The 72,089-nt window shown below is 36.3% G+C and overlaps 2 protein-coding genes across 3 annotated transcripts; one reads left to right on the top strand and one right to left on the bottom strand.

Annotated features, from left to right (window-relative positions):
• Positions 1–17,792: 17,792 nt before the first annotated feature.
• On the bottom strand, positions 17,793–25,005 carry LOC149802933 (uncharacterized). The gene is made up of 4 exons (XM_089953854.1): positions 24,835–25,005; positions 19,806–19,969; positions 19,493–19,616; positions 17,793–17,921 (listed from the first exon to the last, which is right to left on the bottom strand). Exons 1-4 carry the CDS (start codon positions 24,850–24,852, stop codon positions 17,793–17,795), a joined length of 435 nt encoding a protein of 144 aa, XP_089809980.1. The 5' UTR covers positions 24,853–25,005.
• On the top strand, positions 23,880–59,218 carry LOC149802932 (phospholipase A and acyltransferase 3-like). 2 transcript variants are annotated; one of them, XM_089952427.1, is made up of 5 exons: positions 23,880–24,007; positions 41,109–41,226; positions 45,178–45,304; positions 51,094–51,223; positions 56,496–59,218. In XM_089952427.1, exons 2-5 carry the CDS (start codon positions 41,115–41,117, stop codon positions 56,529–56,531), a joined length of 405 nt encoding a protein of 134 aa, XP_089808553.1. In that variant the 5' UTR covers positions 23,880–24,007; positions 41,109–41,114; the 3' UTR covers positions 56,532–59,218. The 2 variants fall into 2 exon arrangements, with proteins under 2 accessions (XP_089808553.1, XP_089808552.1); XM_089952426.1 differs by lacking the exon at positions 56,496–59,218 and adding an exon at positions 56,106–56,373.
• The last annotated feature ends 12,871 nt before the right edge of the window (positions 59,219–72,089 follow it).

Below are 72,089 nucleotides of genomic sequence, written 5' to 3'. Positions count from 1 at the left end.
TTGGGTAAGTTAATCAGAATGACGAATGTTGATTTGGATGTTAAGATTTTTGTTTCTTGAACACACTGGATACTGCACTTTCACTGCAATCATTCAAGTTCAGTTCCGATTTCATGTATTTGAATGCAGTTAAAGCAAGTTTTGGTCTGAATTTAGATTATGCAAGTTAGAGGCATCATTTGTCTCGATAGCAATATAATAAGGAATTGTTGACAGCACTTTAACTTTAGTGTACTTTTTTAACATCAATTTTTATAGTTTAAGCTGCTGAAAAAAAATTAGTTCAGTTTATCAGTGTTCAATGTTGCTTCATTACAAGGTATATATTTATGAGATATTTTTTTTCTCTGTATTATATAATCAGATAATTAAACTAACATATGAACAATCTACTATATTTCACAGCATTTTAGAGAGAAAATTGTGGTGGTTCTAATAAATGGATGATCTATTTTGAACTTATACATTATTGTTATCGCAGAGGCTTCATTGTCTATCAATATTGCTATAAATTAGTGCTACTTGCCTTTTAATAATAACTGTATATATTGGACACAATAAAATAATTATTTTTTCCTGTACTAGAACTTATGGTGAAACTTTCTGACACCTAGGTCATATGTTCCAAGACTTAAAAAATGAAATAAATTTGTGTTTAATTTGTACCCCTATGTTGCATTAAAATTGATAAACAAAACGCTTATTTGATAATAAAATGAAAGAAATTAACATTGTATTGTTATCACTTATTCCTCTCTTTTTTCCATCATGAGCATTAAAGAAAATGTATCCACAAATTCCATATATGCAACATAGATATCTATACTGTAGCATGTTTCACTTACATCATAATTACACAAAACACAATGTTTACTGACATGAACATAGAGAAACAAATCGTGTTTGGTTGTACTCAGAGGTTTGAATGTCTTATATATTTTAAAACTTGATCCAACAAAATCACATACGAGAGTGAAAAAGTGAAATGATTGCTTGAAGGTATGTGCCATTCACACATGACGCATTGTTATGTGCAAAATAACCAAGATTGTATTATATCCAGTTCAATTATATGACAGTATATTGCAAATAAAAATCATTATTTGTCATTTTGCCTGCAGGATATTGAAGACAAAGGTTATTTTATATTTTTTAAAATAAAAATTTAGGTTGGAGTGCATTTTCCGACATGTCATTTTTAAATGATTTAAAATGTGCCCACAACTTAAGACTGGAAAAGAAACTATGTGTCCCAGAACATACAGTGCACAAAAATGTACCTTCAGAATTAATTTATGGTGTCTCAACAAATACGGTAAATATGGTAGATATAAGCATTTATGAATAACAAACTGTTGATTGAGTTGCATAGCTAAATGTAAGTGAAACTGCCATAATGCTTCCATGTTCTTACATACAAATATTAATACTATTGTCACTGTATAAAATTGTTTGCTAGTCATTTAAAGAGTGATGTATTTATTTCATGAATTTTATATTATTATTTGGCAGCATAAAATTGATTTTTCAACACACTTTGATGCAGTTCACTAAGCTCTATAACTGTTAGAGATTTCACCAAAATGTTTCCAAAAGTGAAAAAAAAGTTGCTGCAATTATACTGCAGAAAAAAATGTTTTTCCTTTTCTTGATGAGATCCACACTAAAATCTATTAACATAACAATTCCTAATAGTAACATTTTATCGTAAATGTTAATTGCCATAACTTTTTCATTTATTATGATATTTTTAAAAGGAAAACTATTCTGGAATGATTTGGAAAAAATCTTTAAAATTTATTCATTCCTTCATAGAAATTCCCAAAAAAAGAAATTTATTTTCTGTTTGCTAAATAAAATAATTCTTACTTCGTTCACATTATTTTTACCTGTCCATTTCTCCTTTCTGGGAAATAAATATAAAATCTATGTTATGGTTTTAATCGAGACAAGTAAATGCCAGTCAAAGGGTTACATTGGGGTGTACGAACCCCAACGTAGATTATTTTTCTCACCCAATATTTTCCTTTAAATTAAAAAGAACTCCACTAGTGTAATAAAGTTCATGTGCAAATGTTTACATGTGGCTCATTAATACAAATATGTTAATGAGGGCTGTGGTGTGACAATTGCATCCAAAGTACACAGGTTATACGCATGAGCAAAGAAAAATAACAACATAAAACGTAACATAGTAATCAGGTATTATCACATTTAATATATGGATGTTATATGAAATTGACAATATATAATTAATATTTATTACAAGAAACTTTCATTTTCATCAGTTTCAATTTTGAAAAGTTATATTGTAAATAATGAAACGATACTGGCTACTCAGCTCTACTCTAGTTATACTTGGTACAAGGTATAACGAAGAGTAACATCTTTCTTTAGATTATTCATGGGTAATTAGATATCTGTGTCACTATCATATTTAACTCTCCTTTTCTTTGTAGGAGGTGAAACTGTTTGTGACATACTTATGTTGTCCTTAGCATTGATTGTAAAATTACCCCTATGTATAAAAGACCCTCCAAATATGGACCCTAGCGGATAAACATGTGCTAAAACTTTCAGGTTCACAGATTCTTTGAAAATTTATTCTTCTGTCTTGGAAATATTGCAAGTGATACGGTGAAAGTTGCTTATGGATTAATGATTCCTTCTGGCTGCTAAGTGCATTATTTGTCATTAAATATTGTAGGTTTATCTTTTAGATCCAGTGATGAATGTCATTCTCATGATTGAGAGGAACAAGGTTATGCCCCACTGGAATCCATGTACCTGCTACAGATTGCAGATTTACACAGAGAATGCGACATCTGCCTCGTCTGTCAGAGCTCAAGTACAATCAGTCTTCAACAGCACAAATTTTCAAGAATCACCAATTAGTACTGAACATGTTATTTGTATTGTTAATTCAATATACAGTAATACTGAAAGGGATGTACATTTCTGACCACACTTTCTGCTGTTCCCATGATTTCACTCTTAACAAAGCATTGCTGGTTTACTCATGTTATAATATTGCTCTGTTGCAAGAGCAATTAACAGAGCTCCATTTTTCATTATTGTTTACCTTTCTTGTTTAGCAAAGGCATCTGTTCCAATTGTATTTTACATGATTGTGTTATTGAGTAATGGTTCAGATGTTGCTTATTATTTCAGCTTGGTAAAAAATGTAAGGGAAATGTAAAGAGCATATTACAGATTGCTTCTGATTGCTGATTAAACTTAAATGATGGCAGCCAGATTAATTGCTATTCCATTAAAACATACATGGGACCCAGGAAGGCACTTTCAAAGTGGGATACTCACCCATTGATGCAGTATAGAATTTTCTTATCATTTTAATATAAAATCTGTGAAATCAATGTACATATATTTTTTTTTAAAACTGCCTTCCCTGGGTACTATGTATGTTTAAATGGAACAGCCCTAAAAGCAAAACTTACAAATATGGAACATATAGTGAATAAGCTAAATTTGAAAGAATCTTTGGTGGGGGCAGGCTCCACTATTTAAATAATTTGAGATTATCATATATGCGTGCTTTATATCTTGTACTTGTGTCAGTAATTGGCTTAAAGCACAAAATATGTACATATGTTCATAAATATATGAAACATGAACAGGCATCAAACTATGGGCAATAATTGTTGTCCAAAGAGTATTCACATAAAATATTTTGGTGGCTATCTGGTTAGAAAGTAGTTTCCTATGGGCACGAAACGGTGGGCAGTGGATGTGTTCCTCCTGTCACGTCACAAAGTGAACAATATGTACATGCATGATAGAATGTTGCCGTTGCCTTTGCAACAGTAAACCACTTTTGATTTTCTAGAAAAATGACATCCAAATGACCAATGTTTCGTGGTGAAAATTTTGCCTGATGGTAACAATAATCCATAGTGTATAAAACATGTACACTGTTGTTTCATAATTTACATTCCTAGTTTAACATGTTTTAAAATGTATATATTTTCTGTATTCAGTCCAAACATTGTCATTGAGATTTTCTAATCGTGACTGCAGGTCATTTGCAATTGCAAATTGTACAGTTCTTTAATGTTCGAGTACAGTATACGTGTTAAGTGTTTTGCCTGAACTTTTTAAATAATGGTATACTGTACCTCTGCAAACAAAAAACGTGGGTGCAGATGAAAATTATTGAGGTACATTCCTTGTAAGTGTAAATTTTCTTTTCAGTAAGTATACAGTATTTGACTTTTAATTGCTTTATAGACTTTAAATCTCTATACAGTAATGTAGTGAAAGTTACACTGAGTGTTTGCAAACGAATAAATGAGGAATTAAGCTTAAAAAATTTATACCCAATAAATGCAGAAGCTGTACTCCAATTTTATCATTAGAAATATTTAGAATTGGCTTTTTGTCACAGCCGCCATTATAAGGCTTTTTCCCAGCCTACAAATGCCTACCATGTCTGTCCTTTAGGTCTATAACAGTGTTTAAATGAACGACAAGTTGTACTGCATTCTTCATAATTTGCTACCATTTCATTCAGTATATACTTTAATAATGTTTTCAGGTAGATAAGTTACTGTACATAAAAGATGTCCTGCTTTTCAAAAACATTTTTCCAGTCTCCCTCCTCCATTGCCCCCCCATTGTGTCCCAAATGTTTGTCAATAATTTACACACGTGGACAGCCTCTGACGAGGCTATGAGTTATATTGTGACTTGTAAACACCATTAATTTCATTGTAACCGTAATTAAAATGTATATACTAAGAAGTTGCATTTTTGGTGCTTGAGTTTTTGCATTTAAAAAAAGACTTGTTTCACACGTTAAGAGGTCTTGTAATAAGTATTAAGTAAAGAAATTAACAAAATAGCAATTTCGTCTTAGTTATATTTGAAATCTTTTTCGTTGCATGATTTCAAATTCATTTTGTATTCAGATGTTGTGGTCTTTAATGTTTCTGTGTGAAATAAACAAAATTAATAAAACATTTAACATCATACAATATTTCTTTTATTACTTGCATGTACATAAGACCATACTTATAGGCCACACATTGTCATAATTCTAAGCATCCACAATACGTTTCTTCAAATAGGGCAATAATTGAATCAAAAGAAATTATTTTATTTTACTTATCTGTTTCTGTCCTAGATTGTGTATCTACTGTCTTCTCACAATTACCTTCTCACAATTATCAAATGTATTTTTATCATCAAAATTAAAATCAGGACTGCTCTGGTGGTCTGATTGCCCAGTGTCAGGGTAACGTGACTGAGAGGGATATCATGCCACATGTCTGCATCGTGATGCCCCAGTGCTTGACACCACTATAAACAGGCCCCTGGTGGCTGATTGCTGTAAGACATCACCATACAAGGTTCTGGGTTTATACACTCATTAATATTGCCAACACGTAAGGCCCATAAAGCTACAGAAACCCGAATAACTCACAGAAACCCATTGCTATTCAATTCCTACATTTGTATGATAGGAATTATGGTAAATAAAGGGTTCAGAATTATTGGAGTGAGATCTTTACCTTCTTGCATATCATTCTACCATTATTGTTTCTATTCCCCACCCCACCCCAACCGGCACTTCATAGAGTCTTTTGACAAAATAATTTCTTGCATTATGTTTGATTGGTAGTTGGCAAGCATGACTATAAAAAAAAATTCCCATGCTAAATTCACAGACAATAACTGCATTTGTTTTTTTCCTCTCCAGTTCAGTACAGTTACAAACTGTTGAAATGGCTAAAAGAACAGCACACTCCTTTCCCAACCCCACCCCTGAGTTGAAACTACGAAACCTTAACTGTCTAGTTTGTTGAATAAATCCTCAAGCCTCTTTCAGTTAATAAATAACCAAAATTGCTTGTTCTACTTGACTGATATTAATCTCATTGTCATTCACTTAGTCAACAAATAATATTTTCTCAATCTTAAGTCTGTTAGCATGTTGATTGCCTTCATGTTTCTGTCATTCTCCCCTTCTCACTATGAAAGTAAGTCAGCATATATATACATTGTATGAAGCTGCTGAAATAGACAATGTATTTTCCTCAATACAGGACCCGCACTTGGGAGAAGTAGACAGCTAAGGTTTCGTAGTTTCAACTCAGGGGTGGGGTTGGGAAAGGAGTGTGCTGTTCTTTTAGCCATTTCAACATTTTGTAACTGTACTGAACTGGAGAGGAAAAAAACAAATGCAGTTATTGTCTGTGAATTTAGCATGGGAATTTTTTTTATAGTCATGCATGCCAACTACCAATCAAACATAATGCAAGAAATTATTCTGTCAAAAGACTCTATGAAGTACTGGTTGGGGTGGGGTGGGGAATAGAAACAACAATGCCATGTTTGTGTGTAACACTCAAGTTTGGCTTTACTTTATATATATATATATATATATATATATATATATATATATATATATATATATATATATATATATATATATATATAATGAATATTAAGTTCAACTCCATGTGTGTTTTAACTGATGTAACACATCTAATGGAACAAAGTTGCCATAAACGTCCACATAATTCAGGAAGACAGATTCGTAAATATTTCTTACAGCATCTGTGTAAAACATTAATATTTAACTGGGACACATGCGGCCAAAGTTCAGTCCCATCAGTGTTTGCATTGACTTAAAGAAGAAGGCTTACATCTTTCCTTCAAAATACTTAATACACTTCATGGTGAGCTACCATTGTACTAATAATGACATTAGTGGTTAAGCAGAGAAGAGGTTTTGAAATGATACATAAATCGTCTTCCAATAATAAAAACCTCTTTTAATCTAAATAGAAATTTAACATAAACAAGATGCCAATTAGTTCCTTTAAGATCTTGTTAAATATGGAAAAATAACATTGTACACAAAATAAGATAACAGTGTAACATGTAAAGGACACGTACAATGCAAAGCAGAAAGGTAAGTATTATAAACAAGTACTACTACTACTAATAATATAATAATTGAAATCCAAGTATTATTATAGTCTGGATAAATGTATCAATGGAAAATACCACATATGTACTGAGACAAAAATGCTTAAGAAAAAGAATACAGGTGAAAAATAGCTCACCTGTCGATTCACTGCAGAAAAGGTGAGCTTTCTGAGCTTTCTTGAATCGTGTTGTAGTTACATTATGATTAAGTTGAAGAGGCAGACTATTCCAGAAATTTGGGCCCTGGTAATTAAAAGGATGCTTTCCAATGTATTTTAATCTAACATTGGGAATAATGATGATATGAATACAGGAGATGAGCGCAAGTGTCTGGAAAGTGTGTATACACGATGAAGTCAACTTTGTACTTAGGGTTTGACATGTAGAAAATGTTGTAACAGAAAAGTCATTTTTTATTTAATCCTTGATATGACCAGAAGCCTGTGAAAGATGCCACGCATAGAAGATAAGTACTCACTGATAGGTTTTCATTGACAAAATAAGGAGCATTTTGCACCTTTTTGATATATTTTTTTTAAACTATGTACTGGGGTAAAAGCAGAGAGACTGGAATCGAAATAATCAAGTATAGAATTTATAATGTAAAGATGCATCTTGAGGAGACGAATCCAGTGATACATCGCTGATGAAGGTCAGTTGAGGCATTTGTGAGAAAATTGTGCTCTTGTGACTTAGGGTTAGGGTTATGGTTTTCCGGTAGTAACGCACGAACAGACAGTACCATTTTGGATACCGTATCCACTGAAATACTTGTTTCATGGAGTCCGATAGATAGGTATTTCGTTCATGAAAATTGGTCGAGTGGTTTATGAGAAAATTTAATTCTTGTGATTTCCCATATGCTTATATAGGTTAGGGTTACGGTTTTCTGGTATAACGCACGAGTGGACCTGGCGATTTTAATGCGCTTTTTGCTGCAGTACGTGTGTCATAGAGCCCAATAGATAGGTATTTCTTTCATGAAAATCGGTCAAGTGCTTTGGGAGAAAATTGGATTATTGTGATTTCCCTTATGATTATCATAGGTTAGTGTTAGTGATGCAGTTTTATGATGATACGTAAGAATGGACCCGGCGATTTTTATGGTCTTTTCACTGCAATACGTGTCTCAGGGAGCCCGATATATAGGTACTTGGTCCATGAAAATCGATCGAGACATTTTGGAGCAAAATTTAATTTTTTGTCATGTTGTGTTAGGATTTAGGGTTACCCATGAAGTAACTATTTTCTCAAGATCTTGGGAATTTTTCAAGCGGTTTGCTTTGCTTCATCTACCTTGGGTAAACCTATCTAAAGATGGCGCGTATGTCTTTCTGCGACCTGCAGCACCCATTATAATGCGAAAGGAGTGTTTGGTATTGTAGTGAGCAGACGGATTATCGGAATTTTATAATACCTGTATCCAAAAATGGATCTCAAGGAGATACATTTATTAATACTTTGATGAGACAGAGAGCTTGATTTTTTGGCTAAGTTATAGCCTTTCCAATAAAATTCTGACTGCGTCGTTTTTAGATAAATTTCGTCTTATTCTGTGATTATTTTGGTTTACCCCATTTGAATTGCTTGCTGACATTGACCCTATCAGATGAGCCCGGTAAAGACGCATGCTGAGACACCTAGCCTATGAAGGTAGCTTGAGGGCTTATGGAGTTACTTGGATTCGAGTGACAAAACAGACCATGTACAACATAAATTGGAATCAAGCCCGTCTTCTAAACTAGCAGCTCAAGACAGTCTGCTTGAGGTAAAATGGTCAAGTTGCCACATCACTATTTTCTGATTATATCGATACCGCCTTTGAATTTTGACATGCGGTTTTCTTTGCTAGATCAGCCTTGGTGAGACAAACATAAGGTTAGTTCGTCCGCATGTGTGCGACCTACATCGCCCCCATAATGTGAAATGAGTGATTGGTACTAAAGTAGCGGACGGATCATCGAAATTATATGATACCTATGTCTAAAGATGCATCTTCATGAGAGTAATCCAACAATACCTCATTGGTGAGAACCGGTTGATGCATTCGTTAGAAAATCGGATTCTTGTAACTTAGGGTTAGGGTTTAGGGTTAGGGTTAGGGTTAGGGTTATGTACTTCTGGTAATAACGGAAGGACAACACGATTTGAATGCACTATTTACAGCAATACGTGTCTCATGGAGCCTGAAAGATAGGAACTTGGTTCATGAAAATTGTTTTTAATAGTTTAGGAGAAATTCGGATTCTTGTGATTTCCCATAGATGTAGCCTAGGTTAGGGTTACAGTTTTCTGTTAATAGCCTAGGAATGGATGGGGCGATCAGGATGGAGTTTTCACTACGATACATGTCTCATGCAGCCTGATAGATAGGTAGTTGCTTCATGAAAATCAGTCCAAAGGTTGTGTAGTAAAATGGATTTTGTCATTTTGAGTTAGGGTTAGGGTTATCTGTGAAGTAACATCAATATTTCGGTATAAATATATAATACATTATTGATCAGAGGGTGTGCGAAGGGGGTGTGTGAAGCCTGGGCCTGATGTCCCGCTTGCCAAAGGAAAGTGAAGCGTCTCTCATAGCCTCTCCTTCTCAGGTGTAGTGATCGCCGCAGGACCACTGTCTCGCTCTGCGGGGCAGGAGGTTACTTGCATATGGCCTCTCCTACACTATTGTGTCCACAGCAGCACCTTCACGCGAGGCCCCCGGTTTTCACAGAGCCTGCTGTGTGGCGTGACTGAGTGACCGGCGGTATAACTGGGTGGGCAGACTGGGCTCATTAGCCTTGGCAGGCAACCAGTCTAAGAGAAGGGAAACTCTGACTACAAACCCGGGCAGATGAAGCTTGTTAACCTTGTCAGGCAGTTCATCTAGGAGAAGGAAACTCTGATTCAAAACCCACCAAGTCCCATCCATTGGATGATGGATCCACTGCCTTGTGGATATCTTCGGGAGAAGGAAAGGCTACGGGAGTAAACCAAGACAGAAAATCCGGATTGGAGCCCCCAAGGCGGCTGGGTGTCGACTAAAACTTCCTTCCGGCAGCTCCTGCATCCAAACTGGTGCCAAATGTCATGCTCAGCATTCCTTTGGACCCCACCTGCAAGGACGAGAGGGGGATCCTGACGTCTGGGCAGCCCAGGATCTCCATACTCCACGCCTAGGCTAGCGCCCTGGAGAGGACACTCCAGTCTCGCTACTGAGTGAGGAAACAGCACGGAAGCTGACAGTTTACGGGTTATAAGCCCCACCCGATTGGCGTAGGGAAGGGGCGCCACGGGTCAGCTTTGACGGTGGGAGGGATCATCGTGTCCCACTGGCCGACTATCGCCCGCCTCAAGCCGGGCAGCCCTCGGTCAATAAGGTGTTGACCCGCCATCGTCTGCCTGCTCCAGTGAGTGTCTGGAGCTCAGTGTGTTGTTCATCATGACAAGCAGACGGTAATTCCACACCAGACAAAAGAAACAAGAAACCAATAAAGAAGACTCCAGCTCTTCGATTTGGAAGCTGGAATGTGCGCACCATGTGTACAGGCATCTCCGACGACATCAGAGAAGTGGACGACACCAGAAAGACGGCCATCATCGATAGAGAACTCACCAGACTAAATAACAGCATGGCTGCCCTCCAGAAACCAGGCTCGCCTCTAGTGGCTCCCTCGGAGAGGAAAACTACACCTTCTTCTGGAAGGGTCGAGAACCTAAGGATCGCCGCCAGCACGGGGTGAGCTTCGCTATCAAAAACAATCTCCTGGCCTCGGTTGAACCTCCCACAGGTGGCTGTCAGCGTCTCTTGTCCATCCGCCTCACCACTGCTGCAGGTCCTGTCAACATCATCAGTGTCTACGCCCCCACCCTCACGTCGTCAGAAGACGCAAAGGACCAGTTTTATGGGCAGCTGGAAGAACAGATCAAAGGAAGCCCCAAAAACAAACCACTATTCCTCCTCGGCTACTTTAATGCCAGAATAGGTGCGGACCACGAGTCATGGCCTACTTGCCTCGGATATCATGGCACTGGAAAGACCAACGAAAACGGTCAGAGATTGTTGAAGCTATGCACCTACCATGGCCTGTGCATCACAAAAACCTTCTTGAAGTGTAATACACAACACAAAGTGTCACGGAAACACCCCAGGTCTCATCGCTGGCACCAACTCGACTTGGTCATCACCAGGCGCTCTGCCCTTAACAGCGTCCTCTCCACCAGACCCTACCACAGTGCAGACTGCGACTCCGACCATGCCCTCGTGACCAGCAGAGTGCGACTACAGCCACACACACTACACCGCTCAAAACAAAAGGACGCCCTCGCATAAACACTGCGCAGATGTCAGTCCCCGCCAATTTGGAGGAGTATGTGTCCGCCCTCGACAGAGCTCTCCAGGACCTGCCTGAGCACGACGCTACAGCCAAGTGGAACACCATGAAGGGTGCCATCTACAGTACAGCTATGTCCACGTTTGACAAGGAGGAACGACCCAGCCAGGACTGGTTCAACGCACACCTATCAAGAATGGAACCACAAATCGAGGAGAAACGAAAAGCCTTCATAGTTTGCAAAAAATGCCCTAATGAAGGGACGCTGTGCCCGAAGTAACTCCCAACGCATCGATAGACAATGTGCGAACGAGTACTGGCAACAACTGTGTGAAGGGATCCAGCGCAGTGCCGAGTCCGGATACATCCAAGGTATGTACAGTGGCATCAAGAAGGATCTAGGCCCTACAGTGAAAGGGGTCGCTCCCCTGAAATCTCTGATGGGAGAGAAGATCACAGACCGTGGGCAACAGATGGTCAGATGGGTGGAGCACTACTCAGAGCTATACTCCCGAGAAACGTCAGTCACTGACGCAGCCCTCAGCAGCATAAAGAATCTACCCACCATGGAAGAGCTCGACAAAGTGCCAACCTTAGAGGAGCTCAGCAAAGCAATCGACTCCCTCCCAAACGACAAAGCACCAGGTAGTGACAGCATCCCGCCCGAAGCTATCAAACGTGGAAAAGCAACATTGATTAAACCACTGCATGAGCTACTTTTCCTCTGCTGGGAGGAAGGAGCAGTCCCCCAAGACATGCGCGATGCCACAATTGTGACCCTTTACAAAAGCAAGGGCGACCCCGGTGACTGTAATAATTACAGAGGGATCTCGCTCTTGAGTATCGTTGGTGAAGTGTACGCCCGTATCATACTCAATAGGCTGCAGTTGCTGGCGGACCGTGTGTACCCGGAATCTCAGTGCGGCTACAGAGCAGGCAGGTCGACGACAGACATGATCTTCTCCCTACGACACCTCCAAGAGAAGAGCAGAGAGCAAGGTCAACCACTCTACATGATGTTCATCGACCTCACCAAGGCCTTTGACTTGGTCAGCAGGAAGGGCCTTTTTAAACTTCTCAGTAAGATCGGTTGCCCCCCCCAAAACTCCTCAGCATGATAATCTCTTTCCATGTAGATATGAAGGGAACAGTCCTGTATGATGGATCCTCCTCAACCTCCTTCCCAATTAACAGTGGCGTGAAGCAGGGCTGCGTGCTGGCACCAACACTTATGGGGATCTTCTTCTCCCTGCTCCTGTCCTACACCTTCGACTCGTCCACGGATGGCATATATCTATACACCAGGTCCAATGGGAGGCTGTTCAACCTGGCACGACTGCGCTCAAAGACCAAAGTAAGAGCTGTGCTCATCAGGGAGATGCTTTTTGCAGATGACGCAGCTCTTGTGACCCACACCGAGGAAGCCCTCCAGAGACTGGGGGACCGTTTTGCTGATGCCTGCATGAAGTTTGGTCTCACCATCAGCTTGGAAAAAACAAATGTCAGCGTGCAAGATACCACCATTGCCCCTTCCATCAAAATCAACAGTGTCACCCTGGAAGCAGTCAACAACTTTACCTACCTGGGGTCAACCATCAGCAACACTCTCTCGCTTGATATGGAGCTAGACAGAAGGCTTGGAAAGGCAAACTGCATCATGGCATGACTAACGAAGAGGGTGTGGGAAAACAACGCGCTGACAGAGCACACCATGGTCCGAGTCTACCAGGCCTGCGTTCTAATCACCGTTCTATATGGAAGTGAGACCTGGAGTACCTACATGAGGCAAGAACGCCGGTCAACTCCTTCCATACACGGTGCCTAAAACGTATCCTGAAAATCAGCTGGGCTGGCAAGATCGTGTTCCACACAGCGAGATCCTGCAGCGTGCAAGTATCCCCAGCATGTATTCCTTGCTGAGTAAACACCGCCTTCTATCGCTGGGACACATCCGACGCATGGAGGATGGAAGGCTGCCAAAGGACATCCTATATGGACAGCTGGCCACTGGCATGAGAAGAGTCGGCCGCCCCTCACTCCGTTTCAAAGATGTATGCAAGAGGGACATGAAGGCATGCAACATTTCACCCGATGGCTGGGAAGAGCTGGCCGAGGACCGAGGCACCTGGAGACTGACGGTAAACAATGACATATCAGTCGCTGATGTGAGGAGAGGCCTGTTGGCGGCGGAGAAACGTAAGAGAAAGAAGAACACGGCAGCAACCACAGTAACGCAGACTTCCCAGTATGTCGGCACCAACTGCAATAGGGACTGTCACTCACGTATAGGCCTGCACAGCCACAGCAGACGATGCCAACAGAGACAGACAACACCCAAGGGCGCTATTCGCATGGTCTTTCGAGACTGAGTCGCCAATGATGATGATGATGATCGGATGTTTATTGTATCGATATTAGTTATGAATAAATACAATTATTTTATTGAATAAATGTAAATAATTACTTATTGGAGGATTTCTAAATGATTAGTGTACAGGGGCTTAGACCTCGAGATTACCCGTCTGTTAAATTGAAAACTGTTCTTTGTCGCCATGCGGCTAGAAAAGTGACCGTCGTTTATAAGACCGGGGGGGGGGGGGGTTCGCAGTCGCTAATGAAGGATACGAGTATAGGTTGGATGATAGTCATTTTCTGAACGTACGTGCTTGCGGTGTTTGTTTATGCACATTATCACTTGTAAGGCGTGAACTGGTATTTACCTAGGTACAACACAATTAGTGAAGAGTTGGTGTCAACTATGTTTTTCTGGGTCATACGGATAAAGAAAAAACCAAAACCAATGTGCACATACACTAGAACTAACAGGACATAGCATACAGTACTCAGACGCTCAAAATGTAGATAACAAAAGAGCAGAGAGAGAGACAGTGTGAGAGATACAGAGTGAGCGAGAGACTGTGTGTGTGAGAGACAGCACGAGATAGAGCGAGAGACAGAACGAAAGAAAGCATAAGACAGAACAAGAGAGCGAGTGAAAGACAGCGAGCGAGAGACAGGTGCAGAGAACGAGCGAGCGAGACGCAGAGAACGAGAGACAGAAAGCGAGAAAACGAGAGCGTGAGAGAGCGAGCGAGACAGAACAAGAGATATCAAGCAAGAAAGGCTGAAAAAGCATAAGATAAAGTTATACAGGGAGAAGACGGATAGAAAGAGTAAGTGGGACAGAGCAAGAGGGAGAGAGGGATTGAACAAGAGAGACAGTGCAAGAGATAGAGAGAAAAATAGACATATATAGAGAGAGCACGAGACATACATATGGAGACAGAGTGAGAAAGAGACATATATATAGAATCTATGTGGGGATTTGGACATAGACAAGGAAATCCGTCAAGTGGTTACATTATCCGTCTCCCCACGAGGCTTGCCGAGGGGGAATTCCTTGTCTCTGTCCATAACCCAATGTAGATTCTTTTTCTCACCCAATAATTTTCTTTAAAGTAAAAAAGAACTTCTCACTTTTGCAATATAGTTTACGCGCAAATATTTACATATGGTGCATTAATACAAACATGTTTATGAGGACTGTGGCGTGACCGTGTCATCCTAAGTACACAGTAGTTGTGCATGAGTAAAAACAAAACAAAATCAACATAAAACGTTGCATAGTATTGAAGTATTATTACATTTAATATATGGATGTTATATGAAATTAACAAGAAATAGTTAATATTTATTGCAAGAGAATGTTTCATTTTCATCAGATCTGATTTAGAAAATTACGTTGTAAATAATGGAATGATACTGGGCCCACACCTCTGTTGTAGTAGTAGAGGATATGTGTCGACGGATAAATGATTCCTTTTGGCTGGTAAGTGCAATATTGTCATTAAATATTTGTAAGTATACTTTTGTTTCAACTGGGGCACAATGGATATGCTTAACAAAATTAGAATAAAGCATGTTTGACATAACACATTTCTGGATGTTACTAAGTTTTCTGTAGTTGTTAAGAGAGTTGGGAGGCTATGAAGTGCATAGGTCTATAGTCTGTGTGCACCGATCAGTGTTTTCTGTCATATTTCATTTTATACAGCAATGAGAATTTTGTCTCATCTGTAGCACAGTAAATTTTCAGGTCAGTGTCATTATTTGTTGCAAACAGTATATTGTTTCACACGAAGTATCTAAAACTAGTTACGTAGCTTTAGCTACATTTAATGACACTGATATACAATGAATATGAAATGAATATAAACTATTTCAAAGAAGTTGTTGCTGTTGTGGGGTTTAACGCCATATTTCAGCACACGATAGGCTATGTATGGCGGCCAGTATTAATGGTGGAGGAAGAACCCGGGAAAATCCCGGGAAAAAACCACCGACCCATGAGAAGCTACTGGCAAGCTTTCTCACATACCCATGTTAGCCGAATCCTAGCCTTGAAGCCACGCAGACAGACGTGAGATGGCAGTGACCCGTAACGGAGAGCACTTTAGACCACTCTGCCCCTTTAAAAGAAGTAACTGTCTTTCTAAAAAGAAAATAGCAATGACATAAACATAAAATTATATGATCTTTTCACCCTATGTCAAGTGTAATCAAAATTAAGTTAATCATAAACACTTCAGAAAACAAACAATTATCTTTGGGTACAAATGCGTCAACACATATCATATGAATATAACTAATAAAATACTTTCTAGTATAGTTTTCACGCAAACAGTTCTAATAATACCTTAACTATAGTCTGATAATACAAACCCGTTTGTGTGTACCCCCCTAACAATTTAAATAATGAAAACCTTTAATGTGATAAAAAGTTCAAGGAACTTAGTCAATTCATTCATTGATTTATAGTTACTAACCTGACTCTGAGTAGAGTGGCCTAAAACCGTCATCTTTGCGCGTTTCATGCTTAACGGAAGTTTTCAGTGTAATAGACAGACATGCTTGGATCCATTTCCAGTTTCTAGACAAGTCCATTTTCAGCAAAGGGGTGTATCACAACTACATCTGTACATACATAAGTCGTCTGCTTCCTATGTTTACAATGTCGAATCAAGCAAAGAAAAATAATGACAACTTCAAATTTGCTTTTCATATGGATTTAACAAGCAGTTTAATTTCTATGTTCATGTATGCAGAGGAATATAATTCCAAACTCTCAACGTTATGTAATTTACGCAATTATTCAGCAGTTGCCGAACAGGATGAACTACATCATTATGTTGTCTGATGGAAATAAACTAGCCTATAGTGTACGCAATATGGCGCCGTGTTAGTATGGAAAGTCCGTTAAGCATGAAATGGTGCAGGGGATGCAGCATTAGAGCCATTCTGGTCAGTCAGTTTAGAAATTATAAATCAATGATTCAATTGACTTAGTTTTGTGCACTTTTTATCACATTAAACTTTCTCACTTTTGAAGTCGGTAGGGGGGTACAAACAAACGGGGATGTAGAGTCGGACTATAGTAGTATTAGTCCTACGTGTAAGACCTGACGCTGATATTATGTTGTGGGCGTCAGGGTCATACAGCCTAACAAACGGCGCCGTGTAGTATGTTTTGACGTCGACTAACATCATCACGAACGTAAAATTTCAGGAATATTTCACACAACTGACAACTAAAATAGAGACGCTTTTCTACAAAGTAATGTTTTAGTCAGACTTTACTTACTCTGATGCCTTTTCTCTAATAAATTCAAATTCTCACAAAAGAAATGGACCCGTTTTCAAGTTTATTTGGCCTACATTTCAGTTGACTGGAAAGTCGAGAATGCTGAAATCGGGTTAAGTTGAAATATTATTTTTTTAACGAAACGAATACAAAATATATTATGTCTATTTGAACTATAAGCAACGGTTCATTACGTTCAAGAAACATATTCCCAACATGAATCTACTTGAACTTGCTTTAGCATACCTCGACTACCGTCGTATTGCAACAAATTCAAATGTATGTCAACGGAACGTGAAAATGCATCCATTTGCTAGTGTCCTATTTTCATTCCACCAGGATACAGACAGAACAGTAAGTATATCAATTACACATAAATTAGTGGGAAAATGTCGATATAGGCTGCCAAGTGTTTGAGATAATCCTGAAACGTTGATTACTCATTCCGATGTCAACGACATCGGAACACACTATACAAGGCCGTTATTTGGATAGTAAGACACCTAAACAAAATCAAAATGTGCTATGTCTTACATGTAGGACTATAGTAGTATATGAATAAGCAAACTAAACTTCTTACTTACGAAGTAATCAAACGCTAAGACATATAACTGAACAAAAAACAATGTAAGTACAATATAAAATAAATTCTGCCAATATTCACAAAAAGAGACAATAAAGTCAAATTGATAAAAGAATGAAACGAAAACTCAGATTGGTCTAGCAATATGCTGAATAAAATGATGAAAGTTATTTCACAAGATAAAATGGTTATCTTGCTTTGTATTTCAGATTGTATCATTTTATAATTTTATTTAAATTTCCAGAACAGAAATATGTAGTCAAAGTTTTGATAGTAGAAATAACGGTTGATGACGTCATCAACCGTCATAAATTTCCCTAATATTCAAAGATTCTGCGCTGTGTTCGGTACAATTATTAGACCCTAACGTATATTTACTGCAGGGTAGAAACTGGTAGAATGTGCTACTTCCGTCTAGTCGATTTTGCTAAAAAGGGATTTTGACCAAAGTGGTGAAAATAAACGTTAATTCGCCGGATTGGATTCATGCGATGGTCGTCCAAGACTTATGCGTTGGTACCTTACTGTCTTTTGAATGTATATGTGTAGTTTTTCAGTCTTCTTGCGATTCTGAAGCGATAAAAGACGCATGAGAAAAGTTGAATCGAGCGAAGGGTTGTGGTCACGCTTGCACTCCTTGTGTTTATTTATATTACCGATATGGAGATTTCATATTGTGAGAGATTTCGCCGTACTTTATTGATAAAACGTCCGACTCCTGTGGTCTATACAAATTAGTTTGTTAAATTTGCGCACTAAGATAAACTGTCAAATAAATCAAAGCGTCAGCAGTTATAATTACCTGTATGTCTGATCATTTTTAAATATATATAAATGAAGAAAAGTGTAACTAAGATGCAGCAATTAACAATTGTTACTGCTCAAATTTGAAAGGTGTCCACACGAATTTTGGTTCAAGCGGAAGCAGGAAGTAGAATTGATGGTTTATGGGATTGTTTCCCCCGGAGAGAATGTATTGTACAACCAATCAAAGCCATTGTTTTTAGCGGGCACATTTGCATATCTGAATATATGAATATTTAATGCTGGCAGGATTTCTCCATTATCAGCCATCGCTCCATGTGCAGTATTTAAGTACCTGCGCTACGTTACGGAAATGTAATCAGGAGAAACCATGCAGTTGTGAGGTAGTTGTGAGGTAGGCTGGCATTTGTGAAGTTGTGATGTAAATGTAATGTTGTGATATTGGTGGTCATGCATTAATTAGAGAAAAATTATTACAGTTTCTTTCTTGCTTTCACTTAAGAGACACATTGCATGTAACAATATGAATGCTCAGGTCTAAAAAGGTGATAAAATAATACAAGCACAGATGAATGACTAGCATCTCTTGCCTATCGTAAAAACCGTGCATTATATCTGCATGAACCATTTTATTCAGATTTCTTGTGTTCCCGATCTAATTTCGCAAAATGTTTTATGAACATTGGACTACCCATTAATAAACATGTATATCAATATTGCTCTCTGTGTTAAAAAAAATAGATCGTATGTATTTTTCTATGTTTACATAAATGATTTAAATACTGTTAGTTCTTCTTGATGCCATCTTTGGTTAGTAATTCGGAAGCAAAGTGTGCAAGCCGACAGCAAAACAGGTTGTTTTGTTTTGTGCGTAAACGGGGACGCAGTTTTCCAAATGGTACACGCGAGGTTTTGAGTCGAGCGGGACGTGTGTATTGTTGTATACATCATGATCTGAAAAAATACTGACACAACGGGGACATGGTCAGATACGCTTTTTTAAGGTTTGTATCATTAAGGTCTAGGCATTCCATTTAAGCCGACTTTACAAAACGGGGATGTCCCCGTTTCGAGGTGTGTCCCTGGTCTGCTGGTGTGTATTTACACTGATGTCCCCGTTTCGCGCATTTTACAAACGCACACGCACACACACACACACACACACTTACACTTTTTCGACAAGATATACACAACATTATTATTTATAATTTTGTATTTCTCACACACCTTTACCCCATATGAACAACCGAGACTGGACACCAATAGCCGGGTATGTTTCTGTGAAGATCCTTCCAGGATTGTATACGTTACCCCATGGTATTCGACCATCGTCTCAGTCAAAACATCGTGCACTGACCTAAAGAAAAAAAACAACACAATTTTATGCACGCAATCATACAAAATTGACGCATTTGTGTTTTAAGGAAGTATAGCGGTTGCACATGTTTCATGTTTGTATATGATTACCAAGGAGTTCAAAATCAAGTTTATAAGAACTTTCTCATACCCGTTGCAAATATTACTAGTATTACTTGCATATACATACTCTTCTTCAATAAGATTCACTGGACCAATGTTTCTGTCACTGATATCGAATGACGTGTCTGTGCCGGGGATGTGGACAATCGTACTTGCCCCATACGGATCCACTTCAATTTCCGTTGACTCGGCCGCAGGAATATCATTCGACAACTCGCCAATACTAAGGACCTGTGAAATAAATCAAACAATAAAAACCCTTCCATTTTCTTTTTTCTTTTTTTTTCGCACCAGATAATGATTTTTTGTTTCTGTCATATGTATAACGGCAACTTGTGACTTATGGAAATATAAAAATTAAGGAAGCTGATGACGGAGTAGTTTAATTCATCGCCTTACGAATTCATCCAGGTCACCGTCGCAGAGATAAATTGTACACAGCAGGTAATTTAGTAAAACAATGTTAAAATTAAAATAAATAAATTGTACTAACATTAGCATACAAATTAATCCCTAAGCACCTGAGTTAGTGATCACCAGTAAAGACTTTGCCGTTTATATAGGTATTACATGTAATGATCTTATTATTTGTTGCTGCTCATGCATATATACCTTATTGGAGTAGATGTTTCCTCGTCCCATTGGAAGTTTGCAGATAATCTCCTAGGGTAGTTCAGTCAGGAGTGTCTCACTAATCGTTACAAAAACTGTTAAAATCGTATGACACATCAAGCGCTGTTGAGACTGGAGGCATGGGAAAGAGTTGTGATTGTAGAGACTTGTATTTGCGTCTTAATTGTGATTATCAAAGTGTCCTAACATATTAACTAAACCTGAGACAGAAAACAGGTAAAGGAAGTGTGAAAAGGTACAATGCGATCGCTGATTCTTTCCTAATATCCGTACTACAATCTGCGTAATCGGTAAAGGTCTGCTGTTTGCTATCCGTGCTTTATTTTTGTCTAGGTGTTAATCCACACAGACCAGTGCTTCATTTTTTTGCAGCTCAGTGTTTGAGCAATATATGTAAAAATGTCATTGACTTAGAAGTGAATAGATATGTGTATTGTAGAAAAGCTGTCTTCTTCTTCTTCTTCTTCTTATTATTATTATTATTAATCAATCTTTTAAACGTCATTTGTAACTCGGGCCGTTTCTATCCAGGTCCTTTCTGACCCGTTACTGGCCTTTCTGGGTTCTTTCTGACCCATTACCGACAGGGGTAAGATTTATCTAGTCACAACAGACACAGTTTCTGCCATGAGTAATGTGTACCACATTTAAAAATAAATCATAACAAATACAAATTATGATCTAGATATGAATTAACATAATCTAACATGTTGCCAAGAGGCACAACTTTTTTTTTAACCCTAACAGAAAGTACAACTCTTACATAATGCACCAATCACAGCTAGTGTTGTTGTTTATTTCCAAATACAATGTTTACACCTTAAGCTCCGCCCACCTGGGGTTGTACCTAAACGAACGACGCTATAAACAGAAAAATGTTAATAATTCCTATAGACCTTTTTCAGGAAGTCAATTTGGGGTTTTCCGGGCCAATATTTAACGCATGCGCAATCAACGTGGGTCAACTTGTAAGCGATTGTCATTAACATGTATGTTCGTGAAGAAAGTTTCAAACAAATCTGTAAAGGTTTGACATCTGTATACCCATCACAGAAATAGTATGTATAATAATCATGAGTGAATAGTTCAGTAATCTGCCTAAAACAGAAAAGTATATATGAGCACAAAAATCATCAAAGAGGACCAGAACAGCGGACAGGATTTGTGGACCCTATGAAAAATTATCCAGTAGGTCCCAATGAATCACAAATTAAAACAACGGTGGACCCCCTGACCGTTATGGCTCCCCGGAATTTGTCCTACCCTGTCCGCGGCTCTGGATAAGACTTAAAAAGTTGGATGATCAATTTCTGAAAGGAAAGGGGTGGGTGGACGCAGGGATGGTCCTGGCTTTTAAAAATCTGTCGCCAAAATAATCGCCAACCTCAATATTTTGTCGCCAATTTTCAAAAAGTGTCGCCAAAAAAAGTAGTGTACATTTTTCCAAGTGTTAATTTAGTCTAATAATGTAACAGGCAATGAAAATTACAAAAGATGGATTAGTTAATACTTTAATTACAACAAGCATTAACAAAATGTTACAAAGTGTTACATGAAGATCCGTCGCGATTTTAGGGCTGCCCACTTGTTGAATGCAGTTTCAAAGTCTAATTTTTCACATCTGTACATGCTGATTCTCATTAAATTCTCGAGAGATGAAATGCAGAGCTTATTTCTGATGTCAGTTTTTATGAGGTTCATCTTACTGAATCCACGTTCACAGTCCTCAGTGCTGACAGGTGACACCAGTAGTCTCTCAGCAGCCCCCCCCCCCCCTTTTATGGCTAGCTTCACAAAGCTTGTAGCGGATTGCTTCCTAAATCCCAAGAATGATCACTGAATGCTGTATAAATTTTCTCGACAAGAAAAATAGGATCTCCATTCCCACGAATGAAACTTACACCAGTCAACACCTGGCAATATTGGACCGTATATATAAGCGTAAATTCACACCCAATTTAGGGATTCTTTCACTCCTGTATTTTGAGAAATAAATAATTATTATTAATTATGCAAAACTGTTTTGGTTTTTTTTGCTATTTCTTGTTGCGGAGTTTAAGTCTCTGCAGCCGTAACACGGTACTGATGGCAAAAGGAAAAGATCAATGAGTAAAATGCTGCACTGGCGACAGAAGTAATTGTGATTGAGATTTTTTCCATTTGCTTTGTATTTATACACAGTAGTCGGTACTTCAAAGGTTATCAGTTTTCTATGAAGGTTCAGCAAAACTACTGTATTGGTATATGCATAAAAAAAAACAAAAAACAGAAGGATTAGCCATACAATTAATTGTATCTGTTCTATTCACGTCTTCAGAAGTCGGTCAGATGTAGGTATAGTGCGGTAGCATGATTGACTGTATCACAGCATACAGTACTCAGCCCAGATGTCAGCATAAGCAGATTATGATGTAACAATGCACTGTAAAGATAGGGTTGTCAATAAGAACAAAGGATCGTTTGTGTAACAGATTGATTCCAATGCATTGCTTAGTCAAGTTTATGGCTTCCTTTCGTTCTGGCTATAAATTTATTCAGTCCAAATCCATGATTGTATGTACAAATTAAATAACCAAAAAGTATGTCGCCAAAAAAATCGCCAGATGGGATATTTTTGTCGCCAATAAGGAAAAAAAATCGCAATTTGCGACATTGGCGAAGCCCAGGACGATCCCTGGTGGACGTTTTCCTATGTGACCAGAATTACAAATGGTATAAATCTACGTTTATTTATATGACTCTTCAAAAGACTATATACTCACGAAAACACGAGGACTTACAAATCCCTTTGTTGCATATAATTAATTTCATAGTGGATGGATGCATACAGGTGAACACAGCATTATCAATGCCAACGTAATCAAATCCCAAGCCCAACCCGAGAAGTCACACGAGTTACACATAGCTGATAGTACTGAAGCAACTGGCCGTTGCAAATGTATCGCATGAAGTGTTAACTCATCATTATTATCCATATTTGTTCAAGGAGTTGTAAACTAAGGAGAGAGAGAGAGAGAGAGTAAATTCCTTAGCCAATCCAATGTATCATAATCAGTTTTGGGATTCACATTTCATTCCCATTTAATTAAAATGGCAAATCTTTGAGGAATCTGTTTAATATGTGATGTGCCGCCTTTGGTGTTCATTGTTTGCTGCTAATTAGACAAGTTAACTTGTTTATTTTCGGATTATTCATTACCATGCAGTCATAAGTGGGGGGGGGGGGCGGAGTTAAGATGAGAGTCACGATGCAGTAACATAAAGCAATAGATACTCATTTATTGTTAAAAAATACTTGATGAAAACGTACAGTTCAACTCTTATACTTGTGGGCTGGCATATTGTTTACTACTATCTGCGGCGATGTAAAATGACATGTTCTATTTGTGTGAGAAGTGTAGGTCACTCGAGTTACCCTACGTCAAATGCGCATGACCGTACCCGATGCGGTTGTGGGATAGGTTTGGCCAGCTAAAAATAGTATCTGAAAATCACAAATCCAGAACTTATGTATAATGATGACGTAAACGGAAACGCGTATGGCAGAAGGTTCTGGAAAACAGATGTATATAAGTCCAACCTCAACATAAATCATTGTTTTGCATACCAGTATCGGGTAAAGACATTTCAACTGAGGTAAGTAAACTTTCTTTCTCATGGTTTAGTCATAGTCATACACATATACCGAATGCAATAAATGGGGGAGGGGGAGGGAAAATATTACATGTAAAGTATTGACAGTGGGTTTTAGATCCTACTTAGACCAACGGTTACCAGTAATGTCACAAGAATGCGGAGACCTACTTCAAGCAGTACTTGTTGATCCAAGACCAACGGTAACAGGCTTATTCAGCCCAAAATACTAGTTGATTCAACCCAAATTACTAGCTGATTCGGCCCAAATTACTATAGTTGATTAGGCCAAGAGTGTGAGCTGATTCGGATCAAATGCCAGGCTGATTTGGACCATGTCAAATGTTATCATGTTTCGACGGTATTTACCCACCATGTCGGCCAATTCTGCGCGTCGGATAAATCTGCGCAACGATACGTCATTTCTGTAAATATTGGATCACGTGTTACTTTGGTTCAAAAATCCAAGTTGTATCAAGAAAGGACGATCGTACTTTAATTAAGAAAAGTGATATTCGTAAAGTGTGCAGACATATCCCACGTTTAGACTCGAAATGCACATGAAAATGTGATTTCTAAATGGTAACATGTAGACCCACTTCATGACCTTCTTAAACCTGTAACCACAAGAGTCTGACGTTTTATCAGTAAAGTACGGCGAAATGTACATTTATATTACCGAAAAGGTGGTTTCATGTTGTCAGAGATTTCGCCGTACTTAATTGATAAAAACGTTCGACTCCTGTGCTGTAACCCAGAAAATTCGATTTACTATGCATCTTTTAGAATCGTACAAATAAATACATTATATAACAGATGGTAATGTTTACCTTAAAACAATACTGCATTTTAATCCAAGTTTCCAATTTTGTAAGAAGTTGTCTTGCGCGTACAAAATCGTCTGCTACCCAACGTGTCAGCTTGCCACTGGAACATAAATTCTCAAGAAATTCCCCGGCGTATAGTCTGTTTCTAAATTCCGAGTGGCCGAATGGCCTAAAGCGCTCACCGTTACGGATCATTGCCATCTCACCTCTGTCTGCGTGGGTTCTAGTCTCGGGTTTGGCCTATGTGGGTATGAGAGAAAGCTTGCCAGTAGCTTCTCGTGGGTGGGTGGTTCTTTCCTGAATTTTGCCGGGTTCTTCCTCCATCATTAATACTGGCCGCAATGTATAGCCTATCTTGTGCTGAAAAATGTCGTTAAACCCCACAACATCAACAGCTGTTTCTAAATTCTATCGTAATTTTTCTCCATCAGCAAGACGTTGTAAGCACATTGAGTAGCAAGGGGGTGGGGGGGGGGTGAACCCACCTCATTTTATAAGCGTTTATTTGGTAAACTAACCCTTATTACAAAAACGGAACAAACGTGAAACCGAGACTTCTAACTTTCCGAGAGTCAGTTTCTCTACGGGGTTTGGGTATACACGTGAGTTTTACTACGATGACGCCTTATCGAGGTCGCCCCACCCTCCGCTGCTGTCATTTAAAAATTGTATCAAGACCGACTCGGTATGGTGCTCGAGGATCATGCAAGTTTATCATTATAAAATCATGCTGGGATAACTAAGCCTGACACTTAATAAATTATTTAAAAGATTATAATCCATGTCACTATTTCGCCAGGTCCGATGAATGTTTTGCAACGTGTGCGTACCAACTCCGTTAAACACAGCAAGAATATTACAATTATCTCTAATCACTTTTGGTATTTGTGTATACCGCTGGGTTACATAAATCACATCTGTGTTTTTATGTCTGCCTCGAGAATATATTCTAGCTGGATTTGATTGCTTATCCAGCATCACATCATCGTACACAACTACATTTTTAATAAACCTATCAATATCATCTATAGACGGTGCTTCACTGATGTCAGTAATAAATTCAATAACATCATCATCGTTTTCGTTTAACAACTTTGCGTTTTCATTAAAGTTTTTAAGTACTTCGTAACATCGCTGATCATCTACAGACGGTGCAACCAAGTACAACGTATCCCATTTGAGCCACTTCATTATCAAATTAAATAACAGCTCTGTCTTACCAGACCCAGATGGATCTATGATAATCATTCGCACATAATTTGGTAACGCAGCATGATGCTTGATCGGTTCTTGTTTTCTTGCCGCTGAAAAATCAATTACATCCATATAATTATAATATGGATTTATATTGTGTGAAATGCAGGACGCGTACCCCCACAGGTGAACTAGCAACTATTACAACAAAAAATAACAGGTCAGCAGTTAACAGTTAAGTGTGAACAATGTGGTACAAAAAAATTTAAATTTATTCCCACTGACAAGTCAGCGTTAAAAAAGAGGAGGTGATATTGCCGCCCAGTTAGCCAAACTACCAGGAACTCCGTGGGCTAAGTACCCAGGAGAAAAACACCTCCCAGGATATAATTACCGTGGCCCTGGAACTCGACTTGATATCAGATTTGATAACAAAGATCAACCAAACGCAGGTGATTATTCAATAAATGCTATTGATAAAGCGTGTCATGCTCATGATGTAGCTTATAAAAGTAAAGATCTGCATCATAGGCACACAACAGATGTGAAATTAATTCACGCGCTAAATTCCATAAACAATAAATCTTTCAAAGAATCATTAGCTAATTGATTGGTGAGATCTGCAATGAAGGATTAGCTTTGTATTGGGAAACGGTAATTAATCAACCGATTATCGAAATAATGGAGTCGATTTATTATTCCCCAAGAGGATATTGAAAAGGTAGATCTGCGATTAGTAAACTCGCTTCGGCGGCAGGTGTCGGACGTTCTACTGCTGAAAAATGATTAGCCCGACAGGCATTATGGCAAATTTATCGACCATCACCTATAACAATACAGTACGCGCATTTTGATGTCAGCGTCCCTAATGAAGTTCATCAGGCTGATATTCTATTTCTACCACATGATACTAGACGTCGAGTAACGTACAAATACGCGTTAACTGTCGCTGATGTTACAAGTAGATATAAAGAAGCAGAGCCGTTATCAACAAAGACAGCTGCTTAAGTAGCTTCTGCGTTTAAACGAATTTATCAGCGAGGACTCGGACCACGAGATGGTCTGCGATAGCCACAGTTGTTACAGGTTGATCCTGGTAAAGAATTTCAGGGTGCAGTATCATCGCTGATGAAGAAACATAATGTCAAAATACGACGAGGACATACTGGAATTCACCGCGGTCAGGCAATTGTTTAAAGATTTAATCAAACGCTTGCAGAGCGGTTGTTTGGATATCAATACACGAAGGAAATCATTCAAGACAAAAGATCTCGCGAGTGGGTTGCAAGATTGCCAAGTGTGATAGCTGCGTTAAATAATGAAATAACTCGAACAACCAACATGAAGCCTATTAACGCAATCACAAAAAAACATGTACCAGTACAACGATGTGATTTTTCAGTGCAGCCAGTATTAGGTAATGTGACTAAGATATTTATATGAACCAGGTGAACTTGAAGGTGGTAAAAAAAGAGCAACTGATCCTGTCTGGAGTATTACGTCACACAAAATTTCCAGTATGGTAAGATCCACGGCTAGACCTGCGATCTACAGATTAGATTCAATTGATCCTCGACGATGATTCATACGTGAACAATTACAAGCAATTCCCGAAGACAGGCAATTACCACCGCGATCACTTAACTAGCGCCGTTACGTCGATTATACTCGAGACGGGTCAACATCATATTTTCACGTGTATGACCGCGACTACTGTATTTTCTATCTACAGTAAATTGTCTTGGATTATTACTCGAGTACTGCCACAACATTACACAATTACAGCTCGCACAGTGATTATTCTGCTTCTGCTTCAGCGCGTTGATAAATTCAACATCAATATCAAATTCTCGATTTTTTTGTCACTTTGTTTATAACCGGCTAATTTTTTTCTTACTATATTGCTGTCAATAACATCATCAATAATTTCTGTAGCGTCCATGACAATTCTCCGCAGCTGAGATATTCTTCTCACTCGAGACACTAGGAGATAAACTAAATTTGACCATTCGACACGATCATATATTATCCAAACTCGAGTATCAGAGATGGTTAACCCCTGAGATGAGTGAATTGTCATTGCGTATCCTAATGTCCACGGGGATTTATCCGCACACAATGCATCCTCAACAACACTGACATCAACTGCGACAACATCATATAATACGAAATTTTGTTTCCTTGACTGTCCTGGTATATCTACATCAATATTCTGTCATCGTGTATCAGCTGGTCTATAACACAATGGTACACGTAACGCTGAGAATTTTTCTTTATGCGCTTCAAACAACCTCCGTTGAAGTGTATCTCGAACTATCTTTCTACTTGCCACTATCAAATCGGTTGGATTCCACGTTTGCAGAAAGTCGTTCATTGAAGTTTCTGAAATTATTTTACGCATTATTTCACAATTAATTTTATTCGGTTGTAGTTTGATTAATTTTTTAAAATTCTCTTAATTTTGCATCAAGAGATATATGATCATCAGTTATCTCCTCGTAATAATCTACAAAATTATTTAACCAATCGTGTGGAGATGGTCCAACAAACGGTGGTGGTTGACCGTGATCACCGCACATTGTCACAGCTGTATTTTTCAATAACAACCAATCGAGAAACATTTTTTAATATATCTTTAAATACTGTGCACTCTTCATCCCAAATAATAATTTTTTGGAACATATTTCTCTCCCATTCGGTCAGGAGTCCATGTGTCACCCTTGTATCGAGTAAAGCTGTGATAAGTACATGATTGCACTCCTCGTTGTTTCATTTCTTTTGAGAGTCTGTGTGTAGGTGGTAGCACAATCATATCATCTGAATTCTGGCGAAATAATTCGATCACCCGAATACCAGGACCCGCCCCCCGGTCCGTTTAGATAAACAGTCTTGTGTCTGGATACTGGATCATACACGGACGCCGCAGACAATAATTCTGATATCTGATTGCTGATATAAATATCTTTAATCGTAACATCCGTGGATTCAGAATAATTACGTAACATTGCTTATTTTATTCTGCACGAACCCCATGATGCACCAGTACTTGTAAAACGAGTCAGTAATTCTGAATATTTTTTATCGATATAAAATGAATCTGTTGCAACTCTGACTGAAGTGTCAGGGAATCTATTTATCATTGATAATAAGTTTATAGACATAAGCGAGCATTGAAGATCTTAAATGAGTATACTGTGGCGATTAGCCATTGATATAACCAACAATAGTACCCAACCGTGTTCCGTAAGACAAATAAACATTTCCAGATCATAAAATATATCTTTCTTTGTTGCATCGGCGACGATAAAGTTATATTCAACATCGTCCATAATTAATCGTGTATGATGCCGTTGATGATTAACCGCGCCATCTTGAGTAAATTTACCAAGTATTCTTCTACCGAGATCATTTGCGGCGCTATCATCATAAGGTGATGGTAACCAAACTTTGGTCTGGTTCCGATATGATATAATTGCCTCGCTGACCGTCAACGATATCAGTATTTTACTGTTAAGCATATTTCGTAACAACACTATTGGTGCCCAGCGTTTTTCCGAAAAGTGTCTACCAAACCAAACATAACCGATCGGATGAAGGTCCTTAGCTAATTCGAATGATACAATACGAGCGAATCCGGCCAGAGTAAAATCAGGTAATGGTCCATTAATTGCCACTCTGGTCATCTCGTTTGTTGGGTGTCCAAATCGCTTAAAATACCCAGAACACTCCCCCGATCAAAGAAAACTTCCCGTAAAACACGCGACCATATCAACCGAGATAACGTCACTGTGGTCATATTTGGTATTCCACAATCCGCCGTGTCAGTATTCACAGCAACTTAATTGTACATCATCGAGAAATTCAGCGCGTGTTGGCTTCCACGATTTTTTCTTTCTGGAAGCGTGGGTTACAACTGACGGAACTGTAAACAATTATTTAGTAATTGCTCAGTATTCTCTGTAGAAAATTTTTGCGCAAGATTTCCCATCGTTTCATGAAGAGATTCTTTACGATATAATTCGCAGTTAGGTCGAACAAATTGATCATATTTTCCATCATCGGAACTCTTAAATAAGCATACTGACACAGGATCGTTTTTGCTTATTTCTTGAATAAAATCAAACATGTTTGTTCCAGAGTCTGGGTAAAATCTTACAGTTCGATCTCGTGGAAATATTGTGACTGCGCTGGTCCACGCGTGAGCATTATGATCAACGATATTTATTGGAGCCCCCCCCCCCTTTTATAATGTTTCGAATCGTGTAAAACCTCTCCTGTTGTCGTTGCTACGATTATTGGGAATTTTAGTGTTTTCTCTAACTTAGCGACCTCATTTATTGTAGCTCCGGTATCCTTAACCGATTCAGCCCATTTGTTTATCGCGAACGTCGTAGATTTGTTAACCCATTTCCACGCATCGCATTTGTAAAATGTTCAATTACTCGCTCGGCTACACAATTCAGTCTTGACTCTGTCAAGGATGAAAATCTCATTGGTACAAGATCATTAATGTTGGGTTTATCATTTAGCTGATAATTCCATATTGTAGATAATCTCTCAAACTCTTCCATATTATATTTCAGACAAGTATTTAAATAAAAAATATTATATATACGATGGCTCAAATAAGAAATCAATGCATGTGGTTGATGGTAGGATCTTCAACTCCTTGTAATATATCCTGCGTAAATGAATTCTGGGGTCAAAATCTGCACAGCGTGCGTCGAGGAAGTCTTGGTCTACAGCCTTGTTTCCGGTGTGGTGTTGGAGATAGAGGAAAAGCACAGCTGTATTTTTTGTGGTAACGGTTAACACGGAAAAAGTAAAATAACTACGGTCTATCTGGTATCAGTTCTATTTCAAGCCAAAACAGTTATCTCCGATTACTTCCCGTAGATTCTTTTTATCAAGGACTGTCAGTACAGGCAGGTGTAATCGATTATTGGGATAAATAATTTTTTTTTTTCATAGACAATATATATGTTTTACTGAATCCGTCCGGTTTTCTGGTTCATCTACATTTTTTCTGCGATTATAATTATATTTACGATTTCCGGAGATACATGCTGGGTCATTGTTGTGTCGGAGAATAGTTGCCGGCGGTAGTGTTTTTCTCCATTGCTCAAGTATTTCAGAAAAGAACTCTTCGATGATATCGTTGGTGGATTTTTGCAGTTCGTCTGCGTTATACCCGGGAAAGTTACAATTTGGTAGATCTGCCTCTGTTATTGAATATGCAGTTAAAAATTGTTGTTTTTGGTCTATCCCTTTATTATTAATTGTTACCTCAACTACTCGATAGTTAATATCTTTCATATCAGATACAATCTGATTTAATATCTCAATTTGTTTAATGATTTCGCTGCGTGAACTTGTTATTTCAAAAAGAGGTTCTTGGAAATTTTGCTGTAGTTTTTCTCGTTGTCTCGTATGCTCCTGATTGATAATTTTAAAGTATGCAATAATTTCATTTAGACGAATCTTAGTAGATGTAAATACTTCACCCCCGAGATCTTTCAGAACAAAACTCCAAGTTAATCGTCCTTATTAATGAAGTTAAGATAACCGGACAACGTTGCATTTTTTATTTTAACTGAATGATCCTTGTATGATGGGGTAATTTCGTGATATGATTGTTTATCCGAGATAAAATCAGACTTTTTTGGTTCTGGTAACGGCGGAGCTGCCTCCGGTGCAACATCAGGCCAGCCTAACACTGATCTGATTGATGACTGATAGATATCCACAGCGTAATCGGGAGAGTTTATCTCTATTGCAGATTATAATGTTGGTTCATGAACAGTTATTTTTATTTTGGATATCTGGCCTGTGATATTTTTTATTCTACGTTGAAATTCATCATTGATATCTTCGATATCATAACTTCTGGTTGGTATTCTAATGACGGTCCAGTGGGGGTATCCATCTGGTTTATTTTTATTTGCAAAAACCAGCGAATTATTTGATTGTAATTTGTCGACTGATGTTGATCTGATATTTGGCCAACTGTAGTATACTCGCAGCCGCGCTAAAGCGATCTCGCTTACCTGAATCGCAGTTGGAAAATTAATACTGAATTCAGGGGTTGTTGAGCTTGTCGATATCATTGTTGTTTTTATCGGCGCTGTGTTCGCGGATATCTGCTGAAGTAGTTCGGTCATTATTTAAATTTTCCTTTTTCAAATGTTGGTTTTCCAAATCAATTGCTTAATTGTATATCTTCACCATGCTGGTAAATTCTAAATCAGATATTGTTATATCATCGAGGCTGGATTATATCAGTGATGATAATTTCGAGTACGCGGCTGTTGCCTTATGTAACCGCGTAACATAATTGTGCAATTTTGTACTCGAGCACGTGGATATCTTTTTCGCGATAATATTAAAAACATCTGCAATTGCTGCTGCTGATGAAACACATATTGTTGCTAATGCTACTGTTATCGGAGTCAGCGCTGATAACACTATACCGGTGGATGCAACTAACGTGGACACATCAACGGCAACTGCACGCCGCTTGTATATTTTTATTTTCACGGTGTACTTTTCAATGATGGTTTTTAACGCTGATTGCCATTCACGTACTTGATCATATCTATATTTTTGAACACTTAACTCTGTCTACGCCAGTAACGCAGTAACCAATTGAGGCATTTCAGCAACAAATTTCAGACACCACCAGTAAGATGTTGCGGTTAATTTCTTATCAGCTGCGTCCAGTATAAATATTTCTTCGGTTCCGCTATTTAACACAACAGACACAACCCCGAAAAACTTATTGGTTAAATGCCGCCAGGGATACGTTGTAAATACCTCAAATTTTGCAGCACTGAACACAGACAGTCTATACACACCAGTAACTGTTGCGGTATGTTTGAGAGTTTTATTCTTCTGTGACCATATTGCGAATCCCGATGACACAGTGTATACTACGTTGGTGATCTGCTTGTGAGGAATTTTAATCAGACTAATTTTGTTAACGATATCAGGAATTCCACTTACGCTGTCTTCGAGTGTTTTCTTAATTGTATCAATATTTGTCTTGATATCAGAGAGTTTCATGTCAGCCGTCAATGGACTACCAAAGAAAACATCTACGATTTCATTAATTTTTCTAATATTTCTACGAAGATTCGTAAACATACTCACATGAACGCCATACTCGGCCCGTAACGTGGATAATTTATTATCTACTGTGATGTAGTTAACGTCCACATGTTTTTGATGCCGCGTCTTCGTCTGATGTTGGGTCTCCGAGCGTTACTATTTTATTTCTACTCATGCTGAGTTCACCTGTCATTGTGTCACCGGTATTCTTCAAACGATTAGCGATTTCATCTCAGATGGTTGTAAACGATATACCTGAATCTCTGATAATACTGCCGTCGGTAAACACAGGGGTATTATGCGTGACCGTACCGAGAACTCGTCGAATTATATCATTCCATTTGATGTTGCTGGTTTTTAGCCTGCCATATCGGTCCTGAAAAACAGCAACCTGATCCCGGTCAACTCCAGCTAGGTTCATGAGATCATTAAGATCATCTTTTGTCACGTACTTTGATAAATCTATATCAGATATTTGTTTAACCTAAATTGCGTGTTCTTCCATACATATCAACCATTATTCTTTTCTTCGTTTTCAAATCGTAGATTTCCAACGCTTACTTTTATAATTGTGCACAGCTTTGTGAGGTGGTAATGATGATTTTGATATAGACTCGAGCACCGCAATTGCTTCACGGCCGCTATTGGCAGATCGGTTAATTTTTGTGTCGGTAGCGTTGAGTACCAGATTGGCACGTTGTACAGCATGACATATCTGGTAAATTCATGTGGTGGAGTTAACCCGTACGAGTCAAAATAAACAATTCCACAGGGGTCAATCGCGCATAATACCCATTGAGGTCCAGGTCCAGTGCGCGCATCGAGATTAATAATATCGGTTTCAGAATTATTTGGATGTTGTGGTAACTGATCTCGCATAAAAACACCTCTGAAGCTTTTTTATTTTGAGTTGTTTAGCAGCATCGATTAAATCAAAATTTGACATTGGTGTTATTAAACTATCCCTGGAAGTTACGAGAAAATACTCCCTCGAAGTCTTAGGCCGCTCCCGTATGTGAAACAACTCCCTGGTAATCTTAGACCTTTTCCCGTTGCTTCTTTTAATGCTATTCCAGTGGCGGTTTCAACAGCACTTAACGCAGCAGCATTTGCAACAGCTGGAGCAGCAGCAGATATCAGCGCTGGTATTGCTGCGATAAGTGGGAAAATTCCTCCGGTTTCAACTGCGTCGTTGATAGCACCAGCAGAAAGTTTAAATCGTATTCCAGTCTTGGATTGTTTAGCGTCATTGAGATGTTTAATTTGGCGCGCTGTCAGCGACAGCTTATTTTCACCGCCTGTGATTTGATTGTGCTTTAACGTTATTGTTGACCCGCATTTTTTTCGCTGATCCGGATCGTAGCTTCTTGATCTGACCAGGAGTCAGACTGACACTAGCATGATGGTAAGAAATTTTATAAAATACTCGTGCTTTTAAATCACAACGATTGAAGATTTTCCACTGGTGCAACAACGACTCTCATTGGACTACTAACACCTTCAAGTAACATTGCTTTGTCACTGAGTATGACCGCGATTGCTCTGTAATTAGCACCACCACCTGTATTCACGATGGCTCTGAAGTGTATGTCAACAACAGATTGTTTGGATAAATCAAGATGATCCAGCAGAAAGTAATAAATCGGATACAGATTTCTAAAATTTAACTGTGATATTTGTAAACAAGTATCTACGTTTTGATCACATCCCATAAACGTCATTAGCCGATGGTATACACGCGCTATATGATTGTGTTCATAATTCAGTAGTATGTTTTCTGTTGGTTCTTGTCCGTTTATTCGCAAAAGAAACCTCGGTAACACCAAGTTGGTCAAATATCATATGACTAAGTTCTTGTGAGTTTACTCGATCATAATTCTGAAAAGCAACAAATATATGTCGTGGTGCAGAAACACTTTGCTATGACGCTATGTGCCAAGTAAATTGACCGTTAATATAAGTTTGCATACTATCCGTGGTTGTTGTCAACCAGGACAACAGAAACTTACCACCAGTGTACATAAAAGATAATAGTGGCTGTTCTTTTGCGATCGTTGGAGTCATTACCGGCATCCATAACGAAAGTTTTGTTAGTATTACTTTACCAGCATCACCAGCAGATCTCCAGATAGCGTCATCGTCGGTAGCCTTTCTCGCAAGAGCAACTGCGTGTTGAGCTCCAAAGATAACTTTTCTAACATATCTGCAAAATCCAAAGATGTGCGACAGTGGAATCGCGCATGAAAAATTTCTACGACCTCCCTCCAACATTGATTGTCGTGTTGTAAATTGAAGTTAAATTCTGTATTACTATCATTAACCACCGGCCACACATCAGCGTTAGCGTTATTGGCAAAATTTTTTGGTCGTCTTATATTATACGGTCTGTTGTCTGGGTGATTAGAATTGTCTTTGTAAAACATTATTGTGTGGCTTGCTGATTTTGTATAATCATCAGAGTATCTTGCCAGTCCTATTATTGTTGTAGCAACGTCAACATCTTTCTGAACTGTCTCAATATTTTTTCCATCGATCATATAGGTGGCGCTATCAAACAATGCCATGCTGCCGTTGTTGACAAAACCAACTCGTACTCCATCTGCATATACAGTATCATCTGTTTTTATAATTTCACCTTCTACCTCAATGAAAGCCTCCGCGGGTAAAATGTATCTACTTGTATCATGAACTTGCAGTTCAATTCTTCCACGCTGATTTGGTAGTCGTGCGTCATAAGAATAAAATTGATAACCACGTAGACGTTCATCTTGAAGAACAGGTGCTTCATGTCAAATGCTTTGTCGGATATGCGCTTATACATTTTTCTCATAATTATTTTCGTCTAACACGAGGATTACCGCCTTCGGAAAACTCCGCTTCCTGATATTAAACTTAAAATATTATGCCTGCTTCACCGAGTCCTTGATCTGCTATCGCTGCCAGTTTCTGATTTGCAGCTTGATTTATTATTTTACTGACATTTACAGGCATAACTGCAGTGCTTGATAATCTTACTGGCTGTGATTTTCGTCGTATTAATCGTGCTAGTCTTTCTTTGATTGCCGAGAATGCCTTACCAGCAACGTTGACGATTTCACCAGGAGCTTTTTCACGAACATCAATAGCTTTCATTGATAATTGTTTTGCAACAGGTGCTACTTTTGGAGCTAACCTTCTGAATAATCCCTGAACAACATCACCAAGTAATCGCGAGTTTATTGCTCTGACCATTACTGGTCCATGTTGACTATTGTACATGATCATCTTATTTTACTTGCCATTTATCTAATCACTGTGATAGTCATCAACGAGCTCATCAATAAGTTCTCGGTAAATGCTAATATCCATGATGCCACCTGTGAATAATCGCTGACAAATATCAGCTGCTTCTTTAATTATTTCCGGAGAATTATTACCAGCTCGTTTTCCTCCTATGAGAACTTATAGTCGTTGTACGTCATCGAGGATATTGTTAGGACAAGTAACAAGACCAATTCCCAACCACTTCTGGGTGCTCCTTTTTCCTCAGTTGTTGTTTTCGCGCTTTTCTTAAATAGTCTTAAGGGTGATCTTTCTTCTTTTGCTTTTTTTAAGTTCCAACATCGAACTTACGACTTTTTCAGTAACTTTAGTAACACGTTTAAATAACCGTTCTGTACCTTCTGTGTATTCAACTTGTGCTTCCTGTCGAGCTTGTAGGTTTTTCTGAAAGAATCTCTCACAGGGAGAAATGTATTGTTTCCAGTCGCTCCCGAGCTAGACGTGTAGTATGAGATTCCGGATGAACCATTCTTTGATATAACAATTTTTAATTGATAGCAGCGAGGGGTGAGGGTGGGTGCGCGACCGCGATACGGCGTCGTCGTAGTAAAACTCACGTGTATACCTGAACCCCATAGAGAAACTCACTCTCGGAAAGTTAGAAGTCATGGTTTCACGTTTTTTTAGTTTACCAAAATAACGCTTATAAAATGAGGTGGGTTCGCCCCCCCCCCCCCCCCCCGTTGCTCATTGAATCCTAATCATTTTTGTTTTTCTTCCACGTAATAGCTTATTTATTTTTTTATAAAATGTTGAACTTTACTAACATTTTTACAAGATCGGTTAAGTTTGCTTATTATCGCATGCCATTTATTGGCATTTTTATGTTGAAATTTATAAACCTGACCTAATTACTTGACTGAACTGCTGACAGAAACAGTCCAAAGTAAGGCATTTCATTTCTATAGCCCAATGGATAAACATTGCATCTTTTCAAAGCTGTGCACAGAATAGGCCGACATATCGTGAGTCAAGAAAACATGGGGGTGGTATCCTCTGTGTCCAAAAATTAATATGAATGATGTACCTATATGTCATTCTTTTCACGGATGTCATGTTATACAGATGTCAGAAGCTGTGTGACCGAGACATTATGCATGTGGACAATTAATATACCACAGTTAGCAGTCTCTCTCTCTACAGTGTTTAATAATTCTCTACTGCTTCGGTGGCCTAGTGGTTAGAGCATCCGCCTCGGATGCGGGAGGTTGTGGGTTCGATCCCCGGCCGAGTCAGACCAAATACTTGCAAAAATGGTACTAACAGCTGCCTCACTTGGTGCTCAGCATTAAGAGGTTAGTGTTAGGACTGGTCGGCCTGGTGTCAGGATAATGTGACTGGGTGGGACATCAAACCATATGTCTGCGGCATGATGCCCTAGTGCTAGACATCACTATAAACTGTTACACTGCAGACATCGTAGTGATATGACTAAAAAATTGTTAAAAGCTACATTAAAAATCTAAATCACATCACATCATTGTTACTATTGTTCGTTCGTTCTAAAAACTGTATTGTAGTTTTTTGTTTTCCCACTTAAAAATTCGTTCTTTGTGGGAATTCAGAAGCTACTTCGTGTTCTACTGGTGGTGGTAAATACTTCTACTTAATATAAACTGAATGGTTTGTGTAAGTCCCTATGTTCTGGGAACAATAGCAGGCCCTGCTCAGATGTTGAGGACATCATTTCCTCCATAGAAAATAATTATAACTTAGTACAACACTTGTGTTGTCGTTGTTCATGTACAGTTAACATAAACAATTTACACAACTGAAATAACTCGTTTCTTTCAATAAATAAGGAACTACTTCAACAGTAACTTCTTTCCTTTAAAGTTTATTTATTCATGCGTAAGTCGAGTTTCGCGGCAACAAGGGACCACACCACTACAAGAAACCACACCACTACTACAAAAAAATATCAGCAAACAGTCTGTGGGGCAGTGTGGCCACCAAAAGGCCTCATGGGATACCCATACAGACTGCATAAAGTGCTCCAGTTGCACTCGGAAAAACCATTGCATCATTTGTGATTTGTGGTCTTCCGGCATCTGGAATCTAGTAGATCCCAGGCGTACCTATCAAGGATGGAAGAACATTCCCTCTTCTTCATCCAATTTTTCTGGCTTCTCTTCCAGATCTCGCATGTTAGGACAAACAGCTTCAGCAGCCATTGAAGCTTTTCAAGAAGGAAGGTCTCGACGTGCGAGAAGCCGTTCAACTTCCCCTTGTAGGGAGATGACAGAAAGTTCCTACTGGGGAGTTAGAGCACTGCAGCCCACAGGTTGCGCCCTTCCGTTAGGGAGATGAAACACCGCAGAGGTTAAGCATAGAAACCATTGGTTGTACCCTCCCATTAGGGAGGTTGAGCTCCATGTTAGCAGGTTGCTCCCTACCATCAGGGATATTGAGCATCATGATACATACTGTGCCAGTGGGAACGTGTTTACACCTTCCTTTAGGGAAACAACACATCGCACCCATGATGCACAGAGTGAAGATGAGGTCTTCTCCATCTATCACTCATCAGCCTCACTGTACGGGGACAGGGCCAGGACCGAGCCTCCTCTTCCCCCTCCACCATCCCACCCTGTGCAGGATTTTCAATCCATACACAGAACTGAAGCTAGGAAGATACCAATTATACATATGAATTCTTATGGGATGTGGGACCTTCGACAGGAAACAAGGTCAGGCAAATTGCCCTCAGGGACCATCTGTCAAATTTTTCAGGCAGGCTCAACCCCAGTACAATCCACAAATTCTTGCAAGACCACCTGCAGGTTGATTGGTACCAAGATGAAGTTTTCTAAGGAATCTTCCTTTCCTACCAGGGCAGGAATGGGGGGGAGGGGCAGCCTTCACTACTTCACTATGTTTGGCACCAATCCTGGTATCAAGGGAAGATCACTCTGTCACCTAGGTGGTCAGATAACTTGCAGATTTTTAGCTATGGGGGCGCTCACCAGTTATGTACTTTTGAGAGAGCGACGTATGTAAGGTGAAGTTGTTTGCATTTAAAGCATTGCACAATGGATAAATGTTGGCATACCTCTATGCTACATTAATGTAATGTGGCTGACATTTCTTTGGATATTGTACTTTTGGAAATTGTACATGATACAAGCACACTACTAACTAAAATGACTGCTCCCTTGTGCTAAAAAAATCAGTCTGAATTAGTCTACACTATCTGTAGCAGCTATTAAAAGAGGGAAAATGAATTTTGCCATACTAGACAATACTAGCTTTTGAAAGTGCAGTGAATGAATTGCCAGATATAAAATGTAAAAAAAAAGTTATCCGCTCTTTTTTATACACTTTACCTCTAAAGTTCAGGAAGTGAAAATGACCAAGTCGAGGTAGCACTTTTTTTAAAGGTACACATCTCGAGTAAGGCCAAACAGTATACTCTAACCCATATTACACCCATCAATCATACACCAAAATAAAGGAAATTAAAGGTTCTTTGAACTATACCTAAGATATACAAAATAGCCAGTATAACCAGTGAGGAAAGCAGGGGAAATTCTTTTTCTTCAAAATTCTAACCCTATGCAAAAATGATACTGTAGAGCGCCACCTTAAAACGTTTTAATCTGGGAGAACAGGATTTACAAGGTATTAGTAGTTTTCCTTAGGTATTATGTTCTGGTAAGATTTACTGAAGTAACATAGAAAAATTTGTGTTTCTTCATCATAATTTTAGAAATATAATAAGATTTTAAAATTAGCAAATTATTTTAATAAGAATATCTACATATATTTCTTTTATCTGTTAGTCAGATTGCTAACATGTTAAATATCATCCAAATACCAAACACATTTCTTAGATGAGAACACTTCTATTTAGACTGAATTATTGTGGAATGTTTGGAATTGATAAAAAAAAGGAAAATACATATCTATTTTATAAGAACATGATTTATTTTTATGATTCATGGAATTTCTTTCATTTCCTTGTATTTTAATTGCAACTGTTGTAGTATCTTGTCTAGAGTGCTGTATACAGTACAAATGCACTGACCCATATTTATACCTGTACATATATCTGCAACACCCTGCAGCTCATTGTGTATATTAAACAGCCTCATCTCCTATATATAGTAAGGAGTTATGATTTCACTTTCTGAAAGCTGTATTTTACCAAATTATGAAAAGTTTGCATGGCAGAGCAAGGTATGTTTGAAATTTGTAAGGTATATAGGAATTACATAATCTTCTTTGATGTTATAAATGTTCAAGGTAAATAATTTCAGAAATTGAAGGTGGGATATGATTCATAATGGAATGGTTTCAGATTAAAGAATTAGGGGATAGTTCCATTTTCCCCCAAGATGCAGCTTTTTAGTTTTGATGTAGCACAGTATTGAGTCAGGTTTTCACTGGAACACACCTCATGCTTTACCTCACCTAACTATGTTATTAACGTAATTTAACATTGATTTTTGTTGTATATATTTCCCAGTTCATTTGTATAATGATACTTATGTTAAGTATAACATTAACAAGATGGTGACATTTGAATTAGTTCACACATCTAATATAATTTAATTCCTAAAGGAAAAATTTGTTTCATGTATTTGTATTCTACACTTGTACTGCCTGTGGAGTTCGACAAAATGAGGTGCCATATTTTTTGTTTTTCTTTTCAGATCTGAATGAATCAGGCATCAGTAAAATCTCACAATCTAGCTGTTTTCAGCAGACTTGAAGAAGGGGACATTATTCGGTTCCAAAGAGACTTATTTTATCATTTTGCAGTATACGTAGGTATTATGTGCAAACTAGTTTTTCAAATTAGTTTCATTTCTACATCTGTTTGGGGTTTTTTACTTAATGACTATGTATGGCATTTTGGTTATTCAGCTTTTCAAATACAGGATGCTCCTCGATTATTCAGATTTAATTGTTTCATTGTACAGAACTGTGATGCTTTGCAGTGACAATTTTTCACGCTGATTTTGAGTTTTCTTAACAGAATATGGGATTGTGTGTCTTATTTTGCATAGCAAGGCAACCCTCAACAACAGTTAAATGTAAAAGCTGATGGGTGCAAGTTTGTATTTCCATTTTGAGTGAAAGGATTGTTTTCCAGCAGACCTACACTGCATCCAAATTGTTTTTAATGTACAATCTGATTTAACTTTTTTAAACCATGAGAAGTGTTTCTCCTGCTCAGGTCTCTAGTTCTCACATTTGTAGTTTTGCCACCATTTTTATCAGTGTCATTACCCTAGTGGAGTTTTCTTTGTTTTTACTTGTGCTGTCATTTTCATTTATAGGTTTGCCTTTTATTAGCATCAGTGTCTATTTCATTGTGAGTTCATTTCCCCAAAAATGAAAACAGGTTTTACATTTTCACAAGTTGCAGTCCTTTTGGCACTTCTTTAAAAAGTGTCTACTGATACTGTAGTGCCCTAGTCTAAATGGCATATAAGTAACAATTCTTCTTCTTCTTCTTCTTCTTCTTATTATTATTATTATTATTTATCATTATTGCATATTAATGTTTTGACAATATTGTCCAACTCGAACTCGGAGAAAGCTTTTGGTTATCTTTGAGATTTATATGCACATCCTTACACACTTACACACTTTAAAAGATAGTTTATTTGCTGAACAATTGTATGTGCTTATGTGCACAGAAGGTCGTTTTATTAAGTTTTCATGTCTGAGAAGGATTCACAATTACCAGTAATTAGTAACAATGGCTACTTACCCATTTACCAAAGTCTAGCCATTAAGCTAGGTGATATTAGCTGGTGCAGAATTCATGGTCATCCAAATGATCTCTTTGCCATGGCAATGTGCTTTGGGCCTACAACTGGAAATCATCGGCTTTATATTGATAGTTGTGTAGTCACAAAGGGAAAAAAAACTGTAGATTATGGAGCACCTTTGAACTGTACATGGAAGTAATTCAGAGATAAAGCTGAAGGTTATGTACACTATAAACTGTGCTAAAATCAAGACAAATATAATTGATGAAAGTCATCCAAGTACTGAAAATGTGCTAAATGGACTAATGCTGAATAGGCATGAAAATACATGTAATATAAAGTGTGCAGCAAAAATAGACATTTTTTGTGAAGCTCACACTTTTTAATCATTGCACATATTTTAGAAATAATATTTTTAGAAATTAAAAATTAACAATTTGGTGTGAGATGTTGAATTGTGGAGAACCAAGGCAAGCAGAATTTTACACTTTACCACAGTTAAGATCAAACATCATAATCGACTGAAGAGTTTCAAAAGTCGGATGTCATTCAGGGTAGAATGATCTACATTTGGAAGTAATTTTGATTAAATCATGAAATAAGTGGAGTGTTAAGTATTTTTTGTAAAATATTGTGGTCACTATGTGACCAAATTCTTAAGTACTTTGTGCATTTATACCTTGCACAGTTTGAATGAATAACCCATAGATTGTTTTGCATTTTTAGGCAACCCTTCCCCCCCCAAAAAAACCCCCACAAAACCCCTTATTACAGAGGGAAATATTTTGTAAGCCTTGCTAGAGAATGTAATTATTATTTTGCCAGAGAATTGAAAAAAGTATAGGCAAAGAGAAACTCAAGAAAAAATGATTGGTCAGAGGTCTTGCTAGGATTTTAAAACTAGGAGTCCAGGACTCCCATTTTGGTAAAAATAGGAGTCCCACCATCAAAAGTTGCAGTCCCTTCTTTCCTACAGAATCAACACAGACGTGAGTGCATCTGTTTTTAGATGGAGAGGTTTTCACTCTGTAATCACTCACTATAATGTAGCTTCATTACAACAGTCCATTGACAGGATCGCAAATTTATGGTATATTTATTTGTATACATACTTGTAGTAATTTTAGGCAAATAAATAGTATCTGATTTGCTGTTTTTGCCCGTATTTTCGCAGATACGTGTCAGGTCAGAAAACAGCTTAGACTTTAAAGCACATCTCACAAATTCCACAACATAGCATTGTCCCATACGTTTCTGACCTACATAATTTGCATTTTAAAGTTAAATCTTTAATAAAATAATATCTAGGCTTTGGTTTCAATTATTTATGTATTTTTTCTGAATATATTTGCCAGATGGTTTAAGAAAACAGACAATCGAATAAACTGGTACATCCAGACTTAGCTAAGTCCGCCATTATTTCCTGTTAAGCCTACTGGTTCACTTACAGTTTTAAACTAATTTTATGATGAAATAGTGTATAAGAGGCAGTTAATATATATACATGTATCCAGATCACCGATTCTGATCTTAAAACACAAGTTTGTATGTTTTATCATCAAAGGATAGCATGCAGGAAATCGATAGTTCCTTACTCGGAAAATGGTTAATGGTCAATCAGCTATCAAAACATAATGCTCATGAATGGGCAAGAGTTTTTTTGTCAACATAATTGATATAAAAACTAGGCCTAGCTACTGATGCCATTCTGAATGCATTTCACTACAACACTAGAACTAACTGGGCTAAGGCGAGGGACATTAAATAAAAACTATGGTATGGTCAGTCAATGTACCTCTTAAATAATCACAGGGCGACGTCGTTTTCACTTTCCTAACAGAAGAAGGCAAAGTTTACATTTTAGGCGACTTGTCACCCACTTACGAATGGCATTTTGTTTAAGTCTCAACATGTCTTGATTCTGAGGTCACGTGCACTGCTTATTCCGCTACATTCGAAATGAACACAATAACGAAAGCTAAAGTTGTTTATTTGATGTACTTTTATAAATGACCACATGTACATCTCTGGGTCTTTCTGCCTCTGAATTCAATCACTGTAAATATCAGTACATTTCCCACCCGGCTGCCAGTCAAGCCTTTGAACTTGCCTCCCAGCTTCTGCATTATGTTCTTTTTTATTTACTCTTATAAAATGGCAACATGTATGTATCAAGGGGTCTTTCAGTCACTGAATTCTGTCAATGTAAATATCAGCACGGCTAATTGATCAACACATTTTCCCACAAAGCAGGTGGCTGAAGCAGGACTGGCAAGTCTTTGAATTTTGCCACACACCAATTACATGCGCACGGAGGACTCCCACCTCAGTGATTTTTTTGAATCCCAGATAAAAAATTGGCATCCAAATATGCGTAATTAAGCATCTCCGAGATCTCTGATTGGCGTTTGTTACAGCCCCAAGGTCTTAAAATATATAACAGAAACAGGCAAAACAACTTTAAGTAAAATTGACAAGCAATTTATTTCTCTACAAGACAGTGAAAATTTAAAGGTCACTTCGCTATTGTGAATTAAATTCCAAGTAATCCTAAATGTCCTATCACAAATCCAGAAATGTATAATGTTCCAATAGTCTTGAATGTCCAGATACAACAGTGTTGCAGTCCAAAATGTCTCTGATTGATTTCACAGAAATACAAAGTTCATAGTGTGTAAAAATTCAAAAGGTGAATAAGCACTTTAGTAATTCCAGTGAATATTTTAAATAGTTCCTCTTGAATTATATGCGGCACACTGATCTAACATAGGAATGAATTGTTTGTTTGTGATAATGAAAAAGTTACATTTGTATGACTTTAGAGTCACATCTGTTATATATCTGATTTATTCATACACTTTAAAAACTGTATAATTTTGATGTTAATTTGAAATTAAATGATAAAAAGTTTTCCTACCATATTACTTAAAACTATAGATGAATTGTGTTCAAAGTTTAACAGCAACATTTGTTTTAGTTCCTAATTGTTTGCAAATTTCAGGTGGTGGATATGTAGTTCACTTTGGGAAAGACGAGGATGGTAACCTTTTTGTCCAGCAGGATGGCTTCTTTAATGTCTGCAAGAATTCAAAGGCAGAAAAGTATAATTACCTGGATGGTAAACTTAAGTAGGTGGTCATTTGTTTTTAGTTACACTAATACAGACAAAATAAATAAATTATTGTACATGTAGGTACGATGTATACTCGATTGTAAGTTGACCCCACCTCCACTTTTTAGGACTGCAGAAAAGTTAATTTCTCATTGACCTTATAGATCGAAGTGTACTTGTAAAATAAATCCATCTGTAAGGGATGACTTTTCATCAGTGATTCAGAGTTGCACTTGGACTTGAATGAATAGACGAGTGTGTGGCACTACTTGAAGTACACAGGGATAAGTTGTGGTGACCTGAAATTACTCATTTTCCCCATGAAGGTACGAAAGCACCATATCAGCTCTCAAGCCATATCATCATGGATTAAATCGATTATATGCTCAGGATACTCTAATGTTTCCAAAGATCAGATTCACCTTGTGAGGATTTTGTTACATGAAATTAGAGTCCTCTTTGCGAGCCTCACATTTGAACACAATCTTTCAATCTGAGATATCATAGGAGCTGTTGGCTGGTATGCAGAGTTGGTCCTGTGGCTGTAGTCCAGATGACCTCCAGACTCATTTAAACTATTAAAGTCACTTAGATTGGCTGGAATCGCCAGTGAATTTTGTTGGTAAAAAGATTTCAGTAATCATCTTAACTGAGAGAGCGGTCACGGAACATATGACCATATGCTGTGATGCTCTTTATGTTAATTTGACTGGGAAATGTATTCAAATAGAAACAAACATTTCTAGTAGATTACCTTTCTCTGATAATAATTAAATGATCACATCATATATGATATAAACAGAAAAGACAAATTTTTGCCTTTCATTTGGGCTTGATTTTGGAGGTAGCAGGCTTATATCTCAAATGTTAATGGGATTAAGTACTTTCAGAGAAACATAATTTCCATGAGAAATTTGCTTTTTTCCACATATCTGAGCCAGACAGTTGTTTCCAAGCTTTTGAGAACCAGAAATCACCAGTAAATTATGGTGGCTGGGTGGGTAGGTAAAGGGGATAGACTTACAGTCAGACACTGCCTTAAATTTATGTTTCTCTGCTGTACAACCAGAAACTGAACCAGACATAGGTTGGATCATGTATACTTTTTGATTCTTCAAATGAAAGAAAACAATCCAGTCCAGTATCTCAGATTGCTTTATGTACATTTTATCCAGTTTTAATGTAAATAAGCCTGTAATTTTTAATTCTGGATACAGCTCTCTCTCTCTTTCTCAAACATCTGTGGATTCAATAAATATTTTAAGCTGACTTTGAGCTGATGATGAAATAGATTTTTTTTATATTTTATTTTGAGATAAGATGCAACCAGTCCTTTAGGCCCAGATTTCAACCCTTTCATTTGCTATTTGTTCTCTCCTTCTGTAATAATGGCATTTTAATTTTACATCTTTTCCCAGTTTTAACAATTATGGTTAATTTACAATAAATGACATTCACTTTTTGTTCTGCACCACATTTTTCAGTGATCATGCTTAACATATTTTTTCTTGTTTTGGTACAACTTCTATGACACTTGAGACCACTTAATTTCAGTATCCAAAATTTCTATCAATTTTTTTCAATTATACCCTCTGTTTATGTTTTGCTTAAAAACAAAATATCTTTGTAAATATATTGATGTACATTTGGATAAGACTGTCTTCACCAACACTGGAACTGTAATGTTGATGTGTCATCTTAAGACGGACATGCATGCGAAAAGAACCTTATTTAACCATTTTATATATATATATATATATATATATATATATATATATATATATATATATATATATATAATCAGCTACATAGGAAACTTCTTATGAAATATACAATATTTTTTATATAGGGGTGTGGAAATGCACATAACATGAAAAAATTAGTATCGAGTACATGCCTTCAGGTAGAGAGTACATTGCCCCTCTCTCTCCCTCTTGTAAAAGAATTTGATATGATACATTCTATTGGCATTTGACATTTAGCTGATAATGTTGTTATATAAAATTTGATTTCAAGAATAAACAAAAAAAACTAAAAAAGAAAACATTCATTAATATGAAATAGTTTTATCCACCTTTCACAAACCAAACACTTCATAGACTGCTAAAGCATGGCACAGATTCTCAAGTGTGCACAAAAACAATATGGCTAACATATTATAAAGCACTGCAAGGAATCTTTTGTCTGAAAAAATATCAACCAGATAACCACCATTACCACTAGATTATAACTATCTATAACACCTGAAACAGTTAACATTTTCACCATATGTATGTTGTACCTTTTATTTTTGTTTTCACGTTATTGCGATGGAAAGTGTTCTAAATATCACTGCCTATAAAGTGCACAATTCTTTTTACAAGCCCTCTTTCTTCATCGCTGTCCTGACTTACCCTGAAATGTTTATTTCCTTGACAGTTGTCATTTTTATTGATCTGTTCTCCACTTTCACTAGATGTACAAAATTCAAAATGCTCAGTTTCTCTTCAGCTTTACAATTCTGATTATGATAGTATGCTTCTTTTGTATGTAAATATGAAGCTGGACTAAATATTAGGTATCTAGATCATTTGAAAATACAGGTAATATTTGGTAATATTTATTTTCCCCTGGGTTTTATGTAAATAAGTTCATTTATCTATTTTTGTAGTGAAGGGTAGGGAAGTTTAAAAAAAAAATGCAACACAGTATTTGATACTTGGCATAATCACAATCATCAGTGGTATAATTTATGTAATGTACAAAACCAACAAATGCTGGCAGTAAACACATAGAGAATTAAATGGCTCCAATGCAATAAATAAATAAAATTATGTATTCATGGCTTAACTCAGGAATTGAAAAGCCTTTGTCCTTATCAGTTACACTCTCAGAAAGGAATGCATAGTTTGTCAGAGGTTGTCTCGACTGATATGACTCATTGCTATTCACAACAAAGGACGCATGGTACTAAGGTCTTGCTGGAAAGTTAATCTGGTGAATTTTCGTCCAATAATGACCTATTGCAAAAAAATGAAAATAATTTTAAACTGAAGAAACAAAAACTAATGATTTTTGTAGAAAGCATGCATGTGAGATTTTGACTGAGGCAATCAAGTTAATTCCTAATCCAACTGGTGGCTTTTTTACTGAACCAACACTGCCACCAACCCCTCTTTTTTATATTCATTTATGAAGGAAAGAGCTATTTTGAATATATTCCTGTGACAAGGCAACTAAAAGAATCAGTATATGCCTTATGCATGAATAAAGTTCACTAGTACTATAAAAAATTAGCATACTTTTCATCACCCCTCAACCATCTAGATTTTTAGATATTTACCTGTAGCAGACATACGTAAATATGTAAGCCAAGTCGGCTATTCATTTGCAGCCCAAGTTACGCATTTGATCATACTACTCTGTGACAGGCAGTCACCAAACAAGCCAACCCAGTTTCAAACCTAACTCAAAGTTGGTGTCAAAATACGAAACTATCCAGTGAGACCTAATTGTATGGAAAAATGGGAACCAGTCTGGAAATTGGTAAAGATAAAATAGAGTTTATGTGGGTTTAGCTAGCCTAGATTATTGATAATGAAAGATAGATTTTATTAAAAAGAATTTTTTAACAGCTTGTCCAAGTTGTAACTGCCAAAAATATAGAGACATTGTTTTTTAAGTTCTTTCCTTTAACAGTTTTGAGTTTGGAACACTCATTAATGAAATTTGCACGTGACTTTTTGGTGCATAATTGAAAGCACGTTTCAAACACATGCAGGTCCAGAAAATGCCATGGCTCATACCATTTTCTCTACACTGAAGCTGTCTTCCAGGTTTCATCTATACTGATAAAGATAGGTTTGATCATGAGCACTCGGAAATTTGAAGCTATTGAATTTTTAATATCATAGTGTTTGCTTAAATTTATTATGAGAACTGAATTAGTACCTTGAGTCCTTAAAGTAACATGATATATCCTGGTCCAAAATGAAAACAACAGTGAATATCACTGAAATAATGTTTCGTCAGCATGTATTAGATGATAGATACAGGAAAATGAATGGTTTTCTCCCTAAGTTAAAACATAAATGTAAGTAGAGCTGGGTACCACAAAAATTTTTGTATTGCAATATTTTTGAATGTGTATTTTTATGCCAGTTATATTAGGGACCAATAATTAAGTGTTGTGGGGCAGGGTCCTACCATTGTTTTGAGTTAACATCCATTGGTCAACAGCTGTTAAAACATCTTGCTCTGATTTATAGCAAAGACACCATCTTATAATCTATGATATTACTTGGTAATTTTTTTTTATCTTGAGATAAAAGAAAAGATAATATTTCAGCTCAAAAGAAAATCACATCCTCCGTCTTATAAGATTAAATTGTCAGTACCTTACAGAAGATGAATTTCATATGTGTATGTTAATTATTGCATGAGTTCCAGTCTAAAAATTATTACTTAAGTGCCATCATTATTCTTATACTAAATGTTCAAAAGATCGTGTTGACATCAGAGAACTTATTGATGAAAATATTACGTGTTGATACTATAGGCTACACTTGACAGTTACACTATTGATATCAAAGGCAGGGAAACATTGAGTGGGAAGTGAACACTCGGGCAAGATATTTATCAGAGGGCCAATAAACATAAAGCATGCTTGTTCAACAAATGAGGAAATATTTAATGGACTTGAGAAATTATGTAAAGTTCAGACAGAAGACAATGCACTCCTGAAAATCAATAGATGATTCACAGTCTTACAAAGGAATACATGTACTTATCACATTAACATACTTGTATGCTAGTTAATAACTAAAACATGAATTGGAGCTGGCGTTTTTTTTGTTTTGTTTTTAATCCTGAATTTTTCCAAAAGTTGAATTTGGCTGAATATATTCACAAGATTCCATTTGGCCACCATGTTGGCACACCTAACAGATGTCTAACCTGTGATTAAAGGATCGTAAATATAACTAAATTTGTATTAATCATAAATTTGTGTTAGAAACAAAAAATAATATTTTTAAAATTATTTTGACATGAATAATGAAAACATGCTTTGAGTATCATTAGAGTCATAACAAGCATACTTGGGAATCTTTACATTCCTTACCGACAGAAGCTACTGAAGTACCGGTACGGTGAAAAATCACCATAGAACACACCACTGTAAATAAATGCTGCAGTAAACCATTTGCCATGCACTTCTAAAAGTAAGCATGGGGGAGGTGTATATTTATTTAACTGATCATATTTATTCTTGTCATTTTTTTCTACATTTCCACAAGAAATATTGAAGACAAAATTTACACTTAATTTTCATACGGTAAATTTTACATGTATGTGCCTGTTTTAATTATAGTGTTGTCAAAGAGCACCTTTATGCATGATTCTATTATTCTATCCCATCCCACAAGTGCATAGCTTAAGGCAGTAATCTCAAGACCATTCACAGTGGCAAAATATCAGGCATTGCTTATAATAAGGTAGACTTTTTGGCTTTATCCACCATAAGATGAAAAAGATTGGACATAACTTAGGGTAAAGTACAGTTGTGCAGAATCACTTACATTTCAAAAACATGCAAGTATGCACAGATAAATACAAACAAATGCTTCCCAGTATAGTTAGTACTCTGTGGGTAATTAGAGATCGGTGATGTACACATTAAGAACTATTGCTCATATTAAGAGTTATTGACTATTGATTACATTGCTGCAAATTGAAAATATTGCTACAAATGACTTTCACTTTTCAGAAAAAAGAAAAGTATTTTCCCCCTTATTATCATTGCATGTATTTTCATCTTTATTTCAGACCAAGGGAAAAAGATACAATTGTTGAACGGGCAGTCAGTTTAATTGGGACAAAAGGTTACAATTTCTTTGTACAAAATTGTGAACACTTTGCAACATTCTGTCGTTATGGCAGAAGTTGGAGCCAGCAGGTAAGATGTGTGTCTGTTTATTATGTGTGTGTATATATATATATATATATATATATATATATATATATATATATATATATATAATTAATGCATACTGTACTGTGTATTTTGTGCACTTCCTAGATCATGTGATTTCAAGGAAACCTCATTATATGATTCTCTCTCTCTCTCCATATGCAGAGGGATATTTGGATAGAGCATGGGAGAATTATATGCAGTAAAAACCACAAAGTCATTTATAAACTGGTACAGAATGGTATCACCAACATTATTTTATACATATAATTAACTGTCCAAGAAAATGAATTAGTAAACTTCTGTACATACATCAATAACTGTATTCACATACGCTGGATGTTTCAACATACCTACCTTCCTTGGTTATTTGTTTGAAAAGGTTTATCTTCCTAAAGATTCCACATTTCTTTCTTTAAAAAAATAAATCTTTGCTTTATTTAACTTGACTTTTAATTGGCACTGTAGGAATGTTCTCAAGTGCCATCAAACCCAGTATATTCTATACTTTGGAGTTTCCATTACAAGTTGATATGTTTTCCATTACTGAATGTGCAAAATTGTGTATATTGTAGCGGAAACTCAATTGAACTATTAATCGACTAGCTGGACTTTGCTTGGTGCATAGATAAAACTAACTTCAGCAGTATTCCATGTAGATGTACAGACTAGTTTTTTGTGCAATAAATAAAAACAGGCAGTTTGAAAATTTACAAAGATTTAAATGCCATTAATGTCAGGTATATCTCTCTCTCTCACACATTACAGCATATTTAGCTGGATGTACGTGTAGTTTCTGATGCTCTTTCTAGCATAGTCCATGCTCATTTCTTGTGATATGGTAAATTGGACCCTTCTCAAAATGTTGCTTACCATGATCTTGAGGTGATTTAATATTCTAAAAATAAATATTTTTTTATTCCAATTTTAGGGAAAGAAGTAGTTCAGGGGTTTGTGTGTGTGTGTGTGTGTGTGTGTGTGTGTGTGTGTGTGTGTATAGGTGAGATGGCAGTGATCCATAATGGAGAGTGCTTTCATGCCAAGAAAATGGGATCTAAGTGTTTTTCCCAAAGACATGTCAAAGCAGCTGTTATACCGGTACATCTGGTTTAAGGCAGCGGTGTCATCTTTAGCATGTTTACAGCATGGCATTTCTCGTTCACTGCACCATTGTATTGTATATTTTGTTCATGAACTAGGAATCACCCTATTAGTTTTATGTAATCATTACACTTAAAATGTCCCAGTTTTAATTCACAGATATGTAGACTCATTTCAGCAGACATGATTTGAACGTTCATTCATGCGGAGCACATGTTGTGTATTACCGCTATGATGTGTTGTCGACAGATGTTGTAAGAAGCATATTTCAAACTGATTTGACATTTTGATCACATGACTTATCTACTTAAATATATGACACCTTGTGTAGTTGCATTTTATTTGTAATCATTCATGTGGAAATCTGTATAGTTGATTCTTTAGCTTGTCTCTTGTTTGTGGATCTTCATGTTTATATGATTACGTCACTTTCAGCATAGAATGTTTGATGCTTGATTTTGATTGGTCAGTAATTCTTTCTTGCCCTATGATTGCAAGTGCTAAATTCTGATTGGTCAATAATAATATTATAAAAGGTCAGTGTTCACGACCTGCACATGCACAATTGTGCGCACGCCACTATAATTAAACTCAACAACAACAACCTTTGTCACTAACAGACATACATGCCTGTATGGACGAAAACATCTATAATTTAAATGAAGATGGCCTTTGTCGCTCTCCAATCTTTGTCAATGGTGCTAAGTCCAAAATGGCTCAACCAACCTTAAAATCAGATGTGGCTATGGTAACAAAAATGTTACAGTTATCTTACTAATTCCGTTGCATAAAATAACACTAGCAGAGTGTATTTTGTGACTTTAGTAAAATTACGTGTTTTGAACTTATTTGTCTTTTGGAATTGAAATAGGTGAACAACCTACATCTGCATATAACAACTCTATTTATATTCAGTGCGCCTGTAATTTATTATTCTGAATTCACAAACATTCTATTGATGCTTTATTCCTTTTATAGAATTTACACTTTTTGTGTGAAATTCAGTTAATAGAACTTTGTCTTCTGCCACAGGTGCTCAACATGAACTTGATGTTGAGGAAAAAAAACAGTAATCTGAAGTGAAGGAAAAAAATCCCTACAGTGACAAAAATACCTCAGATTACCCCCATGACCCATTCTGACATAGGACCTTGTCTATCATATTATATAAGAGATATATATAGTATGATTGACAAGGTCCTCTGTCAGGACGGGTCATGGGGGTAATCTGAGGTATTTTTGTCACTGTAGGATTTTTTTCTTTCAGATTATTGTTTTTTTCTCAACAACAAGCTTGCATCAAGCACCTGTGTCTTCTGCTTGTGACCCAGCCATTTTACCAAGATGGGTAATACATCATAGAGGCAGCGAACCTTACAAGCTTGGTAGCTTTGGGTTCATCTGCACCCAAACCATAGGAACACTGAGCACCAAAGACTGTGGTGCACCAACAATAGTAAACCTTGAACCCAGATTAGGGTCTTTTATTTCTGTTACCCCCCCCCCTTATGAACGAATAATGAATAAATGAGAACATATTGAACACCAATAGCTTGCATTACTCAGTACTAACCATGTTAACCCTGCATATAAGAAATAACAAGATACACATGAGTATTTTAGTCTTTATTGCTAGTTAGCTACTTGACACATTGCATTCTCATGCACTTGCATGTTTCAGCTCTGTACATCTGTATTTAAAAGAACTTTCAGTTAGAAAAGCATATTTAATTTCTTGCTGCTTCCTGTTAGTCATAACTTATGTTAACAAGCTTTATGAACAAATCTGTGTTCTACTAGCAGATTCAGCTTACGCTAACAACACTTTAGATCACAATATATTGCATTTCATAATGTTAGTCACGCTATAATTTCACAAACATTTCATGTCACTTGAGTTGCTTGGCTCATCTTTTCTGTCATTAAATAATGTTACCTTCTTTTGATGCCTCTGCTCATTAATTGCACCGTTAGAATAAGATCATTCCCTTAGAATACGATAGTATATCCTCAAGTAAACCAAAAGCTGATTACATTTAGACAGACCCTTTCTGAATCCGTCAGCCATCCACGAGGGGCGACGTGACACAGATTGTTTGGGCCAGTAGGGTATCAAACCCATGAATCTTGGATTATGGGTCAGACTCTCTACCAACTCAACTACCATGGGCTCTCTACTTCACCTTTATAGTACAAGAATACTATGTTTGGTTGGTTTTTACGCTAAATATTTTGTTTGAAACTAATTTTATCATGAAATCATACCATACCACATGAAGATCATGTGTCAGCTATCGTTTAAAGTTTAAGTACATGTATTAAAAAAGAGCACTGAATGAATAGAAATGATTTTGGTAATATAATAAGTACTTGATTCAAATGAAAATTAAAATTTCAGAGTTTACAAAACCAATATAATTTACTTGTGCATGACTGGCACAAGATGTTGCAATGGGATTATTTTAATTAAAACCAAATGAGAAACATTTTTTAATAATTCAGTTTACAAAAAGATGACAGTTCTCATTGATATGCATGTTACAAACATTTAAATTTATACAATGTCTAAAATTTTAGTTCACCTTATTGGTTCAAGAAAATTTTCAGGATAAAAGTATGCATGCTGGATTAATCTTTTTGACTGCTGATTTTCTGTGATTCTCAGAGGCACACAGCAATTATTATGACAGCAAAATGCATAACAGTTCAAATGCGTAAGACATGTAAAGAGACAATATTAATTAGTCAAAAAGCAAACAAAGAATTGCATTTGTTAATGTATATCCTGTTATCATTATGTAATTCAGAGTATACTATATTTAATTGGAGGCTTTTCAAGCAATGTAATAATATAATTCCTTCAAGATGAAGTTGCCTTACAGTTCATTTGGGGTTTTTTTCCCACTGAGCATGGGTATGATGTCATGAACATCATATGGAAGGCAAAGATCAAAGGATTAGGTTTTTGTATGGGATATAGAGGGTTAAGTGTTTAGTCACTAATGGTTATGCCACTTAAGGATAGGGTGTGGCATATAAAAATATGTAATGGATACAGTAATACCTCGTGCATTCATGTTTCTGGATTCGCGAATTCACGGATTCGCGAAATTTTCATTGGTACCCTCTACGTACATGTTTTCTTTATTTTATTGAATTGTACCTTCGTTATATGACTTCTGTGACATATGAAGTTTACCTAGTTTACCTTCCTGACAATGACAAAGAAAAGTCAGTCATTAAGTTTACAGTCCCATTCGTTACTTGGTTTTACCTTACTGTGAGTGCAAAAGAAAATGGCAGCTAATGAATTAGTATAGGGGTAATATTAGTATACTGTACTGTAAATGTGCTAGTGTGGCAAATACCCATTAGGCAATACTGTACTCTATTTTTACGTCAACCATTTATTTCTCTTTTTAAGGATAATGTATTAAGCTAACTTTTAAATGAAATTAAAGTGCTTTGGGAGCATGATTTGGGTCATATTTAGGGTTTAAACTCTAGAAATAAGCATTTGTTAGCATTTTTAGTGACTCGTACCAAACATTCGCGATTCCTCCTGATCCGTGACTGGTTCTGGAACCTAACCTCGCGAATGTTAGAGGTATTACTGTATCTTTTTGTATTGCTTTACATGTGGGAAGAGAGAGAATCTTGAATCAGTCTGAGAATGATTTTGAGATGTTGCTAGGAAATAAATTGTTAAAAACATTTCATTATGTCTTTATGACATTGAATTGCATGACTGTCACTTTATTTTCAGGTAATGGATGGACTGCCTACGATGTTTTTCTTATTCCTTGTGTTACTTATAGCTATGTTAGAGATGGTCATTCACTATGGTAGTATGTTCATTACCAATATCATGAAAAGACTGAAATGGCGAGAAGAATGCTGCAGACCATTTAATCTTTGATTATTACTTTAAGCACACTACTTGAGAGAAAAAAAATGTTTTCATTAAAAATGAAAGTTTCTTTTGTAATTTGACATATTTTCAGATATCAATAAAACTGAATTTTTAAATTAAACATTTATCTTTAGTCTCTTTTTTCCAAGTGACTGTTTTATTATACTTACTTTGGATTTTGATTGCATTGTCTGATAGACCCAGTTGCCACATTTCTTTTTCAAATATGTGATACCTCTGCAGGTACATCCTCTGACAATCATGATGGTATGGATGTGAGCAGAGGACCTGGAGGAGGCAAGTCTTTTATCATTTCTGGATGCCAGTGTAGTGGGGACCCCTCATGATCATTATTTACATATTAACATTCTCAAGATGAAAACTGTTGCACGATGACTGTTAGACTGTGTTATCATGGAAGAGAGGATATCAGACAAACCAAAGACCTATTCAGTCTTCTGTCCATTTGGATTACACGTGTCCAATGACTTTGTACCTTGCCCAAGTGGAATCTGTCATGGAAACAAGGCACCATTTGAACTACTCTCAAGGTCATCATCAGGACCCAGCGCCGAGCTCTGAAATGATACTTGAGGAAGACTAAGCCATTGTGTTGAGTGAGATCACGCTTCTTCTTGCCCTCTACAGTGCAAAGGTATAGATATATCAACACACTTTTATCCTGCATTAAGTGGGTTATTAGTTCTGCATATAGGAAATAACCCAACACCAATGAATTCGCATCACATATAGGCTAACAAAAATTGAACCAAGTAGACTTACCCAGTTTTATCTCAAAGATCCTTCATCAATAAAACCTCAACTGGATCCGGTGGAACCTATATCCGTGGCCTGACAGATTACCTTCCTGGGTCATTCAAAAACTTCACAACTACACTGCTTCAAAACTTCCACACTGGATTCGTGGCAAGGTTACTTGTTCCCTTTCAGAGCCACTCCCCAACACATGGAGAATATTTTCCAGTCGGGTTATCTAGAAGCTGTCTCAGATACCTTAGGGGAACATAGATGGTCGCTCTGGGATAAGAGGATGTATCTCCCTCTCACTCTTGCCTCTTTTTTGCTATGGTATTGTGATCGGGTAATGTAGTTAAGAAAGACAACAATTTTTTCTAATAATATCATAATATACATGCACCCTCCCATCCTCATGCAGTTACATCCATATAGACAGTGCCTTCTGCACCAGTAGTAACTAATGATTTCAAGGAATTTGGGACCACTTCTATTATCATTTAACTGCCACCTAAGTAGACAGATAACCTTTAGCTTTTAATTGTTTTGCAAAAAGGTTTTGATCATAAATTTATCATTATAAATCTGTGTGGAGCAGATTGTGCTTTTGAAAAGAAGGTTTTGAACCTAATTATATCTATATCACCACTACACCAAGTCTGATAGATATTTTGCAGAGTATGTGTATCGACTCCATTAAACACAACTAAAATATTACAGTTATCTCTGATAACTTTAGGTATTTGTGTATATTGCTGAGGAACATAAATCAGGTCTGTGTTTTTATGCCTGCCTCGAGAAAATATTTTTGCTGGATTTGATTGTCCAGCATTACGTCATCATATACTACTATATTATTCATAAATCCATCAAGGTCATCTACAGATGGGGCTTCATCAATATTGGTGATAAAATCAATAATATCATTACCCTCTTCGTCCAACAATTTTGTGTTTTCATTAAACTCTTTAAGTACATCATAACATCTCTGATCATCTATGGATGGTGCCACTAAATACATCATATCCCACTTGAGCCATCTCATTATCAAATTAAGTAATAATTGTGTTTTACTCGATCCAGATGGACCTATTATTATCATTCTGATGGAATTCAGTAATGCTGAAATATGTTTTACTGGCTCTTGTTTTCATGTATCTGAGAAATCAATGACATCTATGTTGTACAAATAGAATAAATAATTTGAATTTATATTGTGTTCGATGTAGAGCATCCACCCTTACAAGTGGATTAATAACAATAAACAAAAAATAAAAAGCGAGCACTTGCAGTCAAGTGTGTGAAATGTGATACAAATAAATATAAATTTATTTCTAATAATACAATTGGTGGTGATTGTTATATATATCTGATTTAATTCATATTTATTTTATTTTAATTGTTTGTCAGTTTTAAATTTTTTATTCTATTATATGCTATTATAATGTAAATTTATTCACATGAGATGATAATTTTTCAGAAAATTGGTTGACCTGAATCATTCTTTTCATAATCACCAGGTGTTGGCCAGGATGCTGACCTTGATTCAAAATTAGTAATCAAATTTCTATTTTTATTTTAAAATGATTGGTTGTTGTCAAGGTCATGATGGGGCTTTGGGTTTAAGATGAAAACAACTTTTTTATTTTTTATTTCTTAGAGAAAATTATTGGTCTAATCAAGGCCATATTCGCAACTTGGGAGAATTTTGAAACTGCATCTTATAATACAATATAACCTTTGTTTTAGAGAGAGAGAAATCTCAGTTTTGGGCTTTTACACTTGGTATCAAGTTGTTTTCTTTGTTGTAGCCAGATTTTGAGCTATAATTTTCTTCTGATCAGTTGGTTTTCAAAAGGATTAATTCTTTATTCTCTGGAAATATTTGAAGAGTGCTCATATAGAACTTTTGGAAAGACATTGCTTACAAATTTAATTTGGATTACCAACACCTAAGTGCCATTATTTGTATTTCTACAAGGAACTGTAGATAAGTACAGTACTGACTACAGCATACGTCATCGTCATCCATCTTGGATTTTCCATCAGGATTCGAACTTGAAATTATTAGAACATTTGTTACTAGGACTTTTGCAAAATAATTCGTGGATTATTCTTACATTAGTTTTGAATCTGATTCTTCGAACCGTAAGTTCTTATTTTTCATTTTTACAGATTTTTTCCAGGGAAATAAATTATTTGTTAAACTTTGAAAAGCAATTTGTTGTCACTCTTTCTGTGTTACTGTTTGTTCGAGCCTAAACACGTAACAGTGATATTGCTACTTCATTAGGAAAATTATCAGGAACTCTTATGGGCTAAATACCAGGAGAAAAACATCTTCCAGGATATAATTATTGTGATCCTGGAACCCAACTTGATATCCGACTTGATGAGTGAGATCAACCAAGACCTGGAGAGTATACTATAAACAAAATTGATAAAGCATGTCACATTCATGATGTAGCTTTTAAAAGTAAAGATCTGTAACAACGACATATTGCAGATGTGAAGTTGATTCACTCGATAAATTCCATAAAAATAAATCTTTCAGAGAATCATTAGTTAATTGGTTGGTAAGATCTGCGATGAAAGGTAAACTAGTATTAGGAGCTGATAATTAATCATCTGATTATTAAAATAATGGAATCGATTTAATATAGCCCAAGAGGATACTGGAGGGGTAGAGCAGCGATTAATAAACTTGCTGATGCAGCAAATGTTAACGTTCTGTTGCTGCAAATTGGTTAGCATGAAGGGCAATATGGCAAATTAACTACCACCACCTAAAAATTTCAGCATGCACATTTTGATGTCATTACCCTAATGAAGTTCATCAAGCAGATATTTTATTTTTACCACATGATACTATTAAAATTAGTGTGTTTTGATGTCGACTAACATCGTAACGAAAGTCAAATTTTCAGGAATATCTCACACAACTGGCAACTAAACTAACGGCGCTTTTCTACAAAGTAAGGTAATAATTTTTAGTCAGACTTTACTTAATCTGGTGTCTTTTCTCTAATAAATTCAAATTCTCACAAAAGAAATGGACCTGTTTTTAGTTTCATTGGCCTACATTTCAGTTGACTGAAAAGCGATGAAAGCCTGGAATGCCGAAATCGGGTTAAGTGGAAATATTATTCTCTGACGAAACGAAAAAAATATAATATGCCTATTGGAACTGTAAAGCAACGTTTCATTTCATTCAAAAAACTAATCCGCCACATGAACCTGCTTAAACATACTTCGGCATACCTCAACTGACGTCGCATTGCAACAAATTCAAATGTATGTCAACGGAACATGAAAAGGCTTCCATTTGCTAGTGTCATATTTTCATTCCGCCAGGATAAAGACAGTACAGTAAGTATATTAATTACACATAAATTAGTGGAAGAGTGTCGATATATGCTGCCAGATGTGTGAGATATTCCTGAAACTTTAACTACTCATTCCGATTTCAACGACATCAGAACACACTATACAAGGCCGTTTTTTGGATAGTAAGACATAGCACCTAAACAAAATCAACATGTGCTATGTCTTACGTGTAGGACTACTCTGACAACAAATTCAGAAACTATTTATCATCGATAATAGAGTTCTTGAAACAAACGCGAGCATTGAAAATCTTAAATGAGTAAACTGCTGTGACTCACCATCAATATAACTCAGAATTATACCTAATTTAGTTACGTCTGATAAATTAACATCGATTTATAAATGTGTTTCTTTTCATTGTATCAGCAGTTATAAAATCGAGTTTAGCATCATCTACATTTCTGCCAAGATATTTTGCGATTTTGTTCTCAAAATCAGTTATATCAGTATTTTCATCAGAATATTTCTTTTTTTCTGGTAACAAAACTTTTTTCTGCGGATGATACGAAATAATTGCTTCACGTACTGTTAACAATAATAGTCTTTTTACATTGAGCATATATCGTAATAATACTGTTGGTGCCCACATTTTTTTCTGAAAATTTTTGCCAAACCAGATATGACAAATCGGATGAAGATTTCTGGCAAACCTAAATGACTCGATACAAGCAATTCTAGTCCAATCAAAATCAGGCAAAGGTCCATTTAGCGATACCCTGGTCATCTCGTGTGTTGGATGTCCAAATCGCTCAAAATACTGAGAACACTCTCCCATACCAAGAAAACTTCCCAGATAACGTGCAACCATATCAACCGAAATAACATCCCTATAATCGTATTTAGTATTGCGTAATCCACCGTGTCCGTATTCGACACAACTGCGTTGTATTTCTTCAAGAAAATCAAATCGTGTTGGTTTCCATGACTTTTTCTCTCTAGCAAAATGAGCAGCAATTGACGGAAGGGTAAAACAATTACTCAGTAATTGTCCAGCATCATCATGGGTATATTTCAACGCAAGATTCTTCATTTCTTCATGGAGAGATTCTGTGCGATAAATATCTCCATTAGGTCATACAAACTGATCATAGTTTTCATCATCGTAACACTGAAACAGCCATACTAATACAGGATCATTCTTACTTATTATTTTAAAAAATCAAATATATCTCCATGGTAAAATTTAACAAATTGATTTCGTGGAAATATTGTTACTGCATTAGTCCACGCATGCGCATTATGATCAATAATTTCAATCGAAGTTCATTTCGATTTATAATTTGATTCATATAAAATCTCTGCAGTTATTGTTCTTACTGTTATTTGGGAATTTTAGTTTCAGTCTTCATAAAGCAACATTGTTTATTGTAGATCCTTTATCCTTGACTGATTCAGCCCATTTGTTTGTTTTTTCATGTCGCTGATCTGTAAGTTTATTTCCACATATCCCGTTTGTAAAATGTTCCATTTACTCGTTCGGCTACAACATTTACTTTGTAAAATTTCATCAGTTTTAGATTATTAATGCTGGGTTTATCATTTATCAGATAAATTTCATAGATAACCATGGTTACATTATACACTCTTTCAGTTTACGGTTTGTCAATACCAGTCAACATTCCTGGTTTGGAATTTTTACTTCATATCACGATTTTTTCATTATGAAGAACAGGGTCACGTTTGTCACTGATAATCCAAGTATTGTCTACTTCCTAATAAACTTTACTCTGGAAAATATCTTTGTCGAGATAATTAATAATCATCGTTGGTCATTCATTGTGGCATCACCACCATCGGTGTTGCGTGTAATTTTGAACGTTGACCACACATGAGTTGCTCTATCTATATGAAATTCTTTTTAGCATTACGAACACTTTCAATCAGAGTTTTCATCGGATCAATCAGAGCTCATCTTTGTTAGTCGGGGGATCTTCTATCAAGAGCAAATGTATATTTAGAAGTTTCATTTTAACCGCTGATAATTCGTTCATATTATAATTAAGACAACTATGATTCAAACAAAAAATAAATGCAAATGGTTTATGATAGGCTCTACAACTCCCTGTAACAAAGCCTGTGTAAATGAATTCTGCAGATATCATTTACAAAGTGTACAGAGAGGGAATTTAGTACCAAAACCATGTTTGATGTGTGGTGTTGGAGTTAGAGGAGAAACACAGTTTTGTGTGCAATGTTGTGGTAAAAAATACAGAGACATGAAAAGTTACTATGATAATAAAAAAACCCACCAACAATGAGAGTTATAAGAAATGCAGAAGATTATCTGGATTGATTTTCAAACAATCGTTTAGACAAATCACTAAACAAAAAATATTATATATAAATGGAGCGAAAAGATTTTATGAAACATCCAATCATTAAGAATTATGAAACACCACATGATGGTGTAATCAGGCACTGTCGACTAAAAAACCCAGTCAGTTTTGTCAATAATACTGGTTACCTCATATTCAGTATCAGTGGGAATAAGATGTATCTCTGTCATAAATTCATGTACGAATATTTCCGTGGGGTAATCGAAGACGGTCTTGTGATCGATCATATTAATGGAGAAAAGCTCAATAACTCTTTAGATAATTTACGATCTATATATATATATCTTAATGCACTTTGCCAGTCATGAAACATGTGAGGTGTTTTTTATGCTGGGTAAAATAATCATGATACAACAGTTCTTTTGTCGTTCTAAAGCTTTTATCCTCGTTTAGACAATCGCTGATATAGTAGTTATTTTATCATTCTGGGGTTTCTAAATTATTAATGATATTATTTCTGCAATTAAAATTTTTTTTAAACAGACGGCATAAAAATTCAACTTGATCCAGAAAAAATTATTTGTGATTTTGAATTATTACAGGCACGTAGATTTGAAGATAGATATACACTACCAGCAGAATATAGATTTATAAAGCAGATCCGGCAGGCTATGTTCCAATCTTTGGCTACTGTGAAAGATACAGAAGTATAAAAAAAATCGTATCTCTGTCAAGCGTGATTGAGAAAATTAGATCAGAATTAGCTCAGGAATATGAAACGAAAAAAATTAGCACGCGCGTGAGGCAGTTCATAAAGTTTATGTCAGATAACAAGTGACATTAGTAAAAAGCGATTTTGAAAGTAAAAGTATTGACAACGTTTAGACAATCGCTGATATAGTAGTTATTTTATCATTCTGGGGTTTCTAAATTATTAATGATATTATTTCTGCAATTAAAATTTTTTTAAACAGACGGCATAAAAATTCAACTTGATCCAGAAAAAATTATTTGTGATTTTGAATTATTACAGGCACGTAGATTTGAAGATAGATATACACTACCAGCAGAATATAGATTTATAAAACAGATCCGGCAGGCTATGTTCCAATCTTTGGCTACTGTGAAAGATACAGAAGTATTAAAAAAATCGTATCTCTGTCAAGCGTGATTGAGAAAATTAGATCAGAATTAGCTCAGGAATATGAAACGAAAAAAATTAGCACGCGCGTGAGGCAGTTCATAAAGTTTATGTCAGATAACAAGTGACATTAGTAAAAAGCGATTTTGAAAGTAAAAGTATTGACAACATCACTGATGAAAATGAAAGTTATGGCAAGTGGGGTCCCTGTCGCCAGTTATTATGAAAGTGAAAAGTTATTCGACTTTATTATTATTATGAAATTTTTTCTTTCTTTTTTGATGAGATTTTATTATTTTGGTACTATTTACCCTATACAAATTCTAAAATCTAACTTATTTTCATTAATTTAGTACTAGTTACCCAATTAAATTAACGATAAATCAGTTTTAAAAAATCTGTTACAAATATATATTTGTTTTATCAAATTATTAAGATACAATTTATTTTCGATGAGATTATTTTTAATTATCCCATCGTATTGAAATTGCTTGTTAATTTGAATATACCCATGAAATCGTTAAGATCTTACATAGAGATTTATATTCAAATTTTCATTTCTTAAACCAGTTTGGTGTCCGGAATGGTCAGTAAGTTTGAAATGTATTCTTGATAATAACGGATTATGACACCGTAGATTTAAACCGGATTAATAGGCTCTTGCACAATCAAATATCGATGAGGTAATTGCGGTGTAAATGTGTGTATATATATATATATATATATATATATATATATATATATATATATATATATATATATATATATATATATATATATATATATATCCTTGTTGAGCCTGGTTGAGCCTGACTAGATTTTGCAAGATCTATTTGATAGCTGCCATCAAGTGCATCACATACAAGATTTGCTGCGATTGTTGATGTGACATTTACAACTCCTGGTGAAATATGTCTGCCACCACCATACAGATCATTGTTATGCCTGAGAATATTTGCTGGTCTAGTTTTTTTTCTCCATGATTCAACAGTTTAGGAAAAGTTTTGTTGATAAGCTCGTTGACTGATTTTTTTAGTTCGTCAGTTCTAAATTCTGGCATTTCAAATCTTTGTGCATCTTCTTCAGCAATTTTATACTGATCGGCAAATGTTTTTCTTAATCTAGTATATATTGGTTTTCGAGGAAAACCAGGAATATTTCGTTCAATAAGATTTTTATTGAAAAAAGCTTTTTCAACAATAAGACAGTTGGCATATTCAAGGTCTGATACAATTTTATTCAAATGTTACATTGTTTCAATGATCTGTTGTTTTACATCGTTACTATAATATTGCATAATACTGGAAAATAAATTTTGTAGATTATTAAGTACGCGTGCATGTTCAGGTTTGATTAACCTAGGATACTGATTAAAAATAATGATCATCAACATAATGACGATTGATTTTCTTTATTTATATAATGTATTGTTCTGCCAAATAATTTAACTTTTTTACCATCAGTCGTAGAAAAAGAGTCTTCAGGATTTGGACCTGTAGCAGTTCTTCTTCGTCTCCCCATATAATACCAGGACTAAGTTTCTCAATATTTTGTAATTGTTATAACTTATTTTGTCTGTAAGGAATTAATTTAACTTTGGTTCTGGCGGTCCTTGATATTCAGGTGCTTTCTCAAGCCAACCTAACACACTTCTGATCGATGATTGATATATAGCTACAGCATAATCTTGCGAATATATTTCTATCGCAGCTGATAATGTTGGTTCATGAACTGTAATAGCTATTTTTAATTCTTTTCCTATTATAGATTTGATTTGTGTTGGTGCTGTTGAATACCAAACTGGAGTGTATATTGTGTTTACCTAATTTAAAATTTTTTTGGTGGAGCCATCCCATACGAATGAAAATGAGTCCCAGGACCAGAACTTTTTTTTCAAGAATATTGATACCAGTTTCAATATTGTTTGGTTGTTTTGGTAATTGATCACGCATAAAAAACACATCTGAAATTGTTGATAGTTAAATTTTTAGCAGTATCAAGTAAAGCAAAATTGGACATTGGACGGATTAACGAAATGTTCCTGGAAGTCTCAGACCTTTTCCATATCGATAAGAGGTTCCTGGTAATCTTAGACCCCGATCGCGTCTTTTTTAAATCCTTATCCAGCAGCAGTTCCAACAGCACCTAGTGTAGCTGCTTTTGCAGCAGCTGAGATTTCAGCGGCCATTAACGCTGGTATACTGATAGATGTGGAAGTATACCGCCTGTTTTAATTGAGTCTTTAACCGCACCAACAGAAACATTGAGTTTAAAGCCTGTTTTTGATTGTCTGGCGCTATTGAAATGCCTGAGTTGGCGTTCTGACAATGGTAGTTTATTTTGACCACCAGTGATCTTATCTTTTTTAGTGATCTTTTTATTCCGCAGTTCTTTGCTAAGTCAGAGTAACGCTAACATGATGATATAACATTATAAATATCGTGAGCGATTTAATTTCATGTTTTCTATCGGTGCGTCTTTAACTCTCACTCGCCCACCAGTACCTTCAATTAACATTGTTTTATCGCTGAGTATAACTGCAATTGCTCTATAATGAATCCAGCTCCTGGATTTACGCGAGCTCGAAAATGAATATCAACGACATATTGTTTGAATAAATCTATATGTTCCAATGAAAAGTAATAGATCGGATACAGGTTTGTAAAATCTAACTGTGATATTTGTACACCAGTATCTATATGTTGATCACGTCCTATAAATCGGTGATATGCACGTGCTACATGATTAAAATCAAAATTTGACAATGTATCTTCAGATGGTTCTTGATGTTTATTTACCATTAAAGAAACTTCACTAACTTCAAGATTGTCAAACATCATTTGACTATATACTTGTGAATTTACTCGATTATTATTTTGTAAAGTAATAAAGATATGCCTTGGTGCATAAACTCCTTGTTGTGATGCTATATGCCACGTAAATAACCCAACAGCATCACTTTGAGTGCTATTTGTGCTCATTGTCAGCCATGATGTTGTCCTATCGCTAAGTATTTATTTAGTTCACTTATATATGCAATATAGTCAAAATCACCTGTCCTAGCTTACTTCTTACCTCCTTTTTTATTCGAGATATCCAATTGTGCCAAGTGTCTCTTGAAACCGGTTTATTAACATATTCAGATTTTTTAAATCTTTCTCTATAATTATAACTCTCAGCAGCAAATTCAGCTAAATCTGCTGCTGTTTGCTGTTTTCGTATTGTCTAAATAGTTGTCTTCAGTAAATTTTATCAAGCACTTCAACTTTTTCATTTTTTTGTTCTTGGTTTTTCACTTATAGCTCCTTCGAGTTTTTCTTCAAGTTGAAGGACAGGTTGTGGTTGAGCGGCAGCTATAGCTGGAAGATCTTGTAAAATCTTTTTTGTCTGTTTGGTTCTTTTTGTTATCTTTTCAGTTGCTCAGCCGTTTGTTTTAACGCGGGAAGAAAACCTTGAGTAGCTTTTGCAACTCATTCAGTAACTTTTATAACAGGTTTAAAAAATTTTTCTTTATCTTTTGCATATTCAACTTGTGCTTCTTGAGGTTCTTGCAGTTTTTGTTTGAGAGCGTCACGAACAGGCATATATCTTCTGATTGCTTCTAATCTTCCTCCAGCTAGACTACTAGTGTAAGATTCCATTATTGATATAATAATGATTTAATTAATCACACATTTATAGCAGCAGTGGAGGTGCGACCTCAGTGAAACGCCCAGCTGGTAAGCGAACGCAGATACAAATTTAGGAAAACACGAACGAGAAAGATAAAGTAACAAAAAAAACTAACCCAGTTGGAGACACAGTCGGTAAGGTTTCGGTTTCGGTTGCGTATTATTGACCTTTTTTTATTTTGTATGAGGTTTTATTTTTCAAAAATGATGTTTCAGCTAAAGGTCTGTTCACCTCCTCTGCTGCTATTCAGCTACAAATAAGGCCTAGTGATTCTCAGTGTTATGCCGGTTGAGGTTCATTATCTCATCGCCGCTAGGGTAGCCGGATTGGTTGATTATGAAGGAACGAAAACGTACACTGACACACTTTTACTTGGTTCTGCCTTTCATATCATTACTCTTCTGGCTGTCCTATCACTTCGGTCTTTACTTTATCTTTGACCACGCACCACACGTTGTTTAATAGTCAAGTGTGATTGCATCAGCGTATTTATTAGACAGAGGATAATTAGCAATCATACAGTAGCAGTAGCAGTAGCTAGTGAAATCTTTCCTTGACATAATTATAACAGCACAACCAAGTCTTTTAGCAACACGTAATCCGTATGGTACACCTACAAATTGTTTGTTTATGTCTTATAAAAAAAAAAACACAAGTCCAACAGGTCATGTACGGCTGCTTCAGTTATCTGTGTCATTTGTTTGAGAATTTTATTATATATGTAAGCTAATATGATAATTAATTGCATCACGTCGCTCCTCCTTAATCACAATTTCTTGCATTGTTCTTATTTAAACGCTTCAGGAAAACATGTAATAAAATTAGTGTTGAAGTTCATCTTTAAATGAGGCAAACCAACCTGTGATCCAAAATAAACTAGATTGAATGTAATGCTAAAGTGAAAGTTTCATTTATGGAGAAGAAAAAAAAAACTTTCAGTTACCCCTCGCAGCTCCCACTGGTAAATGACTTGACTCGACATCCGCTTTTCTTCCTGCCACTTTAAAAGTTCATTGTTACGTGTTTAGGCTCGAATAAATAGTAACAAAAGAAAGAGGGAGAACAACGAGCTTTGAAAAAATATAATAATTTATTTCCCTGGAAAATTCTGTAAAAATGAAAAAATATGAACTTACGGTTTTAAGAATCAAATCCAAAAATAATCCAAGAATAATCCGCGAATAAAATTTTTGAAGTCCTAATAACAAAATGTTCTACTGATTTCAAGCTCGAATACCGACGAAGAATCCAAGATGGAAAACGATGACGTATGCTGTAATATGTAGTATTGAAGTCTACAGTTCCTTGTAGAAACAAGAATTATCACTCCGGTTTTGGAAATCTGAATAAATTTTTTTATAAACGCTGTCCTTGTTCAACAATTTCACATGAGCACACGTATTTTCCAGGAAAAAAGAATTAACCCTTTTTGAATCCAAGTAATTAGAAATAACTCCAACCCAAGTAATTTGAAATAACTCCAAACAACACAACATACAACTTCCAGTGTAAGAAAAAGCCCCGCTTGCACCAAGAATATCTCTCCAAAACAAAGGTTATATCGTATTCTAAAATGCAGAAAGGGGGTCACGTGATCATGTTCCAGAACTTAGTAGAAATTATGTACTTATTAAAGATCGCGTACACCCAGTGTGGCCCTGACAAAAACCAATCAATGTACTCTAAGAAATAAAATAAAAATATTGTTTACATCTTAAACACGTATTCCCATCATGACCTTGACAACAACTAATCATTTTTAAATAAAAATAGAACTTATGTACGTGGTTGCTACTAATTTTGAATCAAGGCCAGGATCTAGATCAACACCTGGTGTTTATAAAACGAATAGTCAAGGTCAAATTATCTTCTGGCAAAAGTATCATCTCTAGTGAATAAATTTACATTACAATAGCATGTAATGAAAAGAAGAAAAAAATTAAAATTAACAACTAACAATTAAATTTAAATAAATATATATTAAATCAAATATAACTAAATCAAATATACATAACAGATAATTTTGTGAGGAAGTTTGTCAATGACAACAAAGGTGCAGATCGCTCAACATGCATGAATGAACTTAGTTTGGTAAAATTACTCGAGTAATACATTTCTGAACAATTTTGACATAACCTTTGGGTTCACTTTGAATTTCATATGGAGACAGGCAACATCTTAAGTTAACATTTTAAGATAAACAAAGGTGGTTATGAGTGTAAAGTACTTTTTGGTGTGTGTGTGTGTGTGTGTGTGTGTGTTATAGAAAGAGAGTTATTTTCACCATCAGGAGAAATGTTTAAGTCTTACATGTGTTTCAGACATTGCTTGTGTCAAGACTGTACTTTAATTTGAGACACAATGAAAATTTAAGAGAACATAATTTTCCTCTTTATCAACAAACAGCACACAATTGCCATATAAATGCAAGTTAGTAGATGTGAACAGAAGATCGTGTGATATTAAGAGCCCAGACAGTGATGTTTTAAATGGTTTATGGGATGATTTCATTGACTGCTGGCACATGCGATATGAAAGATCTGCCAACCCTTATGATTTGACTATAAGTCTTACTGAAATGACCTTTGAATTACGGACTTCAAAAATGGTAGGGGAAAAGAAACTATGCAAATAAAATTGTTGTGTTTGATCTGGGTTTCATTTTGGAATCTGTGGAGCTTATCAGTCTAAATGTACAGGAGTATTTCAGACACGTCTAAATGTACAGGAGTATTTCAGACACTTTAAATTACTATATACTTTATTCAAAACGGCTGCATTATCGAGTTATTGGATATATAACATTTTCTAAAAATGGCGTACAATACACTAAGACATTTTGCAGATGAAAATGACAGAAAATCTCTTAAAAGTTAAACCAATATAAAGAGGAATATTCATATTGGGGGAGGGGGCAGGAAAACGAAAATTACATTTAATAGACATCATGTGCTGATTTAAAAAAGTCTCGAGGCCAGAGAGATGTTGCCTGTCTCCATATGAAATTCAAAGTGAACCCAAAGATTATGTCAAGCTGGGAGAGTAAGCAAGAAATCTATGACTACATAGGGTTTGGAACTTATATTTTTGAAACCGTACTGGAGATCATTAAGGTCTAAGTGTACTTTAAAACTGTATTGTTGAACATGTTTTCCATCGCTGCATCAGCCTCAGATATACCAAAAAGTGTATGCCAAAGTGTTTGCCCAGCTAGTGGTCCAACCCACCGCGAAGCAAGACAGATTAAATTTGCAACTGCCTCTGTAGGAACGGCTCGCGCTGGTTCCCACTACTTTTTCATTTAGAGGCTAAAACAGGTTGTTACAGCTCTAGGTCTTAAACTATGTACAAGTGAGAAGTGAAACCAACAAGTTTAGTAAAATCAACATACTATTTATTTCTCTAAGTTACAGAGTATAAACTTGAGAAATTGCAACATTATGACTTCAATCAGAAATGTCTTATCACAAGTTCAAAAGTACAGAATGTTCCAAATGAATTCCAACAGTTTTGAATGTCCTAATATACTAATACTCTTGAATGCCCCGATGTACCAAAATGATACAATCCAGAATGTATTTGAATGAATTCACAAAAGACCCAAAATAATGTTGATCCCATGAATGAGCACTTAGTAATTGCACTTAATTATTTAAATAATTATTCTAGAATTATATCTGAGAGAACTACAAACCTTGATCATTGATTGCTAAAAACTGATATGAAACAGGAATGATTTATTTTAGTAAACATCTCTATATGCATCTACGGCGTAATAAATTTCCAATAGAATAACCTAGTTTTAACTGTAAACAAAGATGACGTCGAACCCAAATTTCAATAAACATAACGCCTACTTAGAATCATGACAAAAGTAGCCAAAGACTACAAAATCCTCGTGCACGGGAAAAAATAAAGCACATATATAGATCTACATAACAAGGTACATGATACACAGGACGGACAAGATTTCTTATTTAGAGATTATAGCAGGCATAGTATACACACATGTGCTAGCAACTGATTTTCCTTTTAGCGTTTATAATATAAACAATCGACCAGACCGTGCTTGATCTCAACAAGCTGCTACAAGGAGAGGTGGTTACGCGAATAAGATTGACGGCACTTATGGCGGCAAGTCGCCAAGTACCCAAGACTCACTATCCCCTGAGAATCACCAGGCCACCATGTGATGCCGTGTACAAAACATATTATAACTTGCATGAAATTAATGGAATTTCTGTAAAGCAAACACCTCAAATCCCGCGTATCCGACGTGATTAAAAAAATTTAATCGGCCAAATACGCCATCAACATGTTGATTTTGTTTTTTTAAATAGCATCATTTTTACCGTTTGAAAGATATTTTTGAAAATATTACATTGATGCGCTTTGCCGGAAATTGAGTTTTGAATTGAGTGGGCGAGGCTTGTAGTCTAACCGACAGATAGCTGATGCGAGCTTAATGTTGAAAAAAAGCAGGAACCTGAAGGGAAAAAAATCATACCGAATGACAAAATTACCTCAGATTACCCCCATAACCTGTTCTGACATAGGACTCTCATTCTATATAAGAAACAAGGTAAGTAACTGCCTAAAACTTAC

Source organism: Sinohyriopsis cumingii, chromosome 3 (assembly GCF_028554795.1).
Source record: "Sinohyriopsis cumingii isolate HCF-2022 chromosome 3, ASM2855479v2, whole genome shotgun sequence".
Taxonomy (NCBI): Eukaryota; Metazoa; Mollusca; class Bivalvia; order Unionida; family Unionidae; genus Sinohyriopsis; species Sinohyriopsis cumingii.
The sequence above is the reverse complement of the archived record's forward strand: the minus strand, read 5'-3'. Positions and strand labels throughout refer to the sequence as shown.

Coding starts and splice junctions, on each gene's coding strand:
- LOC149802932 (XM_089952426.1), top strand. CDS start 41,115: ATGAATCAGGCATCAGTAAAATCTCACAATCTAGCTGTTTTCAGCAGA. Junction 45,305..51,093: donor TACCTGGATGGTAAACTTAA/GTAGGTGGTCAT, acceptor TCTTTATTTCAG/ACCAAGGGAAAAAGATACAA. Junction 51,224..56,105: donor GCAGAAGTTGGAGCCAGCAG/GTAAGATGTGTG, acceptor CTTTATTTTCAG/GTAATGGATGGACTGCCTAC.
- LOC149802933 (XM_089953854.1), bottom strand. Junction 19,617..19,805: donor GTGAATCTTATTGAAGAAGA/GTATGTATATGC, acceptor TTTTTTCTTTAG/GTCAGTGCACGATGTTTTGA. Junction 17,922..19,492: donor GTCTCGGTTGTTCATATGGG/GTAAAGGTGTGT, acceptor ATCCCTTTTTAG/CAAAATCGACTAGACGGAAG.